General features: G+C 38.4%; 3 protein-coding genes and 1 pseudogene across 5 annotated transcripts in view; 2 read left to right on the plus strand and 2 right to left on the minus strand.

Moving 5' to 3' along the window:
- Nucleotides 1–2425: 2425 nt before the first annotated feature.
- LOC306888335 (neuronal acetylcholine receptor subunit alpha-5-like) lies at nt 2426–12424 on the plus strand (the record flags this gene model as incomplete). Its single annotated transcript, XM_079446552.1, has 8 exons — nt 2426–2576; nt 7636–7787; nt 7901–7945; nt 8151–8260; nt 9437–9614; nt 10110–10442; nt 11832–12188; nt 12266–12424. Exons 1-8 carry the CDS (start codon nt 2504–2506, stop codon nt 12422–12424), a joined length of 1407 nt encoding a protein of 468 aa, XP_079302678.1. The 5' UTR covers nt 2426–2503.
- An 11039-nt stretch (nt 12425–23463) lies between these two features.
- Nucleotides 23464–24336, plus strand: LOC306888346 (arylamine N-acetyltransferase, pineal gland isozyme NAT-10; the record flags this gene model as incomplete). Its single annotated transcript, XM_079446563.1, has 1 exon — nt 23464–24336. One exon carries the CDS (start codon nt 23464–23466, stop codon nt 24334–24336), a length of 873 nt encoding a protein of 290 aa, XP_079302689.1.
- A 2190-nt stretch (nt 24337–26526) lies between these two features.
- LOC306888260 (UDP-glucuronosyltransferase 2C1-like) lies at nt 26527–28311 on the minus strand (annotated as a pseudogene). The gene is made up of 3 exons: nt 28264–28311; nt 27077–27929; nt 26527–26751 (listed from the first exon to the last, which is right to left on the minus strand). The product of its transcript is annotated as a UDP-glucuronosyltransferase 2C1-like (transcript).
- A 30814-nt stretch (nt 28312–59125) lies between these two features.
- LOC306888469 (semaphorin-6D-like) overlaps nt 59126–72089 on the minus strand; it is an 18687-nt gene continuing 5723 nt past the window's right edge. Inside the window, exons 2-19 of one of the 2 annotated variants that reach the window (XM_079446799.1) lie at nt 70263–70431; nt 69601–69712; nt 69422–69482; nt 69124–69186; nt 68921–69022; nt 68678–68768; nt 67981–68100; nt 67623–67711; nt 66893–67110; nt 66675–66806; nt 66318–66473; nt 65649–65822; nt 65210–65350; nt 64959–65036; nt 64600–64658; nt 64218–64274; nt 63557–63727; nt 59126–62724 (exon numbers count right to left, since the gene is read on the minus strand). In XM_079446799.1, coding sequence (XP_079302925.1) covers nt 61433–62724; nt 63557–63727; nt 64218–64274; nt 64600–64658; nt 64959–65036; nt 65210–65350; nt 65649–65822; nt 66318–66473; nt 66675–66806; nt 66893–67110; nt 67623–67711; nt 67981–68100; nt 68678–68768; nt 68921–69022; nt 69124–69186; nt 69422–69482; nt 69601–69712; nt 70263–70380 — 3234 coding nt within the window. In that variant the 5' untranslated portion in view covers nt 70381–70431 and the 3' untranslated portion in view covers nt 59126–61432. The remainder of the gene's footprint in view (nt 62725–63556; nt 63728–64217; nt 64275–64599; nt 64659–64958; nt 65037–65209; nt 65351–65648; nt 65823–66317; nt 66474–66674; nt 66807–66892; nt 67111–67622; nt 67712–67980; nt 68101–68677; nt 68769–68920; nt 69023–69123; nt 69187–69421; nt 69483–69600; nt 69713–70262; nt 70432–72089) is intronic. The other variant, XM_079446800.1, reaches the window with a different exon arrangement.

Consider the following 72089-nt stretch of genomic DNA (forward strand, 5'->3'; position numbering starts at 1 on the left):
GAGTTAATGATCTTCTTTCTGGAAAGCTGACCAAAGGAACGGTTTCTGATGTGCGAAAGTATTTTAAGAGTTTTGAAACATTGTGCAAAGATGCTATTGAAGCTCATAATTCCTTGTTGGAAATGCCAATGTCTAAACCTGAGCATGAAAAGCAACAAAGGTGGCTTGTCTGTACAATGAAGGAAAATAATGAATTTATTACAGACGTTAAACAATGGTTATCCGATGCTGGAGTGTCATATTATGATGGAGATGATGTCCATAACAGACACAAATATAAATCCTGACGATAGTGTATCAAATGCCACAAAGAAGGGATCGCAATGCAAAACCCATTCCTCCTCTAGTTCTTCAAGGGTGTCAAGTACTGCATCTGCTCGTCTTAAAGCTAAGGCTGAAAGGGCAGCTCTGTTGCAATCTATAGCTGCTTTAAATAAACTTCATGACCTTGAAGCTAAAGAGGAAGAACTTCAAAGACAGAAAGAGAAACTGCGGAGAGAAAAGGAGCAATTGCAAATGGAAACAAAATTAGCTGCTGCCACTGCAAAACTATCTGTGCTGGAATCAAGTGAGGGAAGTGTTGAAGGAATGAGTGATGAAGAGGATCCTATGCATATTATAAGAAACGTGTAAGATCATGTGCATCAAACAAATGCTCATATTCAAAGATGCCTTCACAACAACAAAGTGCAACTTCTCAACATGACCATTTAATTGTACGTCCAAAGGAGAGATTAAGTATGCAAACTCAAGTGCAAGTTTCAAGGCACTGTAAACCTTCATCAACAAGGCAGCAAATTTCAAGTTCTGATGAAAATGTCCACATACAAGTGTTACCTCCCCCAGTTTCCACAGGGGAGGTAAACCCTCATGGTTGTGTGTGTGGGAGGGTAACAGGTGGCGGGAATATATGGTTCTTACCATATCCTAAGAGCCATTGAACCATGAATTCACATGTTTGTTGTACGCTGCATCTCATAATATCAGGCAGTCATTAAACGAACAAAGCAAGAGTGCAGCATTTTAGGTTCACCTTGATTGAGAATGACCTTCAGCGTTGCAGGATAAAGAAGAAAATTCTGGATGTCAGTGTCTCTCATCTCCTTCCTAATTGGTGCAAATGCACTTCTTTTTGTGGTGACCGGAGAAAAATCTGGAAAGAAAGACTGCGTTGCTCCGTCGGAAGTTTTCACCGGGGCATGAAGTCTGGCGGCCCGCAGAATGAGCTCCCTGTCCGTGTACTATAGCAGTTTAAAGATGAAAACCCGTGGTTTAGCGCGATCTGAGGAGAGCCTTTTGTACACGCCATGCGCTCGCTCCACTTCAATCTCTTTGCCCGCCAGAGACAGGAGCCACGTCGGTAGCGATCTTTTCAAAAAGCCCATAGGGTCGTTCTTTTAAGAACCTTCAAGCAATCCAACCAGACGCAGATTGCTGCATCTATTGCGATCCTGTAAGTCCACAACCTGTTGCTCGAGTGCGGCAACGCGCCTATCGTGATCTGCGACAACTTTCTTTTGTTCTCCAGTTTAGAGCGTAGCGACTGAACAACTGACATGTGAGAAGTGAACTCGTTCTGCATCGCCATCAACATCAACAGTGTTCGCCATCTTGTCCATCATATCGCTTGAGTTCGGTGACTTGGATTTCTTCTTAATCGGAGAAGCTGACGGAGACAACTCCTGCTGTTTAAAGCACCACAAATGAATAAAACTTAAAACAAAACGAAAAAAATCAGCAAAAAGAGGCCAAAGGTATGGAACTCTACTCAAGTGCGACTAGGGTCATGAGCACGTCACGTGACTCCCTCATTAACATGCATGTTTTGAGCAAGAGAGGGCAGACTTTACAAATAAATGGAGGATCTAGGGCTGCGATTGGCTGTTTTTTCTGTGCGGGAAAATGTGAGGGGGATGTGCTTGCCTTTCTGGGGAAGGAGGAGGAACAGGAGACCGTGACGGAGTGTGTGTGAGAGAGAGAGAGAGAGAGAGAGAGAGAGAGTATGCAGCTATACACATGCTGGCTGGCATGGACACACGACAGGCAAATGGAAAAGAAACATTCTAAAGATTCTGCTTCTTTCCAGTCCACAATCAGGTAAGGAAAAGAATGACAAAAAGAAAAACGGAGACAGATAGAGGGACTCTGGTTGTTTGCAGACTGATGAACGTGTGTAATCTCAACAGACAGGTGGATAGATGCATGCTTTGTGTGTGAAGGTCCGCTCACATGTGCACGATGCAGAACATGGTGGTTTTCCTATAGACTATCACATAACATGGCTTGTTTGTGAATAGATATATTTGTGGCCATTTGCACAAACATGAAAGATGCAAAAGATGCAGCATGCATGTCTTCACTGCATATCACATATATGTTTAATGGCTAACAATCTTGTGAGTCTTTAATAACAGCTCAGACTATATTTGTGCTTAATAAAGTGCTTGCACATTTATTGCTGCTTGCAGGTCTTCTTTGTGGCTTTGCTGCTCCTGATGGTATTATGGTAACAGCTCAAAACGCTGTCAGATCTGTCCTCCTGCTAGTTTGCTGTGCTGTCCTCTGCTCCTCTATAGGTGAGTGTCTCGACCTTGGCTCAGTGCCCTACCTAACATCTGTGCCTGAGTGAAATTTCGAAACCATGCCTAGGTCGTAATTAAATTAAAAGAAAGAAATGAAAATGTATATGTCCAATATAAATAATTTGTATAATTATTTTAGGACCATTAAGAAAAAAAAATACCTAGAATAAAAAAAGTGTGCTGAATTTGGAATGTTGTTTGTGCATATGGAAGTCAATTTTCACTAAAAGCATATGGTTAACAACATTCTTCAAAATATACAGTCCAGTTTTCTCTCAGTGGTGGAGATTTTTCAGTCTGCAGATTGAATTATTGCCTAAATAGGTAATTGAATCCCATCCCATAATTTTGTGATAATAACCATCTGATTTACATTGGTTTATTATTCCATTTATTACATAGATACTCACCAAATAATTCATATGTGGATGTGAAATATTGATTTGAATTACTTATGTAACTATACAGTAGTTCTATATTATATTTAAAGTCTTTGCTAAGAAAAAATTGTAGATGAACATATTTTTTAACAAATCACATGTTTAACATAACATAACATAACATAACATAACATAACATAACATAACATAACATAACATATAACATATCATGGCTGTCCAAACTCGGTCCTGGAGGGCCGGTGTCCTGCAGAGTTTAGCTCCAACTTGCTTCAGCACCTGCATGGATTTCTAGTATGCCTAGTAAGAGCTTGATTAGCTGCTTCAGGTGTGTTTAATTAGGGTTTGAGCTAAACTCTGCAGGACACTGGCCCTCCAGGACCGAGTTTGGACAGCCCTATAATATAATATAATATCATATAATATAATATCATATAATATAATATAATATAATATATTTTAAGTATTATTTTGGGATGAAATGTGACCTGTGATTCACTCACTCGTCCATCTGTGACTCACATCTCTTTATCTAATTATTATTTCCAACAGCTCTCTTGCTCTCTGACCCTCTCTGTGAAGGAGGCTCTCAGTGACATAGAGGTGTAGATAATAACACACTCTAAAATAGATTGTCTCTTCTTTTTTTGTCAGCGAGGGGCTATAAAATCAGGACCAGACTGTTATATATTATAGATATATCAGGTGCCACAATACTGCATGTGGTATGTACTGTACACTCTTAAAAATAAAGGTGCATCATGATGCCATAGAAGAACCTTTCTGTTTCACTAAAGGTTCTTTGTGGTGAAAGAAGGTTCTTCAGATTATAAAAAGGAAAGGAAGAGATGGTTCTTTAAATATCCTTTGACTGAATGGTTCTTTGTGGAACCAAAAATGGTTCTATGGCATCGCTTGAAGAACCTTTTGAAGCACCTTTATTTTTAAGAGTGGAAGTAGTCACAAAAGCCCCAAATCTATAATCTAAATGCAAAACAATACACTTTTGGATTTAGTTGATTTCAAAATATTGTGTTATGCAGCAATTGTGAATAAGTGCGTTTATTTGAGGGTTGAAGGCGAAACTGATGATTCCAATCCATGCACACACAGTTCACCTCAGAGATGTAATATCAGGCAGCACTTTTGGATTCAAGTGACACATTTTACAGCATGGTTCTTGAAATTTATTTTCCCTTGGGCTCAGCTTGGGTACACTGCAAAAAGTCAAAATGTGTAGTTATTAGCCTAAGAAGCTATATTTAAACTGAGCTGACCCTTAAAATTTCTTATGTTGGTGTAACCTAATGTGGTCATGATGATTTAGTAATATTGGCTTCTATAATTTAATTTTTACATTTGTGTATAAATTGGATAAAACTACGTTTATGTACTTAAAACAGTATTTATTTCTGCATTTATTTCTGTTACCAGCAAATATGCTTTTTGCTGACTGCCTAAAGCCTTATATTTAGCATATGCTTGCAGGCTGTGTCATTAGTGGTTCATGGATATTGCATTTGTTACTGTCAGTCTTTGCATTTCAGTGACTGTCAATCCAGGTTATTAGTGTGTTGCTTCTTTTTTTTAATTCAACAAAAAAAATAACTTTATTATAAGATAAAATATAATGAAAAGCTCAACAATGTTCTTTAAGATGCACATTAAGAGCAGAAATTCAGAGCAGAAATCATTATGCCAGGAGCCATTCAGAGTGTTTAAATAAGTCATGATCTACATGTTCACCCACATTGATTATTACTTTATGATAGAGTACGTCCACTGAAATGGTGAGACCTGAGGATTAATACATTTTCTAATCAGTTTAATATTGATTAAGGGAGACCAGACCACAGATATTGATCAATGGGAAAACAAGCTGAAACCAGAATACCATCTGCGGTTGTCTGTGAAATGAACAGTTAAAGAGCATCAAGATTTAGAAGCACAGAAACTGAGCTTTGGGGCAGAGATAAAATTGCAAAATTCAATCAATATATGCTATTTGGGTCGTACCACACTTTTTGTTGGATAAATGCAGTACCAATTGGCTAACAACCTCAATTTTAGAGAGAAATGAGAAAAATGACACTCGCTGTGTTTTATGGCTTCTGGGTCAAATCATTCCCTTGAGACTCAGTGAGGCTAGATGATTTATTCTGTCTTATATTACATCCAGCTTTAGACATCCAAAAAACTGAATTCCAGAAACAGTTTTTTTTATATGCAGTTTAGAGTCAAAACAGGTTTGTGTGCATAATACATACATTCACACACACACACACACACACACACACACACATATTTTGCATTCATTATTCAACATATTTTTACTTACCCAAAAGTAGCATAGAAAATGTGAAAAAAACAAAACTATGAAAAAAGGTCTGTAGTGTACATGCATATGGAACAGTATTGTTATTTTGGCAAAATTTTTTTACTACAAACTCTTTTGTTGTGTTTCTACTATCAATTGTAGAGTTGCAACAAGTAAAGCATTCTAAATAAGTCCCTTCTGAGGTTCCATTTCAGTTAGCACACTTTCATTAGATATGACCACATATGTAGGCAGCAGACAGTTCACTGGATTTAGGAACGTATGTGACCTTTCGAATTAAAGAACATCCCTCACACCAGTGATGGTAACACAACCCAGATCATCTAAACCAATTTCACACTCAGAGATTCATAAATCTCCATTCATAACTCTACCTGCCCCCGCAGAAATGAACACGTGTTCAGAAAATCATGTTGGGTTTCCCTTATTGACTCAGACTGTTGAGAGCCTGAGAGGAAAATCAAATCACACAGGATGTTGGCATGATAGCAGCAGCTGCTGGAGATCTAATAACAATGCCAAATGAGCTTTATTAGAGTTGATATGCTGCACATTACAAACAGAAGTCATTTTTATGGCAGCTTTGAAAGTCTCAAGCTCTGATATTAAGTGATATTTTGTCATTCCAGTAAGAATTAATTCTGTTGTTTTGATTGTTTGATTGTTTTATTTATTTGTTTTTTGTCTTGACCTCTGCTTGGAAGAAAATATAGAGGCCGTGCCTCTTGGAACTTTAATTGAATACCCCTTACTTATATCATAAATAAAAACTTTATTTGTATGGTTTTGTAATATCTGTGTCACAGGCTATTTCCTTATGAGTCATGGTAGATCAGACTCTTTTTATAGAATTTGGTTACAGAAAAACAGTTTTGAACATAGTAATGGATTAAAACATGTGTATTAACCTTAAATCTTAAAGGGATAGTTCACCCAAAAATGAAAATTCTGTCATCATTTACTCACCCTCAAGTAGTTCCAAACCTGTATGAATTTCTTTGTTCTGCTGAACACAAAGTAAGATATTCTGAAGAATGTGGGAAACAGAGCAGTTCTGGGGCACCGTTGACTTCCATAGTATTTTTTTTTTTTTTTAAGTCAATGGTGCCCCAAAACAGCCTGGTTACAAACTTTCTTCAAAATATCTTCCTTTCTGTTCGGCAAAAATAAAAAAATTCATACAGGTTTGGAACTACTTGAGGGTGAGTAAATGATGACAGAATTTTCATTTTTGGGTGAACTATCCCTTTAACACCTCTTTTTTTTACAAAGCAGATCATAGATCATATATTTTGTCTATAGACTATAAAACAGCTTCATAAATAAGAAGATTTCAATACATGAGGATTCTGAATGTGATTTTTTAGCGAGCCATTAAATGACTTGAGACTTGACTCGGACTCCAGGTCAAAGACTTCAGACTTAACTCAGACTCCAAGTTAAAGACTTGTGAACATTTCTGATTCAACTCAGTTCAGTTCAACTTTTGTTTTCATCCAATAGTGTCAGTGCAGTCATATGGATAATATTACTTAATATTATGAGCCAGATTTACTAAACAAGGCAAATTATAATGAGACTGCATTTCCATAAATGCTCTGATGGGAGTGTGAAGTTCTGACAATTTGCAAATTAAAGAACACAGATGCAGCCAGCTCATTTCCAAAAGACCAATGCAATCTACTAAGAGCAGCACAAATTAGCAACCATCTCTGGCATGTAAAGTGCAAAATAGTTTAAGACATGCTTATCTGGACATGAAATAATGTTTTTTTTTTGCATCTGAAAGGGAACTTCCTATAAATACTTCCAAAAACTGCCCATGCTTTTCATTGCTTATTTTTATTTAGTAAATCCTCACAGGATATTTTTAATGCCAAAAGAGGGTTTGCACTAATGCAAGCTGTAATTAAATTTGACCCTAAGTGTCTTTTAAACCCCAGCTAACAAAAGCAAAGACAACAGAGGTAAGGAGCCCAAACTCTATCTGGTGACAGAGAAGAAGAAGAAAAAAAAAAGGAAAAAAAAAAACCCTTAGGAGAAACGAGGCTCAGTCAGAGAGTCAATTCTGCTCTGGTCTAAATGAAAGATTTAGAGGGGGCAAGTGTAAGGTTGTTACAAAACCTATATATCTTGGGTGAGTTGTTCATTGTGAGATCAATATGATCTTTGGCGAAGTGTCAACCGAATTGTCACACCTTCTATAAACCTGTGCAGTCATTGTGTGTGGGACTGTTGCCATCTAATTACTGTTGTTTAGTGTCCCAGTCCCTCCTGATTGGATTTGCGAGATTAACATGAAGTTGTTTTGTTTAAGGGCCTCCTGTGCTGACTTCTTATGCCAAGACAGAAGACAAGCTATTTAAACATCTCTTCAGCAACTACCAGAAATGGGTGAGACCAGTGGAGGATCTAAACGGAATGGTGCAGGTGAAATTTGGCCTGGCTATCTCCCAGCTCGTGGATGTGGTGAGAAGTAGTGATGCTGAAATAGTATTCTCCTCATCAAAATCTTGTCTTACAATAAACATCGCATTTAAGTAATCTACATTAGGATAATGATCTGTGTTCTTTTTGGTCAGGATGAGAAGAACCAGCTGATGACAACCAATGTTTGGATGAAGCAGGTAAAGCAGCACTAATCCATTAAGGTTTATCTGATTAATACGAAATATGAATTATTTTTATTAGACCTTTATTTTGCTCTTGTCATTGTGCTCTGTTCTGGTAGTATTTAGTTATTGCTATACAACCGACACACATTGCTTTCTTTACTCTTTTATTTGTGTGGGGATCAGCTTTGCAGATAAATTCATGTCTCTCTGCATTCAGGAGTGGACAGACATGAAGCTCAGATGGAATCCGGATCATTATCTGGGCATCACCTCCATCAGAGTTCCCTCAGACTCCATCTGGATTCCCGACATTGTGCTCTATGACAAGTATGTGGTACCACTCAGTGCCTACTGTACGAGTCAGAAAGGAAACCAGACAGGGACTGAACCTGACGTTTAGTCTCGCTTAGCCAGACTGACAGCTGAAGGTGTGGAATCCATGGCAGCTTTCATTGGCCAAGGCCCGCCCATGAGGCCGTTTGACTAACATGTCAACCAACCAATCACAGTTCGTTTTGTTCAGGATCATGTTACGGGGCATGGAAATGTCGCCACGATAACAGAACTCTCGGACGCATTTTAAAGATTCTATGCTGCAAACTTTAAATATTTCACATCCTTTTGAAAATCCAGCGTTTAGTTGATCCTGATAAGCGCTCGTCGTCACAGTTGTAAACACGACGGCTTTCCTCTTTCGTGAGGGGGTTTGGCATCACGGCATCTTTGTTTCCAGGCGGAACGTTAAAGAACGCGACACACATGACTCCCGGAAATCCAGTATAATTCAACCAATCCGATGATGACTTCAAAACTCCTGAAGTGTTTCCACTTTTGTGAGCCATACGCATCAGACGTTTAGCCAAACGTTTAGTCCGTGGTCGTGACGTCTGAGGCTGAGACTAACTGACGTTTAACATTTCTGTTAGAACAATAAATATCATAGAGATTCATAATATTTTTTATGAACATTAAGAGTGTTGTTATGTGTACATATACTGCATCACATGGCATATTTCATACATATGCCTAACTTATTATAAAATACCTTTTTAAATCCGAAGAAGAAGAAGAAAGTAGTTTGGTACTAGACTAGTCAGTTGAACATTTAAATAATTAAAACTTGAAAAATATTTATTTTGAAACCTGATCAAGTCTAAATAGTTCTAATGCTTGAGTTTTATTTTTGTAACCTTACCTGACAAATGAAAACTAAACCGTTAGGCTGTAAATTTATGGTTTTACAAATCTTTTGTGCTCAACCCATGTAGAAATGTCAGAGAAAACCGTTTAGAAAAGTATCATTTCAATTGGGTCAATATTTATTTCCCAATGTCTCCAACTTCTTGCCTTGCTTGTAAAAGAACAAAAATCTTGACTTTTTTTTATTTGAAATGCTACTCTTGAGTAAGAAATACAATTTTTACTTTCATTTGACTATATGAGAATGTTAATTTTGTACCTGCCTGTATCTCAGCTTGATGACTGAGTGATTCTCACCTACAGTGCAGATGGTAATTTTGAGGCCACAGTGACCAAGGCGGTGGTGAGATATGACGGCACTATCTCCTGGACCCCTCCTGCTAACTATAAATCTGCCTGCACCATCGATGTGACGTTCTTCCCCTTTGACCTTCAGAACTGCTCCATGAAGTTTGGCTCCTGGACCTACGATGGTTCCCAGGTATGCTGTTTTCAACTGTTATTGAAGGCATGAAAAACCAATGTTTACATAGAAAGGAAGAATGGTAACAATTTATTGTAGGGTCTCTTAATTAGTTGCTTATTAGCATGCATATTACTAGAATATAAACCATTTATTAGTAGTAATTAAGCACATATTAATGCCTTATTCTACATACCTAATCCTACCCAATACCTAAATTTAACAACTACCTTACCAACTATTAAAAAGTAGCAAATAAGGCATTTATAGAGGGAAAAGTCATAGTTAATAGTGAATAAGTGTTCCCTATTCTAAAGTGTTACCGGAAGAATTTACCTAAAAATGAACCTAAATTTTACCTAATTAGCTATAGTTCATAGTGATCACTTTAATCCAGCACAAGAAAAGTAACTGAAATTGCTCGTACTGTATATTCTAAGTCCTCTGAAGCCATAGCTTTTTGTGTTTAATATGGAAATGTATGTAACAACCGCATAATATTCCTTTTTTAAGGTGGACATTCTCCTTGAGGATGTACAAGTGGACAAGCGTGACTATTTTGACAACGGTGAATGGGAGATTGTAACGGCCACAGGTAGCCGGGGTTTGAGAAGTGATGGGACCTTTCTTTATCCATCCATCACTTACTGCTTTATTATCAGACGTCTTCCTCTTTTCTACACACTCTTCCTCATTATTCCCTGCATTGGATTGTCTTTCCTGACCGTGCTGGTGTTTTATCTTCCATCTAACGGAGGAGAGAAAATCTCCCTCTGCACGTCTGTCCTCGTCTCTCTTACTGTCTTCCTTCTGGTGATAGAAGAGATCATCCCTTCCTCCTCAAAGGTGGTACTCTTTTTAATAATTCAAAGCTATATTAAGTGATTTATATATTTAATTGATGTGTTGACCGAACACCTGAGAAAAGATGATGCCAACCCCTCAGAGGACCTCAGAGGATGCCAATGCTCAGACAACATACAGAATTACCAGATTTTGCCATAAGTTAAATATATTAAGGTTCTGCAATATATAAATTTATCGTGGAAACTTAATTTCCTGTAGAGCTGCTTTGCAACGATTTGTATCGTAAAAAGCGCTATACAAATAAACTTGAACTTGTTCTGTAAGTCAGTGTGCCACACACATTTTTGAATTATTTCACATTATTGTCAGCAATGAAATTGCCGTGTTTTTCAGCTATTGGATGTTTTACTACAGATGTAAGTTCATTCATTTAGGCATTGAAGTGCTTTTCTGTATTTACTTTGAGGGCCCTTTTGTCATTCCGTAGTTGTGATGGTAGATTCTGTCACTCACTTCTAGATGTCAAAAACTCAAACGGCAATGTATAATTTCTAGATTGAACCATATAAGTAACACTTTTGAATATATGGTACATGATATATTGGTAACACTTTAATATAGAGAACAATTCTCACTATTAACTAGTTGCTTATTAGCATATTGACTATTTATTAATACTTATAAAGCACATATTCTGTATGACCATATTCAACATCCCTAATCCTACTCAATACCTAAACTTAACAACTACCTTACTATTGTTAAGCAGAAAATTAGGAACTTATTGAGGCAAAAGTCGTAGTTAAAGAATTATTAATAGAGACAATTGGAACTTAAAATAAAGTGTGACTGATATATCTATATCTATCGTATAGTCCATATTTTCAGTTGTTCTGAACAGTTTTAAAAGAACTGGAGTGCCACTGGGAGTGTAAGGAGGACCAAAGAAAATAAATGATTTAAAAAAAAAATTGGGGGGGGGGGGGGGGGACTGGCAAAGTTACCATATTAACTTAAAGGGACAATAACCCCCAATTCCATTATCATTCTATTCCAAACCTATAAGATTTTGGATAATCTTCAAAACACAAAGAAAATATATTTTAATTAAATTACTTTATGGATTTTTTTTTTGTCTTCTAAGTTTTGGTTACCTGGACCTTTTTACCTTTCTTTTTTGAAGATTAACCCTAAAAGTCCTATAGGTTTGGAACAACATGAAGGTGACAGTATTTTCATTTTTTGGTGAAGAATGCCTTTAATGTATTCAATTAAAATATTATATTATTACAATTAATTAATTAATTATTTTAAAGACATTGAAATTATTTATTTCCAGTGATGATTGTGATTATTTTCATTCTTTCGTTCTCATTTTCAAATTTCCCAAAATTACTTTTTGCTCTGCTCTTATGTTTTCTGTCCCAGGTGATTCCTCTCATTGGAGAATATCTGGTCTTCACAATGATCTTCGTGACACTTTCCATCGTCATCACTGTCTTTGCCATTAACATCCATCATCGCTCCTCATCTACTCATCACAGCATGGCGCCCTGGGTCCGCCGGATCTTTCTGCACCACCTGCCTAAACTGCTCTGCATGCGCAGCCATGTGGACCGCTACGCCACCACAGCTGCGAGAAACGGAAGAGAAAGGCTGGGCTATGGGAAGAGTTCGGGCCAGGATACCATTCCTCTGCTCAATGCAGAACATAGTCTGCGGGCTGCCTTAGAATCCATACGCTACATCACGCTTCATGTGGTGAAGGAGAATGAAGTCAGAGATGTAAGATTGTTATTGTCTCACTTTAGACTAAATAAGCTTTGAGTTCTAATAAATTCTAATCTAATGCCTCCTTTTAGGTTGTTCAGGACTGGAAGTTTGTGGCCCAGGTTCTGGATCGGGTTTTCCTGTGGGCTTTTCTCTTAGTATCACTGCTTGGCTCTGCTCTGCTTTTCATTCCTGTCATCTATAAATGGGCCAACATCATTGTTCCCAGCTATGCTGGAAGTACCAGCTAAGACACATGAATGTATACATTTGAAAACTCTTTGGGTTGGATAAAGTTTTTGCATTATTATTATAATATTTATTACTGTAGTACTCAAAACATCTATGCAACTTGTGGCAATTGAGCGCTGTAATTTATGCTGTAACATGCTGCATCACATTATACGTTGTATGCTGATTTCAGTACAATAAAATTTACAATAAAATTACTTTGTTAAAGTTATTGTGCATCATGAAGATGTTTTTAAAAACTCCTAAAGGTTATATATAATCATGGTTTTAGGCTGTGATGTTAAGCTGTGATGTTATATGTCATAATACATAAGTCCCACTCCAACTTCCTGTTCATACATAATATATCCCGCTCCAGATTCCTGTTTAATAGAAAATACATCAATACAGGACAAACTTATCAAGTTATTTCATGGGATGAATAGAAGAGTTTTACAGGAATTGTTCAGACCAAAATAAAAATTTGATGAAAATTTCCTGTAGATCATAACTGATTTGGAAACATTTAGCATGACATCACTTGCTCTCCAATGGATCCTCTGTAGAGAATAGGCTCCATCGGAATGAGAGTCCAAACAGCTGATAGTCCTTTTGTTTCTCTGTATGCAACAAAACAACGGCTTACTGGGAAAAGTCATGGTGCCTATTGCCAGTCCAACCCTGTCAACAGTTAAAAACAAAATACAAAAAAAAAAAAAAAAAAATTCCTTATTTTATTAACACACAATCACATAATTCTATAGTTTGATACACATTAGTAATTATGCTGATTAGACATATTTAGATGCCTTTTTTTCTCAGCTCATGTCTTTAATAATTAATTTATTTAAACCTGTGACAGTGCATTGTGGTTCAAGGGTTAACTCTTGGTTATTCAACATCCAGTCCCTCACTCTGAAGATGTGCACTCGAGTCTTTGTGACACTTGCTTTGTTTCTCACTTGCTTTGCTTCTCACTTGCTTTTCACTTGACAACCCACTGGCTTCATCTAAGGGTAAGAGGGTTTTTTGTCTTCTATTATTTTGTATTTATTTATTTTTTGTTCATATTTCTGTGGATGTGTTACCATTCTTTAAATAGGTCGTTAAACTTTATCTTATTGCCTGTCATTGTATATTTTCATCTTGTAAGTTCAATACTCCCAAATCTTCTTACTCTGTCTATGCCTTTCACAAATTCATCCTTGCTTCCTATTTACAACTAATTTATGTAATATAAATTAAGTAACTGCTCAGGAAATATGCACTTGCAATTCAAATACTGGAGCATGCTATTTAATCTTAGTGACTACAGTATGTAGGAAATGTTCTTTTATTAGATAAGTAAAATAACATTGTTCTAAAAACTGTTATCTAGTTATCTTGTAAAACATATTTTCAGTATATTTTGTCTTGTTTTCCAGTAGAAATATCAAAACAATATAAATGAAAAAGTATTGTTTTTCTTGTTTTCCATTAGAAGGGTTTGTTTCCATTAGGTTTGTTTTCTGCTGTGTGCAGCAGATTTTAAATTTCAAGTTCCTACAATTTTCTTAAACGGCGTAATTAGAAAATGGGTCAAGTCTGTTGAAGCCAAGCAACCAGCTTCAGCAGCCAGAACTACAAACACAATAAGCTTGTTTGTGATGACAAACACCTCGCATTGAATGTAGATGAGAGTAGACGGCTGCAGCCAGAGAAAGGAACCAAATAAGAGCTGTCAAGAGCTGACAATTCTCTCTTTACATAGTGGACAGGCAATCTACATGAATAAATGGAAATCATTTTTAAAATATCGCATTCACATCATTTGTTGCTACAGTGCCTTGTGAAAGTATTCATACCCCTTAATTTTTTTTCACTTTTATGTTGCTGCCTTATGTTAAACTGCTTTAAATTACTTTTTCCCACATCAGTCTACACTCCATACACTATAATGGTAAATCCAAAAAAAAAAAAAAGGTTTTTAACATCTTTGCAAATTTATTAAAAATAAAAAAACTTAAATGATTCCATTGCATAAGTACTCATACCCTTATCTGGGACAGTTGGAATTTAGCTCAGGAGCATTCATATTGCTTGTAGGTGTTACTAGACTTAGAGTGAAGGTAACCTGTGGCAAATTCAATTGAATGGTTATGATTTAGAAAGGCACACACACACACAGAGCAAAAACCAAGCCCTGGGGTCAAAAGAACTGTCTGTAGATCTCAGAAAAAGGTTTGCGTCAAGCCACACATCTGGGGAAGAGTTCAGAATTTTTTTTTTGCTTCATTGAAGGGTCACAGAAGCATGTAGACTCTGTTACCCTTAATAGAAGAAGTTTGAAACAACCAGGATTCTTCTTAGAGCTGGCCTCCTGGCCAAACTGAGCAATTGATGGAGAAGGGCTTTGGTTAGAGTGGTGACGAAGAACCTGATGGTCACTCTAGTTGAGCTCCATGATCATATGTGGAGATAGGAGAAATCTACAGAAGGACAAACATCACTGCAACACTCCACCGATCTGGGCTTTATGGCGGTGTGGCCAAACTCAGTCCTCTCCTCAGTGAAGACAAAATAAAACACACCTGGAATTTATAAAAAAGCACCTAAAGGACCCTCAGACTCTGAGAAACAAGATTATTTGGTCTAATGAACCTAAATTCTAAGCATCATGTTTGAAGGGAACCAGCTCTGCTCATCACCTGCAGAGTACCATCCCAAAAGTAAAGTGTGCTGGTAGCAGCTTCATGCTGTGGGGCTGTTTTTCAGCAGCAGGGACTGAGGGACTCATCAGAATAGAAGAAAAGCTCAATGCACCAAAATATTGAGATAGTCTTAATGAAAACCCAGTCCAGAGCATTCAGAACCTCAGACTGGGCAGAAGGTTTACCTTCCAACAGGACAGTGACCCTAACCACACATACACAACACTGTGAATGTCCTTGAGTGGCCCAGCTACAGCCTGAGATTGAACTAGTGATGCACGATATGAAAAAAATTTACGGATACCGATAACCGAGAATTAAGTCCTTCTCATTGTAATGAGGAGTCAGTGACGTTAGGATCCATGTGCAGCTTTATTAAAACAGAATGCAAGTCAAACAGGTAGAGTTCAATCACGGGCTTCAAACACAACGTAGGTAAGGCAGAATCAAATTCAGAGTTCAGGCTGAAGATCAGGGCAGGCGGCAAACACACAGGATAATCAAATGACAAGGCAGGTTGAATCAGAGTAGGCAGGCGGCAGAGAATCAGAGTCCAGTAAACAGTCCAGGTCATACACGGGGAATCACACACGGAATAAACGCTCGGAAATGTTTGCATGGCAAGACAAGACTTCGCAATGAGGAAGCTGGGAGAACAGTTGAAATAGTTTAGAGTCAATGGGAAACACCTGTGAGTGTAATCAGCCACAGGTACGGGGTATATGGGAAATTAAGTCCAATGATAGTTAGTACTCAGGTGACGGTGCCCTCTGGTGGTGAGCGGAGGGAGCCACAGAGGCTGAATTCGTGACAGAGCCCCTCCCCTGTGAGCGGCTCCTGACGTGAGGAGGCAAACAACGCCGGGGTCTTCCTCGAGGTCTTGGGGCAGGTCTGTCCGGGTGGTCTCTGTGGAAATCAGTAGTGAGTGAAGGGTCTAGAATATCATCAGCATTGATCCAGGACCGCTCCTCCAGACCGTATCCCTCCCAGTCCACGAGATACTGGAGGAACCTGCCCCGTCCAGGATTTCATGGACCCGGTAAGCCTCCTGGCCGTCGATGATGATGGGAGGAGCTCTCTGGTCACCAGCCTCATCTAGGACCTCCTCTCCTCTTGGACCACCAGCAGGCTTGAGCAAGGAGACATGAAAAGTGGGTGAGATACGATAATGGGCAGGTAAAGCTAATCTAAATGAAACTGGAGTGATTTGTCTAATGATTTTGAAAGGATCCACGTACCTGGGACTTAGCTTCTTGCAGGGTAACCGGAGCCGTATGTCACAGATGGACAACCAAACCCATTGCCCTGGTTGGTAGTTGGGATTGGCTCGCCGATGACGATTGGCCTGTTCTCTGGTGCGACGAACTGCTCTTTGTAGATGGACATGAGCATTGTTCCACATCTCCTCACTGCGTTGTAACCATGAGTTAACCGCAGGTAAGTCCGAGGGTTCTCCAGACCATGGAAACAATGGGGGTTGGAAGCCTAGGATGCATTGGAAGGGGGTGAGACCTGTAGATGGCTTGCGGAGTGAATTTTGAGCATACTCGGCCCATTGCAGATAGCGACTCCAGTCGGACTGATTTTTCTGGCAGTATGAGCGAAGGAAGCGGGTGAGTTCTTGGTTTAATCTTTCCACTTGACCTTGGCTTGAGGATGGTATCCGGAGGTGAGGCTGACCTTAATGTTCAGTAGTTGGCAGAAGGCGGACCAGACTCGGGAGGTGAACTGCGGACCCCGATCAGAGACTACATCCTCCGGTAGGCCATAGAACCTAAATACAACATTCTTCAGCAGTTTCAAGGGCAGTGGGGAGTTTGGCAAGTGGTATCAGTCTGCAGGCTTTTGAGAAACTATCAATTACTTTGAGAATGGTAGTGTGGCCCTGAGAGGAATGGTAGGTCAGTCACAAAGTCAATGGCGATGTGTGACCATGGTCTTTGTGGGATGGGTAATGGATGAAGGAGGCCGGCAGGTAATTGACGCAGAGATTTGGAGGTATTGCAGATGGTGCAGTTCTGGATGAACGTGATGGTGTCAGTTCGGAGAGAGGGCCACCAGAACTTATTGTTGAGGAGTTGTACTGTAGCCGCTATACCTGGATGGCCGGAACTAGGGTTAGTGTGTACCAGTTGTAATACTCTCTGTCTTAGGGCCTGTGGAACGTACGTGAGGTTGGGTGGAGTTTCAGCTGGTGGTGGCTCGGTGAACTGGGCTTCGGCAATTTCGGTTATTATGTCCCACTGCACGGGTGCAAGAATGATAGTGGATGGAATGATGGGTTCTTGATCTGGGGATAGGAGGTCAGACTCATGAAGTCGAGAGAGAGCATCTGCCTTGGTATTTTGAGAGCCTGGACGATAAGTAACTCTGAAATCGAATCTGGTGAAGAAGAGTGACCATCTGGCTTGTCGATGGTTGAGTCGTTTGGCTGATTTCAGATACTCTAGGTTACGTTGATCAGTGAGAACAGTGAACGGATGCTTAGCCCCCCCCCAGCCAGTGACGCCACTCCTCGAATGCTGCCTTCATTGCGAGGAGTTCATGGTTGCCAACGTCATAATTCTGTTCTGTAGAGTCCAATTTACGGGAGAAGAACGCACAGGGGAAAAGTTTGCGAGGTTCACCCTGGCGTTGTGAAAGCACTGCCCCAATGCCTTTGCTGGAAGCATCTACTTCTACTATGAATTCACGTTCGGCATTGGGATGGTGCAGGATGGGAGCGGTCGTGAATTTATCTCTTAGTGAACGGAACGCTGCTATAGCCGCCGAAGACCAGGTGAGACGTTGGGTTCCCTTTTTGATCATGGACGTCATGGGGGCAGCGATTGTTCTGAAGTTAGGGATGAACCGTCGATAGAAGTTGGCAAATCCTAAGAAGCGTTGTAGTTCCTTGAGAGTGGTAGGCTGGGGCCAGTGAACTACCGCCTTTACCTTCTTCTCGTCCATGGCGACCCCTCCAGAGCTGATCACATACCCGAGGAAGGAGATGGTCTCTTGGTGGAACTCGCATTTCTCTGCCTTGGTGTACAGTTGGTGTTGTATGAGACGTTTCAGGACTGCTCTGACGTGTTTAACATGTTCCTCATAAGTTTCGGAGTAAACCAGGATGTCATCAATGTAAACAATTACCCATTGGTTCAAGGACTATTGGACAGGCCGAACGGCATAACAAGATATTCGTAGTGCCCCGTCGTGGTGTAGAATGCTGTCTTCCATTCGTCCCCTTCACGAATGCGAATGAGATTGTAGGCACAACGAAGGTCCAGTTTGGCGAAATATCTTGCTTGTCTGAGTTGTTCGAGAGCAGCAGGGACGAGTGGTAGAGGATAACGGAACTTGGTTGTGATGTCATTGAGGGATCGGTAGTCGATACAGGGACAAAGACCTCCATCTTTCTTCTTAACGAAGAAGAATCCTGCTTTTGCGGGTGACGTGGAGGGACGGATGAAACCTTTGGCGAGCTCCTCCTGAATATAGGATTTCATAGCTTCTGCTTCGGGTTGTGACAATGGAAAGACTCTGCCCTTGGGAGGTTGCGATCCTGGGAGGAGATCTATGGCACAGTCGCTGGCTCAGTGAGGAGGTAAGTGTGATTCTTTCACCTTGCTGAAGGCCTGATAGACACTGGGAAGTGGGTCTTTTAAGGAAGTCTCGCTCCTCCTCTTGACTGGCATGCTGTGAAGACAGTTATGAAGACAGAAGTCTGACCATTGAATGATTTGTCTCTTAGTCCATGAGATAGAGAAGTTATGCTGCTCCAGCCATGGAAGGCAGAGGATGATGGAATTTTGAGGTGATTGGAAGACAAACAGGCGGATGGTTTCAGTGTGGAGGACTCCGGTGCTCAACTGCAGATCTTCAGTGGTGAATTTGATGCAACCGGAGCCCAGAGGTCGGCCATCTAGCGCTGCGACTGCCAAGTGAGAGTCATAGGGAACAAGGGCAATATTATTATCCTTAGCGAATGATACATTGATGAAGTTTCCTGCAGCCCCTGAGTCGATCAATGCTACGGTCTCAATGATCCTCCCATTGACCTCCAGGGTAACTGCAATCTCTAAACTGGTAGTAGATTTGGAAATTGAACTCACCGCAGCGGGATTGCGAGATGGACGAGTGGGACAGGCTGCACGTAGATGTCCCGGTAATCCGCAATACAAACATAAGCTCTGTCGAATGCGTCTCTCTCTCTCTCCTCCTTGCTGATGCGTGTTAAGCCAATTTGCATGAGTTCTACGTCTGAGTTAGCTGCTGAAAGTGTCATGGGAGAAGTGGGCAGACGGTTGGTGCGACGAGATCGAAGAATGAATTTGTGACACTCATGGCCGATACCGATGCTGATAAATTCATATTTTTATATTATAATTTTCATATAATCTGCAGTTTGTGCACCCAGGAGAATACAAAATCTAAGATTCACTGATTAAACTGATATTTTAGTAGCTCTGGCCTAACTATAGCAAACATCAGTCCTGACTCTTCAAATGTTTTTTATTTTTTGTGTAAGGCATCAAAATACTTTGTAACAGAAATGGTTTAACAGAATTATGACAGAACTATGGTTTATCTGCAATTAACAACTCATTAACAACTAATTTATATTCAAATATTTCATGCATAAAGAAATGCATCTATTCAATGTTTTTAGTGCACGAGGATGAGAAAGTTATATAGTCTTTAAGCAGTGTTGGGAGTAAGGCGTTACAAAAGTAATGCATTACAGTAACGTATTACTTTTTGCTGTAACGCAGTACTGTAAGGCATTACTAATCAATTTTCAGTAATATTTTACTCGGTACATGTCCAGTAACGCTTGCATTACAACACACTTTTAGCCCCCAATTATTATTATTTTTAATTTAATTTAAAGTCGGGCTCCTACTTTTTTATGTCCCCAGGGCCGGGCTTCCGGCCAATATTAACATCATAGTTCAGACGCGGGCCGGGCCTCAGGCCAGTTTTAGGCTTATGCTTATCTTTATATTTTAGACATCCATCAATTATTGATGAAAAAAATTGGCGCACTGGTGGAAACAACATGAGTCTGTGCTGCCGCGACTGTCAAGAGCGACTCGACGGTGTTTAGTGTCCCGCAGCAGCAGTAATACATGCAATAAAGAAAAAGCCCCAGCAAAAGTAATTACCATGAATGTGTCCGGGGGAAATAGTATGGATTCACCATCTCCTGGTTAGACGCGCCTTTAGAGAGAAGTGAATCTTCACGGATAACGATTGTATTAAATAGTTTTTATTTTCGTTTTTATTTATTTCGTTAAGTAGCAATTTAAAGCTTTCTTTAGATATATTTATCATGTCTGTAAGGCATGTATATCGGTTCATTTTTGTGAACGAACGACAGTCACGCATCACAGATCAGATTTAATTTATCACCTGAGGAGAGAGTCAAGCTGACTGACAAGAGTGGGGTGAAAAAGACAAGATGATGGCAGAAGAGTTTCAAAACGAAATGTAAAAGCGCCTGTTTTAAAAATATTTTTGGATTTTGAAAAGCCTGTTGACCTGCCATTTATCTAAGGTGATATTGGAAGGTCTATTTATTTATTTTTTAAACATTCGTTTCTCATTTAGCCTATTTGGTTCCACAGTATTTGCTGATTTTTATTTTATTTAAACTGTGATATTTTTCCCATTATTTTACATCAAGGTGTATGCAGTCCGTGCCTCAAAACTTTCCATCTCACTAATAAACGTTCTACGTTTTATAATTATTTGTTCCTCAGTCTTAACTGATTTTCAGTTTTGTATAGGCCTACCATGCATATTTAAAATTTGTAATTTATCTGTTATTTTATATTATAGCATGGTGCATTTTTATTCGTTTTGTTAATAAAAGTTAGCTATATGTTCTATATTGTATGTTGTAATTGATGCCAAATTGCTGTTAATTTAAAAGTGAAAATAAAATACGCACGGTGCTTTTACAAGCTATTTAAGCAAAGGAAAGTGAGAAAACTCAAGCGAACTAAAAACAAACAACTGCTTGACGCCGAATTGCCACTAATTTGAAAGTGAAAATAAAATACGCACAGTGCTTTTACAAGCTATTTAAAACCAAAGGAAAGCAAGGAAAAGAGAGAAGACTCAAATGACGGCCACCCCCCATCCACCGAGGTGATACCGGTAAGGTGTTGACACACATCGATTAACAAGTGGGAAAATTTCCTCACTGTCACAACCCTACTTGATGCCTTTTTTCCTCCTTTCTGAATCCTTGCTGAACACGCGTTGGAACTAGCAATGGCATTGTCCTCATCTGCCACCGAGAAAAACTTCCAGACCGGCTAAGACATGTTCGCAAATGATGACTTAATGAGCACAACACATGCTGAGAGTCACTGCAGTTTAAAGCTGCAATCACTTGCACTCAGAAAGAAGATGAATCTCAGATAAATCAGACTGATTGATTGATTTACGAGCAAGCATACATTATCGGATCTAGTTATTGGATTTAATTTATTTAACGGAGCAATAAAAATGACGTCATTTTCTCTTATATCGGTCGATAATTTATCGGTCCGATAAATATCGTGCATCCCTAGATTGAATCCAATCAATTATTTCTGGAGAAACCTGAAAATGTGCGTCTGCCCCCATCCAACATGACAGAGCTTGAGAGGTGAAGAGGTGAGGAGACAAATGGCAGATAATTGCCAAATGTTGATGAGCAAAGCTTGTTGCATAACAAAAAAAAAAGATTTGAGGCTGTAAAGGTACTTTAGCTAAATATTTACGTAAGGGTATGAATACTTAAGCAATGTACTTATTTAATTTTTTTATTTTCAATAAATTTACGAAGTTGTGACAATTCTATTTTTGCTTTGTCAATATGGTGTATGGAGTGTAGATTGATGTGGGGAAAAAAAGTAATTTAAAGCAGTTTAACATAAGGCAGCAACTAAATATTTACGTAAGGGTATGAATACTTAAGCAATGTACTTATTTAATTTTTTTATTTTCAATAAATTTACGAAGTTGTGACAATTCTATTTTTGCTTTGTCAATATGGTGTATGGAGTGTAGATTGATGTGGGGAAAAAAAGTAATTTAAAGCAGTTTAACATAAGGCAGCAACATAACAAAAATGAAGGGGTATTAATACATTCGCAGGGCACTGTAATTAAGTGGATGCATCCACAATGTGTTAGAGTTGATATAGATAACAGAATAACATACAGAAATACAAGACATCACAGTTGTGAGCCTCGCTGCTCAGCATGAACGTCAAAGCATTTTTAACCAATGTGTTGAATAATCAGGCCTGCATGCTGTTGATCTGATGTATAATAGTAGGCTACATATTTACAAATTTTGATGGGTGAATTTTAAAATTTTTTTACCCAATATTCGTTACCTGATTTGGGTCTAGGTATAGGGGTAGGCCTTCATTATTTTAGCAAGTCGGCAAGGAGTTGAAACACGCTCATCTCGCCTCCCCTTATAAGGAAATGGCCATTTTGGTTTTGAAATGACATCATTGGGCCTGTCCCAATACCCACATTTGTGGTGTTGGCCACTTGAGATACACATGACTTGAAATAAGTGTGCAAAACTGTTCCAGGTCTGAAAAATGTCAAAGCTCAGTGCCCTTGAGCTAAATACACTAAATCCACACTTTCTCTAATGATATCTCTTAGAGTGGTATTTTTTGCGGCTAAGCCAATGTATGTAACATGAATGAAATATTACTTATAATTTGGTGGTAAAACATACAGTGTTGCACATTGTATGTGCAGAGACAAGTACTCATGTGTATATATTGTAGAACATTTGCAACTGCTTTTAATCTATTAATTATAGTTAGAAACACCTCAATAAATTTTATCTTGTTACATAGGAACTTCTGAATAGACATTGAGAAGTTTATTCTAAAAGGGCAAAGTACTGACAATCAAAGTGTATAAATAAAGGTCTGTGAAAATGTTACATTCCACACACTTGAGGTCTTCTTGCTCATTTGAACACTTGGGCCAAAGACAGGAAATATAATGTGTAAGTACACAAGTGGTTGCAAAGAGAACAAGTGTGGGCATTGGGACAAGCCTGTTCTCCAAAGAGAAAGCTAACAGAGACACAAATGACAAGATGCACAAATGACCCACACAACCCCATATCTACAATTGGTCCTGCCCCAAATTGACCCTAACCCTAACTCTGATTTAGGATGATCAAACAGAGCAATGTTTTAATAGCAGAACAGAGACACAGTTTTTATACTTTTCAGGAAAATTAACCTGCAAATGGAGTATATAGTTGTCACTGTGCATTGAATAGTAATTTATAAGATGGGAGGGGAAATTCGTATTTTGGCTTAAAAACTGTTTTGCATTGTTTCTTGAAGGAATCTAATGGATCTAAGAGGGTACTTAAACAGGATCGGGTTTACTGGACCATATGACAAACCTGATCTGGACAATTTACGCACCATCCATAAGCTGCATGTTATGACCATTCCATTTGAGAACCTCAGCATCCACTGCGGGGAGAAGAACACAACGGACCTGAACCTCATCTATGATAAATTAGTCAAGAGCAATCGTGGAGGCTGGTGTTGTGAAAACAACCTCTTGTTCTCATGGGTCCTAAAGGAGATGGGTTACAAATACACCACACTAGGCTCCAAGGTGTTTAATAAGTTCCAAAATGATTTCTACCCCGTTGACTCTCATCTCATCAATCTGGTGGAGATTGATGGGAAGCCTTACATTACTGACGTGAGCTATGGAGTGTCATGCCAACTGTGGTATCCCTTAGAGATGATCTCGGGTAAAGATCAGGTGCAGCCTCCAGGTGTGTTCCGCCTACTAAACAATGGGATGACGTGGGTTCTGGAGAAGACTTCAAGAAAGCAAGTGGTCAAAGACAAGGCCTATGCTCATTCCAGCCTCATTGACAGGCGCCTGACGAAGAAAATGTATTGCTTCCCATTAACACCCCGTGATAAAGAGCATTTCGTGGAGACCCTGGATTGCCTGCAGACCAGTCCTGATTCTCGGTTTGTGCTGAAGTCCATTTGCTCCCTTCAGATGCCAAATGGTTTCAGAGCTCTGATTGGCTGGACATACAGCGAGATCACATACAACCTTGAGGAGGACTGTGACATGGTGGACATGAAGGAAATCCCTGACTGTCAAATAGAAGCTGTGCTGAAGGAAAAGTTTAATGTGGTGTTAGTTAATAAGTTCACACCTAAAAACAAAAAAGCTAATTATTGCATGTAATACAATACTGTACTATTACCCATAAGTATTGTCATGCATCTCAGTCGACAATACTTGTCACCAGAGATGTAAAACTATAAATCCAAATAAAATAAAATAAAATAGAATAAAAAGCTTCTTTTGAATAGCTGTTAAAGGACAAAAATTATCATGTGTGTCAAATGGTGTAGTTATGGCATCTACCAGCAGGGGCTGACAGGGGCATAGCAAAACTTGATCATTTTCTTTAGGATGTGACAAACTGGTCTAGCCAATAGAGTTTCTGTGAAAGTCTAGCCCTGAATGCAGCACTGTTTCTGTGTATCTCAATGTTTCTTATGATTTTGAAAATGTTATTTAACATAGACATATAATCAATGTACTGTTAAAAGATTGTTAAAAAATGATTGACGTATGTTTGTCTCAGTGATTGATGTAAACATGTATGCTCCAAAACAGTGTATTTACACATCCACTGATTAAATACAGCTCTATAGTTTGTGCCAACAACAATGTATTTTGAATTATTGGCTGACGAGAACATTAAAAATGAGATGATATTTAGAAAAACAATAATAAAATAATTCATAAATTTAATGAGAAATTGTCTTTTTTTTTTTTTTTACAATATTTATTTATTGGGATGGGGGTCACCCCTTGATGTCCAATAAAATTCAGGTTAAGATTAGAATCACCCCTTTAAACTGTAATCTAATTAAACCTTTACCTCTTCACTTACTAATAAAGTCTTCAAATGTTTGTGCTGATAAAACAGAACACAGATAGCATTGTGAGTTAAAACTGCTTACTAACAACAGGTCAGGTTAATGTTTAAACTCAGCAGTTTTTAGTTTTCTGCAAGTAGTTTACAGCTAACATACAGCTAACATTCTCTCCAAATAATCTTGGATTAAAAAGTGACCAATTATAATGCATCAAGTCAATAAATTATACTTGCAAAAGATTTTTAAAATCTCTCTCTCAATAACAGAAGGAAACTGCATGTACAGTATAATAATTATACAGATGTTGATTCAAATGGGTTTAGTCTGCACAATTTGTTTGAAATATGTACATTTTCATTTACATTTATGTCATGTCTCTTTTATAGTTTCATGTCTCTTTTTTAACATTCAAAATTTCTGAGGGCTAAAAGTCAAAGTAATTAAGTGAAGTCGTGAAGTCGTGACGTATTGTCAAGTATGGTGACCCATACTCGAAATTGGTGCTCTGCGTTTAACCCATCCAAGTGCACACACACAGCAGTGAGTAGTGAACAAATGCACACACACACACACACACACCGTGAACACACACCCGGAGCAGTGGGCAGCCATGCTGCAGCGCCCGGGGAGCAGTTGGGGGTTCGGTGCCTTGCTCAAGGGCACCTCAGTCGTGGTATTGAGGGTGGAGTGAGCGCTGTACATTCACTCCCCCCACCTACAATTCCTGCCGGCCGGGGAAATGTCACTGCACCATACCACATTGTTGTCACTACAATTAATGCTATACTATTTGAGTAATGTGAATATTCAAAATTGTTTAAGTAATGCTTTTCTGTTAAGAAGATCCCTATTAAGACAAATTCAGATACATAAAACATTTTATAAAAAATAAAATTATAGTACATAGGAAAGCAGAATACAAATTTTATTATTCTGTATATCCCATTGAAATGAAACATGAAAGTCTGAATTGTCTGAGATTCTGAGTTAATTGTGATTCTTTTGCATTACAGAATTACCATACCTGCTTACTAAAAGACATTTGCATTGATTCATTTAGCAGGCCTTTTATCCAAAGTGACTAACAAATGAGAAATACACCAAGTGATTGATCATAAAGAGAAAATAAACACACAAAGTGCAAGTAATACAAAGTTTTCAGATATTGTTTGGAATAATACAGCAAGAGTAGGGAGGGATTAAGGAATAGTGAAAGCATACAGGAATAAGTTTTTTTTTCTTCGGTAAGATGCTGTGTGTTGGTAAATGCATGTATGTCCCATTCTTTACTACTTATGTAATGTGCAGCACACTGAACTGGTACAATGATTAAAAAAGACAGTATGTGTGGCCCAAAAAGGCAAGGATATTTCATTTTCAGACAAGATTCTGCATTATGTCATTATAATTTCTGTACCAAGTTTAGTGTGCTGCTCATTACATTAGTAGTAAAGAATAGGACATACATCTAAGATATGCAAATGTGTCACTCAGTTTTCCTTTTTCTGCTGCAGCACTTGACACACAGATATCTAACTGTTAAAAATACAGAGAGAGTGAATATTAAAACAACTGCAAACAATGTAACTGCAACATCTACTGAGTAATAGGAGTACAGAGGCAGTTTGTAGGATTCTGAATGGAGGTGAGCAGCACCTTTGTGTCTCATGACAAACTCAATCCAGAAGAGCGCGCTGTCCAAAGGTTTAAGTGAAGTGAAGTGACATTCAGCCAAGTGAAGTGACATTCATACTCGGAATTCGTGACCCATACTCGGAATTCGTGCTCTGCATTTAACCCATCCAACGTGCACACACACAGCAGTGAACACACACACACCGTGAACACACACCCGGAGCAGTGGCGCCCGGGGAGCAGTTGGGGGTTCGGTGCCTTGCTCAAGGGCACCTCAGTCGTGGTATTGAGGGTGGAGAGAGCGCTGGACATTCACTCCCCCCACCTACAATTCCTGCCGGCCGGAGACTCGAACCCGCAACCTTTTGATTACAAGGCCGACTCTCTAACCATTAGGCCACGACTTCCCCCGTATCTCTCTGCAAATGAGACAGCCTCTGCATATTCATCCTGTAGGATGGATCATTGATTAATTCATGTAGAGCTACGTGAAGTGTGTTTTGATCTAAAGTTGCAAGGGAAATGATCTTGGCTCCTCCCCTGTCTTGTAATCGAACAAGATTGTCATACTGGTCAAAAAACAGTGGAATTCCAACCACTGGAACGCCGTGATACAAAGCTTCTTGAACCCCATTGGTTCCCCCATGTGCAATAAAAACTTTAGTCTTTGGATGCCCTAAAAGATCGTTCTGTGGCATCCAGTCAACCAGTAATGTGTTGTTGCCCAAAGTAGATGGTCTCTTTCCAGTGTATCTCCAAATCACCTTTTGAGGGAGCTGTGCAAAAGCTTCTGCTATTTCTGCTGTTATCTCATCTGGTAAGACACTGATAAATGACCCTAAAGACATGATAATGACTCCATGCTCTCCAGAACTTTGCACGAAGACTTCAAAGTCATGTGGAAGGGCCTTCGCAGGTTTGCACTGGAAGCCACCAATGTAAATGATATTTGGCATTGTTGGACATGGAAATTCAAAAACAAGATCAACCCTCATAAGCCATATATCAGCGCCTTGGAGAAGTTCCTGAAAATGCACTGGTGGGTGGAAATATTTGTCACAAAGTGCTTGGTACTGTGCAAGATTAAAATGGGTCTACAGAATGTGCATTAGATAATAGAAATACAAAATTTTTACTCTTTGAAAAAAAATCATTTTGTCTGTGTTTTTAGATCCTGTGATAGGAATGTAGAACAGTGGTGAAGGAGCAATGTCAAAGTGTAGCACTCCATCTCAGATTATATACCATGGGTAACTTGAATTTATGAGCCAGGAGAATTCATGAACCCCACACCGGATCAGTGAGCACCAGATCATACTGCTTTTCCTTCAGTGTCGTCAAAATGTCCTTATTTTCAAATATGTTTATTATAAGCTGACATATCATTTCATGGGTTTTATAAATGACATGAATCACATCCAAATGGAGCCATACAGTGCTTAGCCAATTCTTCTTTCCTCTTTCATAGTCTATTATTTTGTTGAGCATGTCTTCTACAAATTCTTCATCCATTCCTTTGGTATTATGTATGGTTAAAGTAATATGTTGAGTTCTCCTTTACGAACTAGCTGTTGTGTGTGCGTATTACATCAACGCTGTGCCCTTGACCATGTAAAGCCTTGATGAGGACTTCCATGTTCACCCAGTGACTTCCTTCCAAAGGCACCACCAAGATTTTGCCGCCATCACAGACAGAACCAAAACAGATTACAACTGTTATCCAGAGCAAGCCAGAAACTGTGTTTTTAGAAAATGGTGTCATCTTGCCTGTAAGTGACAAAATAATTGGATAATTTCAAATTGGATATTATTATTATATGTTGTCAACACTGTGCAATACTGTATAGTCAATGAAACTAAGAAACAGACAGTTCATACAATTTATACTTTTTAAATAACCTATTAAACAAGTTGGGATTTGGAGAACATGCCGTTATATTTTCAGTTCAATTTATTTGTGTCATCTCAACTTTACCCCCACAAGGTGAGCGACTCATGATTATTCATGATGTCCAGCTGAGTGGAACCAAACATTTCAGGACAACACTTTAGGTGTTGCATGCAAACCATGCAAATGCAAAAACTGAAAAAAAAAAAAAAAAAAAAAAAAAGATAATACAATTTATTTTTGTTACTTCATTTTTTTTCTTCATTCATTTTTTTTATGTACTTAGAACATCCTCATAAAGTCCAGTATCACTACCTACCAGAATCACATGAGAGCTACTAAATTATAGAAAAACTGAAAAAAATGTCTTGAAACACTACAGACCCCAAATAATGCAAATCTCACATTAATAAATATCCTTTCAGAAGTTATAGGCTACTTTAAGCCATAAACTGTAGATTAATAATGTGCTTCTTCTTTCTTCAGTGCTGATATCTGTATATTGGCATGTTACTCACTGACCAAATAATTAGCATTGCGACATATCAAAAGTGATTATTCAAAATGCAGTGAGTAGCCAACAGCAAGACGGTTCAAAGTTTGTTTGTAGCATTAACTTTATGGCACAGATGTCACTGTATAAAGTTGTTAGTGATAACAGTTCTACAGAGAACTAGCCTTGTTGTACTTTTCAACAATATGACAACATGCACAAAACAAAACAACTCATTTGTAATTCTGTATCAGCATGGATTGCGAATTTGAGAAAGAACAATGAGGGAATAACAGTTCACTTACAGGAATTTTAAATCAAATTTAATCTGTTGAATTTTGTGAACAAAGACTGAATGCCACACGCACAGGTAAAAGTCTCAGTAATAAGTCTGTATGATTAGATCATACACACCTTGGCAGAAAGGACACCAGCCCATGCCGTTAAAACACAGAGTTGCTACAGTTCAATAGATTTCCACTGGAATCAGATAATGCAGAAGTAACGTTATTTCCAAACACCGCTGCGTCTGAAAGCTGAAAAATGCTGCCTGCAGGTATCTTACGGAAGGCAATGAGGCACGTTTAAATAACCAAACAACCGATTCCACATTTTGATTGCATTTCAAGCGAAAATGTTTTAGTGTAGTAATTAATTCAAGAAATAACTGTTTTTTTTGGTTTGTTTTTTTTCCTCCACATTTTAATGCATTAACTGACCTCTCATGAATCTATAGGATAGGGTAAAATTACATAAATTATAAAAGCAAGCATGAAACATGTCCAGAGTTTTCATGTTATCAGATTTTTAACAAAAAATTTATTTGTGCCAAGGGGGTGTTTAAAATGCCCCCCAGCCTGACAAAGCTATTTGCTTTAAACATTTACAGCAAAATCAGAGTACAGGCAGTCTTTAGAAAAGTGTAAAGGGATTGCAAGAAAAAGGGGAGGAGGAAGGAGAAATAAGTGGATAAAATGTATGCAGAAGACAAATGGAGCACATATTAAAAAGAAATGGATATAAGAATTATGTGCAATTTCACACGCACACATCACTCCACAAATGCAAACAGCGAATTATTTAATATTTAACATAAACATTTGTTTGAATTTTTTATTTTTCCTCCCTAAAACTACTCTGCATTTGGAGTGCACATTGTATACAAGAAACTGAAAGTTAAAAATTGAAAGTTTATTTATAATGATTTAAAAACTTGCTCAATTTGCTCAATAAACTTCCAATATTGAATTCCACGACTATTCAGTGACAAAATTGTAAATAGTTTTCACTATACCAAGCAAATATGGGTATAGACTTTTTGAATTGGCTGAGGAGCTTAATAATACATTTGACCCATCTAATGTTCAAGACCCCCTGCCCCCATCCCCCCCCCCCCCATCTCCACATGCATCAGGTTTCTGTCTCCTTCTGGTGGTGTGATGCTTTCCTAGTGGTCTTGGCCATGTTGGTCATGTCAGGGCATGTTCCAACTCTTAAATGTTTTGGTCAGACTTACCTTTCAGAGTCATTTTGCCATGCCTTTGCCCTACATCTCATCTACAGGCTTGAAGTTGAGATGCATACTGACACACTTTCTAGTTTGGAGATGACCGAGGACATCTTCAGGGTGAGTTCAGCCCTTCTTTTACATTGTGCATGTGACACTTTTATTTATTGCTTGATTAGTTATTTTATATGAACTACATTGAGCTATGATTGCATGAATGCATTGGGTGAAGACTATTTTGCTACCTATGGGCCTTTCCTTTATCTGTCTTCACCAGAGTCTGACTGGGGTGAAATCCTCTTTTCATAGGCCCTTATAAACAAATAAGGGAGGCTGAGGTTAGTAGTCACGAGGGCTATGTAACATTTGCCAATTTATCTGTCAGATCATCTGTCAGTTTAGACAGCATTTTACAGCATGTTTACTCTGCAATTATCAGAGAAACATGAAAAACAAATCTCTTTTATATACATATAAACGGACAGATCACTGCAACAATACTTCACCAACAAAAATGAGGTGTCATTGTCTCTCCTATAGACAAAGAATGTGGGAGTGACCTGCCACAATAGATGTTTGAAACTGATGCTCATGTCAAATTACAATATTGTTATTTTTCAAATTCCTTCAGTTCGGTTCACTGAAAATGTTTTCAGTTTTACAATAATTGCTCTCAATGATCTCGATATACATTGGGAGTCAAAATTTGGAACAATTAAGATTTTTGAAGGAAGTCTCTTATGCTTACCAAGCCTGCATTTATTTAATCAAAATACCGTGAATATAATAATATTGTGAAATATCATCACAATTCCTAAATAACTGTTCCAAGTTATCCAACTAAATATATTTTAAAATGCAATGTATTCAACTGGCGGCAAAGCTGAATTTTCAGTCGCCATTGCTCTTCGTCATCACGGAATCTGCTGATTTGCTGCACAATTTTGAATGCTATTAAAAACTGTTGAAGCATCCAGTTGAAAACAGCCTTTTTTTATTTTCTTTTTTTTGTGGAAACCGTGGTTTTAAAAGTAAAAAAAAAAAACATTTATACGACATCCAAATCTTTTGTAACATTATAAATATCTTTAGTCAAGTCAATATTACTTGTATAGCGCTTTTAACAATGCAAATTGTGTCAAAGCAGCTTTACATCAGCTTGATATAAAGCGGGTGGCTTTATATCAGCTTTACAGTATTTAAACGGGGAAATAGTTTGTTGAAATAGTGTCATTCTCCTCTGGCCAGACAAAATCAGCAGTTTAAATTTAGGCTAAAGCAGAATCAGATTGTGCAAAGGACTTATCTGGTTCCTGTGGTCTTGTCCCGATGGCCGTCTTGGAGACAGGGTCTTCACTGGGGATCAGTCTCTGGGGCTCATCTAGGTGTCCTGGCTGTAGAGGTCATCTCTAGGTGCTGATCCATCATCTGATCTAGATACAGTCTGGATCTGGGTGGTTACGGTGACCTCGGAATAAGAAAGAAACAGACTAATATTAGCGTAGATGCCATTCTTCTAACAATGTAACAAGTACATCAGATGTTTTGAAAAGGGGGGAAAGGGAAGTGGTGTGTGGTGACCCATACTCAGAATTTGTGCTCTGCATTTAACCCATCCAAGTGTACACACAGTAGTGACCATACACCTGGAGCAGTGGGCAGCCATTTATGCTGTGGCGCCGGGGGGTTCAGTGCCTTGCTCAAGGGTCTCACCTCAGTCGTAGTATTGAGGGTGGAGAGAGTGTTGGTTATTCACTCCCCCCACCTACAATCCCTGCCGGACCTGAGACTCGAACCCACAACCTTCAGGTTACAAGTCCAACTCTCTATCTGTTAGGCCACGACTGCCCTTTGGGAAGTGTTCCCGGTTCCGGTTGACCTAATTAATGCAACCTAACAATCCTTTAACGGATTTGAATGATAGAAATGCGATAGTGTATTATGTGTAAGCCAGGTTAAAGAGATGGGTCTTTAATCTAGATTTAAACTGACAGAGTGTGTCTGCTTCCCGAACAGTGTTAGGTAGATTGTTCTAGAATTTGGGCGCTAAATAGGTAAACGATCTCCCGCCCGCAGTTGATTTTGATATTCTAGGTATTATCAAATGGCCAGAGTTTTGAGATCGCAGCGGATGTGAAGGACTATAATGCGATAAGAGCTCACTCAAATACTGAGGTGCCAAACCATTCAGGGCTTTACAGGTAATTAGCAAGACCTTAAAATGTATACGATGTTTAATAGGGAGCCAGTGCAGTGTTGACAGGACCGGGATAATGTGGTCATACTTCCTGGTTCTAGTAAGAACTCTAGCTGCTGCATTTTGAACCAGCTGGAGTTTGTTTATTAAACGCGCAGAGCAACCACCCAATAAAGCTTTACGATAATCTAGGCTCGAGGTCATGAATGCACAAATTAATGTTTCTGCATTTGACATTGAGAGCATAGGTCGTAATGTAGATATATTTTTAAGTTGGAAAAATGCAGTTTTACAAATGCAAGAAACATGTTCAACAACATCTTTACTGTCACTTTTTATCATTTTTTTGCTTAAAGGAAACTTATTATGTAAAAATCACTTTTATAAGGTGTTTGAACACAGTTGTGTGGCCGCAGTGTTTGAAAACAACCAGCCTATAATGGTAAAAATCCACCCACTCATTTATTTATAATCTAAAAAAACTTAAACAGTCTCTCAGAACAAGCAGTTTCAGATTCTCCCTCTGTTCATGTCACCGAGGGGAAAAAGTCCCACCCATTTGTGACACTGCCCTATAAGCATAAACACAGCCCTGAGTGAGAAGCTGTGGTCCGCCTCTGCCATTAATGATTACTTGCTGTAGCTGCTGGAGATAAACAATGTCAGCGCCAAAGAGGCTTTTCAAGTGTTGTGTTTTGGGATGCGCTAACCAACATAGGAGTCTTCATAGACTCCCTCCATCTGAGCCGCTGCGGACACTGTGGTTAAGTTTCTTTGTCTAAGGAAATGTCCCGGAAAAAAATCGGTGAAGTTCTCAATACATGTAGAGCTCAATACCAACGATTCGTGTGCGAACGTCTGCTGCAGACAAAGTAAATATCACACTTTTGTTTTCCAAATTGCCTTTCTGAAAGAGCTTCTTGGCACTCTGTAAGGCTAATGATGCTACCATTGTCTCTGTCTGTTTTCACTGGTGCTGTCCATGAATGATCGTGAATAGGAATGTGGTGGTTAAAAGTCGCATATGAAAGCAGTGTGAGTCGATCGCTTCAGTTTGTTGAGCTCATAATCACAAGTGGGACTTATAAAGTTTGTGATAGCATGCCATGCACCATGAGACCAACTATGTTGTTATTTTTATCCCGCCGTGCTCCCTGTCTGTGTAATTCACAAACGCAAATTTATTATGCACAGTACAATCAGATGACTGACTTTTAAACAGAGTATGTTTTCTGTAAAGATAACAGGCTTGTACTAATAGTGAAATGTTTATTTGCAAAGGCTAGCACTGCTAATGCGGAGCTTGAGCTCTTGAAGCTCTGCCCTCTTCTTGGGAGCACCAGATCATTTGCATTAAAGCAACATACTCAAATACAGCGCATTTTGGCTCACACCCTAAAAGTGGCAATTTTAACAAGCTATAAAAAATTATCCATCGGGGATTTTGAGCTAAAACTTCACATACCCACTCTGGGGATATTAGAGACTCATTATACATCTTGTAAAAAGGAGCATTATACGTCCCCTTTAATACAATTATTGATTTCTTTTGAAATATAAAAACCCACTATGCCCTTTTGAATCGTATCAACTGTTTTCAACATTATATAATTAGAAATGTTTCTTGAGCAGCAAATCAGCATATTAGAATGATTTCTGAAGGTGCATGGGACACTGACGACTTGAGAAATGATGCTGAAAATTCAGCTTTGCATCACAGGAATACATTTAAATAAAAAACATATTAAAAGAAAACTGTTATTTTACTCTGTAAAAAATCTTTGATTTTTTTTTTTCTTTATTTGCAACCATGTATTTATTTAAGTTGCAGTAATATGTTAATATGTACGTTAATATGCATTCTGAAATTTCTTTTTAGAATGTAGTGGTAAATCAAATCATCCCACAAGATGGGTTTGTAATAATTGAAAATAATGAAACCTTTGCGTGACACTCAGTGGTGATGATCACTAAGGCAAATGACCAAACCAAAAAAAACAAACCTAAAAAACCCACTCATACGCGACCTGCAGATGGCAGTATAGACCCAATAATGGAAAACCAAGCCCTTCATCTCATCTCTGTCCTCAAGTCTCCAATCCTCATCCCCACCCTCCATCATATTTTGCATGTAAAATTTTATCAGCTTAATTTTGTTTTTATTTTTATCTTTTGTTCTTCATAATAGAGAACTGTGCTTTTTTTACACTGATACCTTATTGTGCTTAATGTAAAAAAGAAAGCAAAGTCAATCACTAGGAAAACTCAGTTCCTGTAATCTGATTTACAACCACATACATTGTTTATTATAGATAATATATACCAGAATATCCTGAAGGATTTTGCAGTCAGCCCTTGTGAGCTTTGTGTGTATGTGAGAGATTGAAGTGTGCAGTGGAGCTGAAAAAGCCCAGTGTGGTTCATGAGAGTGAGGGGCCTTCTGAGGGAATACAGGAACAGACCCTTTCAAATTTCATCCTTCGATGCCACACTCTCCTCCTCCAAACGCTTGTGTGTGTTCAGTGTTTTAATGTGGACCATAAAGAGTTAATCCCAATCACAGATGCATGTCATAAGTTCCTATGTAAACAAAAAAATGTGAAGAAAAGACAAAGTGCTGTTTTCTGTGTTTGGTTTGAGGACAGAGTGACTGTACAGCATTATATATGTATGTGTGTGACAAAGATGAGGTTTGCATGTGTTTGTGCGAGTTTGCATGATAACACGGGCGTAATGAGTGTTGCACCTGAGCACACAGAGAGAGAGAGGGGCAATAATTACCTCGACACGGGGGGCCGCCGTCCTTTCACACCTACACACACTCTTTTCAGCCTTTTCTCTAAGAAGTGGTACAGACCATGGGAGGCCTATTTTAAAAAAACCCACTCTGTAATTACCGGGAAGAGAAAACATTGCTGCCCCATCTCTGAGTGACTTTCTCCTTCAATCATCCTCAGAACACTCTGCATAGGTTTTTGTAATTCTGTAATTAAATTTGGAATTCAGTGGGAGTTTATTAATAAATCAAAATTTTCAATTAGATTTTTATAGACAGAGACCATCATTTGTTTAATTCTACATTTATTTATTTAATATTTTAGCAGATTTTATTATTATTTAGTCATTTAGCAGACACTTTTATCCAAGCAGCTTACAAATGAGGACAACAGAAGCAATCAATTGTAGTATTAAAACAACTAAAAACAGATCCAAAACTAAAAGCTAAAACTTTATAAATACTTTAAAAATAAAGAAATTAAATAAAAATGACAAATGCATAAATATATATATATATATATATATATATATATACATGCATGTGTGTGTGTGTGTGTGTGTGTGTGTGTGTATATATATATATACATACACACAGCTACATCTAAAAAAATTTGAATATCATGAAAAAGGTCAATAATTTTTGTCACTCATTTCAGAAAGTGAAACCCATATATTATATAGATTCATTACAGATGAAGTGAAATATTTCAAGCCTTTACTTGTTGAAATTTTGATGATTATGGCTTACAGATAATGAAAACCCAAAATTCAGTGTCTCAGACTATTTTTATATTACATAAGATTAATAAAAAAGGATATTTTAAATAGAAATGTCAGACTTCTGAAAAGTATGTTCATTTCTATGCACTCAATACATGGTTGGGCCTCCTTTTGCATGAATTACTGCATCAATGTGGCGTGGCATGGAGGCAATCAGCCTGTGGCACTGCTCAGGTGTAATGGAAGCCCAGGTTGCTTTGATAGCGGCCTTCAGGTCATCTGCATTGTTGGGTCTGGTGTCTCTCATCTTCCTCTTGACGATACCCCATAGACTCTCTATGGGGTTCAGGTCAGGTGAGTTTGCTGGCCAATCAAACACAGTAACACCATGGTCATTGAACCAGCTTTTGGTACCTTTGGCAGTGTGGGCAGGTGCCAAGTCCTGCTGGAAAATGAAATCAGCATCTTCATAAAGCTTGTCAGCAGAAGGAAGCATGAAGTGCTCTAGAATGTCCTGGTAGATGGCTGCGTTGACTTTGGACTTCAGAAAACACAGTGGACCAACACCAGCAGATGACATGGCAGCCTAAATCATCACTGACTATGGAAACTTCACACTGGACTTCAAGCAACATGGATTCTGTGCCTCTCCACTCTTCCTCCAGACTCTGGGACCTTGATTTCCAAATGAAATGCAAAATTTACTTTCAACTGAAAAGAGGACTTTGGACCACTGAGCAACAGTCCAGTTCTTTTTCTCCACAGCCCAGATAAGACGCTTCTGACGTTGTCTCTGGTTCAGAAGTGGCTTGGTAGCCCTTTTCCTGAAGACGTCTGAGCGTGGTGACTCTTGATGCACTGACTCCAGCTTCAGTCCACTCCTTGTGAAGCTCTCACAAGTGTTTGAATCATCTTTGCTTGACAGTATTCTCAAGCGTGTGGTCATCCCTGTTGCTTGTGCACCTTTTCCTACCCAAATTCTTCCTTCCGGTCAACTTTGCATTTAATATGCTTTGATACAGCACTCTGTAAACAGCCACACCTTTCAGTAATGACCCTCTGTGACTTACCCTCTTTGTGGAGGGCGTCAATGTTCGTCTTCTGGATCATTGCCAAGTCAGCAGTCTTCCCCATTATTGTGGTTCCAAAGAACAGAATTTATACTGTAGTGATGGTCATTAATTGAAACTCAAATGTAAATATTCTAATATTTTGAGATACAGATTTTTGACTTTCATGAGCTGTAAGCTCTAATCATCAAAAAACAAAAAAACTTGTCATACACATTTATAAATTCAATATATATATATATTTTTCATTTCCATTTAGTTTGTTGAAGTATTAAAATAACTCAAATAAATGTAAACAAAACACTTAAAAACTTAAAACTAAAACTTAATAAAAGGCCTATACAGACATAATAAGTTCTGACATAATTTAACTAAAAAATTAAATAACAAATACAAATCAAACGACAGTAGTTTAACAGTAATCCTTAAAAATAACACTGCCAAACACACATGCTAAAAAAAAAAACACAACTTATACACATAGTAAGAAGAAATGGTTATAAAAACTGAAACAGAAGTGAAACAAGCAGTAGTAGTAGTCTTCTTTTAACTACCAAAAAGAGTGCAGTACTCTAAACTGAAATTACCACATATTACCATGCTTTCATTCTCCAGGATTCTACAGAGTTTTAGACCCAAAAAGAAAATGAGGGAAAAAAGAGGAAGTGCATGGCAATGGTTTCCCTTTGAAACACCAATCATGTGGAGATCCTGGCTGTATCCCATGACTGAAAAATGCTGCATTTAAAGGTAGGAAGGCAGCAAGGCATGTCCAAATCCAATGATTGTGTCACAGCATGTCCACTGAGATACCTTCATCTTATACATTTTTAAAGGCAGCATAGATGTGTCCTCCTCAGCCTATGATATCCCACTATCCTGTGCTTTCAATTCCATGATAGTTGAGCTAAAAATTTGGCATCTGAAAGTTGCAATTGTTGGTTAGTGGGCTGTGTTTTTTTTTAACAACTTTCTTCCACTTTTTATTTCAGTTCTATGAAATTAGTATGGTAGTAATTAAATATTTGCTTAGCTAAAATCAATAATCTCTCTAATTTGTTGTGGATCATTAGACCGTTATGCCACTTCAGAATCCTGTCTGAAATCATGTTCGGGAAGCACCTTTGTATAAAAATGCTGCCTTACCTGATAGGGCAGCAAGAGAAAAAGTCAGCTGCATAAGCGTTCGGACGCAGCCGCAGTGTAATGTTATTTAGGTTAAAGGTCAACAGATTTTCAAAGTTCACATGATTCTGCCAGCTCAAATCAGGCTTTATGATCAAAGTTAGTTTTGGCTATAGTCTTATGGGCTTATCACACTGAGTGTGAATCAAAACAAAAGATCTCTATGGAACTATTCACACCCTGCACGATTAGTTTTTTTTCCCCATCGCCCCGCAATGAAACAAGCCCCCTATTAGATTCAAGCTTTAGATCACGTGTCCAGAGGTGCTGCTGTTGCACAAAAGGTAAATTGGTGGCTCTATAGCATAGAAAGCTCTTTTAAAAACTAGTGTAAACACCAAAAAATTTTTATTATATATAACCATTAAGAAAAGTGCAATATTTTATTCTTTAAGCACAGCATACTACGTTGCTTGTTTTTCTAACAAGGCAAATAGAATGATAACATGCTCACCGCAAATCTATGGAACTCCCTGTGCTATTCTCTTTCCTGAAGAATAGGGTGTACCCAATAACGTTGTCTTTTTCTTTTCTTCCCAGAATTAAATAACTGAGGGTGCTTCTAAAATTAGTGATTTTGCTCTAAGCCTTAATACACATCTATTTTGACATATACTTTTGACCCGTCCACTGCTCTGGTTATCACTATGCCAACCATTGCTTTTGCTCAAGTGCATTAATATGCAGATGTAATTTGAGTGGTGAGTGAATTCTGCCTTAAACGCATATGATTGACCATTGCATTCAAGAAATCAACACATGTCTGTGATTGGCTACATTGCTCAACACTGCAAAAACATGTTATAAACAGAAACCTTTGATGCTCCACAGGGCACAAACATAAATATGCATTAGAGCGTTTGCCAAATATGTTTTGCCAATAGTCAATTTTACAGCCTCAGTTGAGTGTGCTATTGCTTTTGTTTTAGGATGCTTAGCACCCCCATAGAACCAAGCCTGGTTTCACCAACATTTGAGTGATTCTTCTTCTCAGTAGTCAAAGACAATAAGCTGAATAGTGTGCCACCTAGTGTGCAGCTGTAAAATGCATTCTTAATCAGCGATTCATCTGTGATTCACTTCGTTGTATGGCATTGTGTTCAGTGTGAAAAGGTCTTAACAGAGCCAGAACTTTACTATTATTATTTTATTGCATAGATTTTACAACTGTGGTAACTCATCCAAATAAACATTTAATGGGAAAGGCTGTATAGTCATCAAGGCAGCAAGTTTACTTGCTACTAATACTAAAACATTAATATCTTTGGATTCTTTGGACTTTGTGCTTAAGTGGTATGCGGGAATCATGTGCTAATGATGGGTCTTCCATATGAAAAACTCTTCTCAGGTTTGTTGCATAATGATGCACTTAATAGCTGATGGCCATACATATCTCTTTTTCTATTGTGCTATTCTGTTCTGAACCAAATCTTCCTTCAAAGGACGGGCAAATGGGTTGTTGGTAATATTAGTCATTAGTCATGTTAGTCCAAAATATGCAGTGTTGGGGGCTCTCCAAGACAGGTTTAAGAAGAACTGGTTTGTTACACATTTATTCTAATCTCACACACTATTTTGGATGGATAGTTTGCACACTGGCTTACTAGAAACATCCAAACAGGTGTGATGGAGCAGTTTGGAGCAGAGCTCTGCAGAAAGTCCTCCAGGAATAGCACTGGAAGTCCAAGCTTTAGGCCTACTTCCAATTTCTAAATGCTAATAATTTCAATCATTTTATGTTAATACATTTGACGTTTTGGCAAATTGATACGTTTGTCCTCAAAAGCATTCATTTTTGTAGCCTGGAAAACCTTGTTTGGACAGAATGACAACAGACCAACAAAAACCTGTGCAGAGGTATGGTTCATTTTTCTGTCTGTTGTTGTGTTTCACACAGTGTTGAGTACTCTTTGAGCATACTTCTCGGAGTATGACTTGCTGTCATATCCATTTTTTATTTAGACCTCTGTATTTCATTGTTTGTATTGGCATATTCCATCCTCTTCTCCAAGTAACTCTTAAAAGCAATTGTCCAAATGTGATTATTGCTACCTAGTGGATAATTGAAGTAATAATATGCTCTGTGTAGGAGGAACACAGGCAAATGGACAAATGAAGCATGCTTTAGTTGTGAGCAAATGTATATACAAATGTATGTATATATATATATATATATACACATATGTGATTTTGGATGCGATTAATCATTTGACAGCACTAATATATATTTAAAAATCCACTGTTTAGAAAATATTTTGCCTTACAATTTGCCTTACTATTTTCAGTGCACTTTGACTTATGGCCCACTAATTTTAATCTTAAATACTTTAAGTCTAACATAAAGAGAGTAGACTGGGAGGCAGGTTTGGTTTTGGTTGAAGTCTAATGGCATGATCACAAACTAACTGATTAATTGGAAGTTATTTCTGTTTGTATCATACATCTGTATTATAAGCCTCCTGAGGGTCCGTTACACACACAAACTTTTAACAACCCTTAACCGCAGCGAGGGGAAGGGAAACTCTCAGTGTGCCTGTGTTTGGAGAGGAGACTCTCAGTGTTTTTTTGTTATTCTGAGTGTGTGTGTTTGCTGGTAGGAGGGTCTTTTGTCTCTCTGATTGTATTTAGCAAACACACAGCAGGTCTATCAGCATATGAACGGCCCAACAGCAGAGGTTACGCATAACAGAAAGGAAGAGAGCCACGAAACCACAGCGTGCACATACTGCACGCATCCACATGAATGCGTGCACATCTATGGGCATGAATGCAGGCACTCATACACTTACAGTGTTTACCCTGGACATCAGCCCAACACACCAGTGCTGTTATTGAATGCATTCACTGAATCCTTACATTCATGAACTGCATCCAATGCACACCTCTGTTGTGTGTGTGCTGTTTGAAGACGAATGTTAAACACACACTGAGCATGCCACTAAGTCTTTCATCCTATACTTTTGCAGCATTTCCTTATGGAGCTGTCAGAATGATTAGAAGCTGAAGAGCAAGTATGAGTATCAAGTATGAGCAAGTAAGTGTTTTTTAAGGGAAAACTGTTATGTTTAGCAGCACTTTCACCAGAACACCTCAAAACTTAACACCTTAAACACACAAAAAACACAAATTTTTATGCATTTCTTATTTGTATTTTTAATGTAACAAACTGTAGTATTGGTGTTTGAAACTGTTTCTTTTATGTTGGTATTTTATGGATTACTTGTATTAGGCTAGTATGGCTGAAGGCATTCTTGAATATGGCTTTTTTCATGATGCATTTTATATGAATCTATACTAGCTAGTTAAATAGTTTTTGGAGAAACTGTGTGTTTTGAAATATAGAATCAATTGAACCAAATTGCTTTTTATCTGTAATACACTAGGAATGGAAGAAACAAAGCTTTTCAAAGCTCAGAATCAAATTAATCGCTCGATCACAAAATATGATTCACTGTTTCAAAGCACTTGAAACATCACAGACTGGCAGCACCTGCTGGTCAAAACTGTCAATGCAATGAAAACTCAGTCCAAACATGCTTCAGGACACCTTTAACAAACAATTACAAATGTTTTTCATGTGTAATCTATGAAATGTAAACTACAAATAATAATTAGTTTTCTCTTTTTGATATCTAGTGCTTAGATCTCAAACTAGATGTCACAGAATGGCCCGTCTTCCCCGTCACTCATCACTGTCACCTGTATCTCCAATCATCACCCGCACCTGCACCTCATCAATCTCCTATCACCACACTCATAAAAGCACTTCCCTCAGCTCACTTCGGCGTCCGATCTTGAAGTGACGTTACAGGACTACACTGTCTGTTCCGGATTGCTACATGGACCGTCTCTGCTTCCCTATAAGCTGAGTATAACTCCCTGCGAATACTTACCTGTCTTTACTTACCTTCTGCCTTGTCCTCTTCCAGTCCTCCTCCTCGTCTGTCCCCGGTGGCTTGGTCGAATCCTCGTATGTCTCTGCCGCTCTGACGCTGCCAAACTCCAGGATCTGTCAAGACAGAGAGACTGATTGTGATTGACATTCCTATTACTTTAACCTCACGAATTGACACTCACCAAGTCCGAAGAATCCGCACGGTTGCTGTTTGCTGTTCACCCTGTAAATAAACACCTTGTGATTTCACTTACCTTCTGTGTCCGACCCGTTCCGTTACACTAGATCAATTATAATAAAAAAAAAATCCATCTGATTTTGAAATGTTTCAAAACCAAGATTCATAAATGTTTTGAAGTTTCATGAAACAGTGTTGAAAACGCCCAAATGGTTGTCATTAAAATTAAATCTAATTATAAAAAAAATTGGTTAAAACAATGTTAGATCATTGTTAGTTCATGTGTTCACCAGATAATTTCCCCCTATTGGTGAACAATTGAAATGTCTGTATATGGTTTAACCAAACCTCATTTATTGACTTTGCCAGTTGGATATGCGCTCCAAACGGTAACAATTTAGAATACTGTTCCATCATTAATGAACAACCACAAGAACACATGAGTAACACAATATTAGCACTTTAGTAACTACTAATAACTAACAAGCAACTCTGATTAATGAATTAGTAAGTAATAGTGCTTAGTCGAATGTGGTAGTTCACTATTAGCTAATTAGTAACTATTGTTTTTTCATACTTCCCCAAGAACTAGTAAGAACTACTGTATACAGGTTCATAATTAATATGAATAATACATAATGTATAATTAATTCTAAAGTGAAGATCATGGTAACCCACTAGTAATCAATCAAGTATTACCAAATTCTTCAGAAGGAATTACTGATTATTTGGATCAGTATTCGAAAGTGAAGATCATGATAACTCCCTAGTAATGACTGAAATCATTGTAAGCTTTTGAGGGTTTTGTAAAGTATTGGATGGTAATTATTCAGGTGTTACTACATCCTTCTTAAGGAATTACAATTTTTTTTGGATTAGTTTTCTAAAGTGAAGATTGTGATAACTCCCTAGTAATTACTGAAGTCATTGTAAAGTTTTTGATATTTTTGTAAGGTCCTGGTTAGTAATTAATTTTGTTAGACTTGGTAACACTTAAATCATTACTAGTGGGTTACCGTGATCTTCACTTTAGAATACTGATCCAAATAATTAGTAGTTTATTCAGAATGATGTAGTAACACTTGAGTCATTACTATCCACAACCTTACATATATATCAAAAGCTTACAATGATGTCAGTCAATATTAGTCAAGTCAAGTCAATATTATTTGTATAGCGCTTTTAACAATGCAAATTGTGTCAAAGCAGCTTTACATCGGCTTGATTTAAAGCTGGGTCACTTTATATCAGCTTTACAGTATTTAGACGGGGAAATAGTTTGTCGAAATCAGATTGTGCAAAGGACTCATCTGGTTCCTGTGGTCTTGTCCCGATGGCCGTCTTGGAGACAGGGTCTTCACTGGGGATCAGTCTCTGGGGCTCATCTAGGTGTCCTGGCTGTAGAGGTCATCTCTAGGTGCTGATCCATCATCTGATCTGGATACAGTCTGGATCTGGGTGGCTACGGTGACCTCGGAATAAGAAAGAAACAGACTAATATTAGCGTAGCTGCCATTCTTCTAACAATGTAACAAGTACATCAGATGTTTTGGGAAGTGTTCCCGGTTCCGGTTGACCTAATTAATGCAGCCTAACAATCCTTTAACGGATTTGAATGATAGAAATGCGATAGTGTATTATGTGTAAGACAGGTTAAAGAGATGGGTCTTTAATCTAGATTTAAACTGACAGAGTGTGTCTGCTTCCCGAACAGTGTTAGGTAGATTGTTCTAGAATTTGGGTGCTAAATAGGAAAACAATCTCCTGCCCGCAGTTGATTTTGATATTCTAGGTATTATCAAATGGCCAGAGTTTTGAGATCGCAGCGGATGTGAAGGACTATAATACGATAAGAGCTCACTCAAATACTGAGGTGCCAAACCATTCAGGGCCTTATAGGTAATTAGCAAGATCTTAAAATGTATACAATGTTTAATAGGGAGCCAGTGCCGTGTTGACAGAACCGGGCGAATGTGGTCATACTTCCTGGTTCTAGTAAGAACTATAGCTGCTGCATTTTGAACCAGCTGGAGTTTGTTTATTAAACGTGCAGAGCAACCACCCAATAAAGCATTACAATAATCTAGCCTCGAGGTCATGAATGCACAAATTAATGTTTCTGCATTTGACATTGAGAGCATAGGTCGTAATGTAGATATATTTTTAAGATGGAAAAATGCAGTTTTACAAATACTAAAAACATGTTTTTTCGAAGGAAAGATTGCTATAAAAAAGTACGCCTAGGTTCCTAACTGATGACGAAGAATTTACAGAGCAGCCGTCAAGTATTAGACAGCGATCTAGGTTATTACATGTAAAAGTTTTTGGTCCAATAATTAACACCTCTGTTTTTTCAGAATTTAGCAGTAAGAAACTGCTAGTCATCCATTTTTTTATATCAACTATACATTCCATTAGTTTTGCAAATTGGTGAGTTTCATCAGGGCGTGAAAATATATAGAGCTGGGTATCATCAGCATAACAGTTAAAGCTAACACCATGTTTCCTAATTCCCAAAGGTGATATCAGCCAGTTTGAAGGTTTTTGGGACATATCCTAATGCCAATGATGAGTTAATAATATTCAGAAGAGGATCTATTACTTCTGGAAGCACCTCTTTTAGGAGCTTACCTCTCAGCAGCACGACAGACAGGAACAGACAGAAGCAATTGATCAGCAATATTAGGGAGGATATATGAAAAAAAAAAAAAGTAGTTATTGATTAGCTAATAATTAACTACCAGATTCAACTGAGCGCTATTACGTACTAAATCGTTAATCAGAGTTTATTGTTAGGTAATAGTAGTTACTACAATGTTCATAGTGCATTAAATACTTTATTAGTGCATTTTAGACTTTATTAAATAATTTGCTGATATTCTATCTGAGGTACTGCTGGCTGCAGATAAAGTCCTAATTTCTGGTGATTTTAATATTCATGTTGATAATGAAAGAGATTACTTGGGATCAGCATTGGTGTTAAACAACACATGTCAGGACCTACTCATTGTCGAAATCATACTCTAGATTTAATACTGTCATATGGAATTGATTTCAGTGGCGTTGAAATATTTCAGCAGAGCGATGATATCTCGAATCATTATCTATTTTTGTGTATATTCCATATAGCTAAAGCTGTAAAGCCAACTCCTTGTTACAAATATGGTAGAATCATCACTTCTACCACAAAAGACTACTTTATAAATAATCTTCCTGACTTATCTCAATTTCTCAGCATTTCTAATAGCTCAGAACAACTTGATGATGTAACAGAAACTATTGACTCTCACTTTTCTAGCACTATAGATACGGTTGCTCCTTTACGCTTAAGGAAGATTAAGGAAAAGAGTCCAACACCGTGGTATAATGGGCACACTAGGGCCCTAAAGAGAGCAGCCCGGAAAATGGAGCGCAGCTGGAGAAAAACCTAAATTAGAGGTATTTCATATTGCTTGGCGGGATAGTACCCTATCCTACAGAAAAGCATTAAAAACGGCTAGATCTGCTTACTTTACATCTCTTTTAGAAGAAAACAAACACAACCCCAAGTATTTATTTAATAAAGTGGCTAAATTAGCAAAAAATGTAACATCAGCAGATGCAGACATTACCCAGCAGCAGAGTAGTAATGACTTTATGAACTACTTTACTTCCAAGATCGAAACTATTAGAGATACAATTGTAACCATGCAGCTGTCAGCCACAGTATCGCATCAGATAGTATACTATAGATCCCCTGAGGAACAATTCCACTCATTCTCTTCTATTGGAAATGAAGAATTGTATAAACTTGTTAAATCATCTAAACCAACAACTTGTATTTTAGACCCTGTTCCATATAAGCTCCTAAAAGAGGTGCTTCCAGAAGTAATAGATCCTCTTCTGAATATTATTAACTCATCATTGTCATTAGGATATGTCCCAAAAACCTTCAAACTGGCTGTTATTAAGCCTCTCATTAAAAAACACACAACTTGACCCCAAAGATTGAATTAATTACAGACCAATCTCGAATATCCCTTTTCTGTCAAAGATATTAGAAAAGGTAGTATCATCACAACTATGTTCCTTCCTAGAGAAAAATTATATATGTGAGGATTTCCAGTCAGGTTTTAGACCATATCATAGTACTGAGACTGCTCTCATTAGAGTTACAAACGACATGCTTTTATCGTGCTTCATGAAATTCATGAATTTCGAAGTGCAAGCAGCATTTCCGTGTGCTTCTGAAATACTTCTAAAAAGTGCTTCCGACATGCAAGTGTGAGTCAGTAAAGTCTGTCTGTAAACTCTCTCACCTTGAGGCTGAAATATTTTCTTTGCATCTGTTGCTAGTTAGAATTTTACCTTTGTTACACACATTCTCAGCATGGCTGTCTCTTGTTAATGATAATGAACCACTTTTATGGCTAAATAGTTTTTTATCAACAGCATATGTGACATGGTGTCTGTTATCACAGACAATTATTTTAAATTGTCCCCCAGTTTCTATAAACAGATAACTGTTAATTAATTGTGTTACGAGTAATGCACTTACAGAAGTCTAATGGATTATATTATATGTTATATAATCTATATATGTTAAAGTTGCACTAAAGAACTTTTTTTGTTATTAAAAATGACAGAATTTCTATTAAAAATCTATTTTCAAACTGTTATTGCCTTATCCCAATTCACTATGGCTTCAATACTGATTTAAATTTTGAGTTGTTGAATCTGATTTGGTCAGAATTTTCAGGCTTAAATAATTTTGATTGCATGTTTACATCCATAAACAACAAGAAAGTCAGTTCATCATATGTGTGTGTGAATGCTTGAAGCCTGCTGCTCTAATACTTGGTGTTGTACACAGAATTGGAATTAGTCAGCTAGCTAACATTTAACATGGACATGCCATGCCATGCCGTTTGGTTCTCTCACTGACCTCTGAAGATTCACCCACTCTCAGAACAAAGAAACCTTGAACAGCGGGTATCAAGCAAGGACAGCGACAGAGCCTGTGCCAAAAGCTCCTATGGCATTTTGTTCTGATATTTTTTTGTTGGAAGATCTTCTTTCTGTCAGTGAGTAAGATCTGCTCTGGTGATCACCATAAACATGTTGATTCTTCAAACCATGAACATAACTCGCAAACAAGATCAAAACACAATTGACGTAAAAGAGCTACTTTGCAACATACATGCAATTTTATGTTTCAACCGCAGATGGCGATAGTGAGGCCACAGTTTAGTTGTGTAGCTTGTGAAAAATATATACTAGGTCCGTTCAATTTGACAGTAAGTGCTCTGTGAAGTGGACTTCACAGGGTATTCCACCATCTGAAGGGAACAAACATGTTCAGTTCGAAGGGCACTGTGAACGGCAAAGGAAATAAGGGAACATCGACACATTACTTCACAGGAAATGGAGAGGGAAATTTACCCAGCTGTCATTGCGCATTATCCCAGTACTGCATCTTGTTTATCAAGTACTTTTTTTTAATTGAGTTTCATTAGTCACAGGTATGCAGTTATTCACAAGTATAAAGTGCTCAAGATGCAACAATTACAGTACAACTATCACGTATATGATCAAATATAATAAAATATATATCTAATCTCATTTATTAAAACATTTAAATCTCTATTTTTAAAATCTCATGTTATATAATAATTATTATTAGTAGTATTATTATAAAATGAGATTTAAAAAGAGAGATTAATTATTTTTATTTTAAAGAGAGATTTACATTTTAGATTACTTAAAATAATTTACAATATTTAATATTATTATTATTATTATTAGAGGTTTTAAAAATATATTATAAACTAAAAAAAAGTGGAAAAAAAGGAAAATCATAAATAAATATATGTGCGTATGTATGTATATTCATACATACATGCAATTAGATTTGTTTCTCCAATTAGTTCACCCCTAAGAAGGAGTAATAGTAGTAACCTGTTTTAATGAAATAGTGCTAATACAGTTTCATGGGCTGTAAAAATATTTATGGCTGGGAAATATTTTTAAGTCACTGGCCATGGGTGGTGGGCCAGAAAGTTTGATTTGTGTCCTGATAATTTGAATAGCTTACTAAACCCGTATAGCTTAGAAAAGCATACTAAAACAGTTCCACCTCTAAATGATTGATTTAGCAACTAAGTGTTTTCTGTGATAATCAACAGCATGATACAGATACAATTTGATTGAAGCCAGAATATGTATTTGACCTACAATCAGTTGTGCAGTATTTTAGCTGTTCTTCTGTTTTAATGTTAAATATTTATTACAACAGTCTTTGGCTCAGAAGGCTCTGGCTTTATGAACTTGAGGATGTGCGTGTGTGTGTGTTTGTGGCAACATGATTTCATCTCTACGAAGCTAAAGGCAGGGCAGCTCATATTAGTCTTTTATGTGCTGAGACAATAGCTGCCTTTGTGCAGAGAGAGAATGGCTTGCATTATACGGCTGTATAAGGTGTATTGTGTGTGTACGTATGTGTGTTTTTGTGTTTGTGGGTGTGTATATCTTTTGTGGCTTAGGGAATGGATACATTGGCCTGAATTGCCTTTCAAACACATAAAAAACTGCATGTACTGCAACACAAAGACTCGCGTCCTGCTGTTTGAGAGATTTAACTTATGACTTGATGGCTGACGGACCCTCCTTCCCTGAAACCATGGTGACAACAATCAGACGCACCGCAGAGTCGAAGACAGCAAGAAACTGCACAAACTCAGAGCAATAGACATTTCTCTATGTGTCTCTTTGTCTTTCTCTCTTTCTCTCCCTGTCTGTCCCCAATGTGTTTCCAGTCTGCTGAGCTGAAAGTTACCGAGCTCCTCTGTGATCAAAGAGTTTACTATTCAGACCACTGACCCTCCAGCCCACAGCTAACCAGAGCACCCGAACACTGAGGGCCCCATTACATCTCCTGTTCACTCTCAGCCTATATTTTCCTGTCCATCTCATACTTGCTTGTGGTATATTCACATGTCAGACAGTGTATGGAGGAAAGAGAAGGAGGTGTCCCTGCTGTCACTGTACAACATCTTCACTGCCCTGTTGACAGTGAACGGTGGAAACACACTTTAGTTCTGTAATGGGACATATTCCTAAATAAAACAAGATATTCAGTGAAAAGAAATGTAGATTTTATCAGTTGGGAAATAATCGGATTGTGAAAAGCAGGTGGTTGATTTACAGCATCAGCAGTGTTGACAAAATAAAAATGTGAACATAAACTACCACAGATACACACAGAAACTCAAAGGTCTCCACTACAAACCACCAAAATGAAATTTCATTTTAAAACAAAGAAATTAGGACAGAAATATATTACGATAGTACAGTAGAATGTACTTCTCAGAGTAATAATAATACAAATAATACTATGTATTTAAGGAATATCACACAATATCTTGTGCAATCAATCAATAAATGAAATAAATAAATGAATAAATAAATAAGTAAATAAATCAAATTTTGGTTACGTTTTTGAAGATGAATTAAACTGTTAAAGTTTTGTACATTCATTTCATTACCATTGTTTTTGATAGTAAATTTGTATTAAATCATAAAATTTGGAATCCAGAAAAAAATTAAATAGTTAACAGTAAATAAAACCACACACATTTGAAGGAGCACTATTTTTGTTAATAAATTATTAAATTGTTAAAGTTGCATGCATTCAATTAATTACACATTCTTTTTTATTATGTAATTAAACAATTGAAACAGAATCTAGAAAAATTAAAACAGAAAACATGGATTCTTGGGAAAAAAATCAAATGATTTGCAGTAATGATTTAGTCACATGGGCTGGATGTTGAACTGAGTGTTCGTGAACCAAGATGGAAAATTTTAAATTGTATACAAATAACGCAAATGGCATTAAAATAAACAGAAATGCAAGCTATGTGTTTTGTGAGTTTGCTACTGTGCATGATAAATCATTCATAGTTAGAATGTGTGTTTAAGAAAGTAAATGAGTCTGACTGCATATTGACTTTAACTTAAAAAACAATCTGCAATCAGTCTAATATCAATTAGCATTAGCATATTTGGGAATCAATAGACTGCAGTTGTCCATTCAATTGATGATGGTTTATCAGTAACCCCAGGCATGTCCAGGTTTACTTGATCTAATCCTTCTACAAGTGAATATTCATTAATTCTTTATAAATATTTACATTGCTCTCTGGCTAAGAAGAAAAACAAGCGCTGATTATCATTATCATTACTGAACATCTTTATGCATTTGCATTTTCTGAATAAAAATCTAGCCTACTGACCGTAATGCTCATTACTAAAATATGCATTTATTCTTTTATTTGTGTTTGTCTCACACTCAGCGGTGTAGGTGATATGCAGCTGTGATGTTGCTGGTCTACAAACAGCATGTTAAATGTTGTTTAATCATGCATAAATGAAGTCAGAGTGTGAACCATAGTTCACACTGTTCTTTCCTCTTTATCTTTTTTTTTATATATAAATAGCATGTCATAGTTTATTAGATTGGCACTCCGATGTGGATTGGTGTGTATTTTGTTCTGTAATTAACGTAGTTCTTTGAATTCTCATTCACTTCTGTTCACTGCTATGAACAATCGTACACACACTGGCTGGACTGTACAGAGACTTGTTAGGCAGCTATGCATCCTGCAGAGACCCTAAGAAAGAAAGACCCCCGACAGGTTTTTAATAAACCTAACTCAGACCCCTCGCCCTAAGACACACATAAAAACAGAATCTTAAGTGCCCCTTCTTCTCAGAAACGGAGAATAAAGCTTTTACCACAGTCAGGAGAGATGGAGAAAAGAAAATCTCAGACAGGCAGGTCACATTTTAATAACCTTTCAGCTTTTTCGCTGTTCTTTTTCTGCCCTGCAGACTGACAAATTATGATTATTTTTTAAATACAAATATTCCATGTGTTTTTTCAATAATAATAATAATAACAACAAATACTATATTTTTTACTTATCATAATATATTCAACAATACACTTCTATTTAATATGTAATCAAAATTATAAGGATTTATTTATCCATTTATTTAGTGTGTGTATTTATTTATTTATTAAATTAGAAATGTCGTCGGCGCTAATAATCTGGTGTGCAGCACGCCGACATATAGTGCCGTTACGCTTTGGGTGTCCCAAGATTGAGTCCCAGCTCATGGACCTTTCCCGATCCTGTCCTCCTCTCTCTCTCTCTCTCTCTCTCACTCTCTCTCTCTCTCTCTCTCTCACTCTCTCTCTCTCTCTCTCTCTCTCTCTCTGTCCTATCCTAAAACAAAGTCCCAAACCCCATAAATAAATCTTAAAATATATATATATATATATATATATATAAATGTCAAATCTAATTTTCCACTCACCATTTTGGCATCACTAACATCTAATTGTCCAAAAATCCTTTTTATGTTTGTTTTTTAGGAAACACAATTTTCTTCACAAACATATTTTCATATATGAAATGCATAACTGCGCAAACACTTCAGTGAGATAAAGTTGAATGTATATTCAACCTTATGTAAATTCATGACAGAGAAATTCAATAAAACTATATAGTGCAGCTTTTGTCTTCATTGCATATAGTTTTAATATTTATCAATATATAGCCATGCATGGTTCAAGCATTTATTGCAGTATATAAAAAAAACATATATATACACACATATATATATATATATATATATATATATATATATATATATATATATATATATATACATACACACGTTTCCTATGCATGGAAATGTAACATTTAATATATCACATGATATTTTTCCATTATGTTCCCATTTTCTTTTTCATAATGGGGGGTATTGCTGTCCCTGTTTCATATGTCATGCTGACAGCTCAAATACATGATTATGAATGTATACGTTCAGTGTCTGTACACAGTGCGCATAGGAGGCTAATGCTGTAATTGAGTTTATTGGTCTGTAGATGTAATAATACATGCAAGCCCTTTGTTCTGCTGTGAATGTGTTTTTATTGCTGTGTTTGTGTGTTGGGATGGGTGTAGCGTGTTATGACAGTGATCAGGTGCTCTTGTGTTGTCTGGCTGCTTTTTTGTGGTTGGGTTTTTCCGTGACCCTCCTCCCGACAGCACGCACATGCACTAACACACACTCTGCCCCAGGGACAGGCCCAGGTGAGTGTGTGCCACAATGACGTATGCCTTTAGAGCTCCTTTATGTCTCTGTAAGAAGTGAAGTATAAGCATTTTTAGCTACCGACACACACACAATCCATCAACACAGCCTAGTGAGAGTGAGTTTATGAAGTGTAAACTTGTGTGCTTTTAACACACACTTCATTTGAATGTTGCGTTATTGGCTTAAAGCGAGGGTGTCAAAGCCATCTCAGCGCCTGCTTTTCTGGAGCTAATAAAGTCCTGAATTAATTTATGCTGCTTGTGGGAATTGGGAACATTAATTAAAAAAACAGTATTGACAAGAAAAAGAGGATGTTTTTAGCTGTATTTATTTAGTTGCTTCAATTATCCATCTAAAACTGAACTTTTTACACTGAGCCTAAAAAGCAACTTTCCATTAAAGCCGCCTGCTTCTCAATCAAACTCTGATTCAGTATTAATGTATCATTAATGTAGACTTGTAAACAATAATATTTCAGTTTAATAAATAAATCAATCAATAAAAAATCAGGTACCTAACCTTATCCTCATTTGCTGGAACAAACACCTACGGATCCAGTTTTAGCTGGTGAAATGCCACACATAATTAAATAAATCATTCTACTATTTGAAACATGAGACATACTATTTAATTAGATTAGAAAATTATATATATATATAATTATATAACTATATTTTTTATTTTAACATACTACATTTTGATTTTTTTCCCTTAAATCATCCCACGGTTCAGACATGGTTAAAGGCCTTGTGAAAGATATTTTTGCTTTAAACCTCTCAAATATTTTGCTCCATAGACTTCCACTGGAACACTGTATTAATGCAACATTTCTCCAGTATATCAATATCTATCTGTCCATTTATACCTCTAATGATTGTCCAGATTGGCAAGGTTTGGTGTTCTGTTCAATGCTGAATTAATCTTTTATTTTCATGTGGAGATGCCTAAACTTTATCCACCATACACTTGAGATCCACAATGTGAAAATAATAGCACAAGCCAGTCATATTGTGACCACTTGAGGATCTACGCCAGAAAAGGGAAAAGAAACACCTATGTACTAACTGTGATCTCACTTTTTTTTTAGACTGGTTTTACAGATATTCACACTACAGGATGTAAGTGGCCCAAATCTGAAGGTGCGGTCACACTAGGCTTAAAACTTGTGAAATTACTTCAGACCCCGCAGTGAATATGGGTAACAGGATATGTTGTCACACTCTAGGGCTTCTGTTTTTCAAAATAATCAATTATAAAAACATTCTCTATTGATCAAATGTTTTTCACTGTTTCCAGGAGTGGTTTACACTCTTCTGTGTTTGTATGCATATGAAAGAAAGTGAATAGAACACAAAGCCATGTGTGACTACACCTTGATCCTTTTGATGCTTGCCGACACCAGTCACGATTTTATCTGCACAGTGTGAATGATATTTGAAAACCTCCAAAAAATGTGGTCCTACGTTAGTGTCACTTCCAATAGTTAATGTGAGTTGACGTGTCTTTAGAGTTAAAGTGTCTTTAGCATCACACATTACTGTGTTATTATTATTCATAAAAAATTTTAAATGAAAAATTTAAAATGAAAATGAACAAGTCTGTCACCACTTACTCACCCTCTGTAATTCCAAACATTACGCACTTTATGGTTCTTTTTCTTGGAGCTTGACAACTCTGATCCCCATTGCCTATATAGTTTTTTTAACCTTTCTCCTTTCGTGTCCATAGAAGAAAGAAAGTCATGCAAGTTTGGAACAATGGCAGGGGGCTATTCCTTCAAAAGAAATGGAGCTGAGCATGCTGATAGATTAAACTGAAATTAAAAGAGACACTTTAGATCAAGGGGAAGTGTTGCATTTCTTTCTTTTGTAAATGTTCACAAGTCTTTTCAGGACTGTGAAAAATCAGATAAATGAACGTTAAAGCCTGTATGATACATACAGAGTGTAGTCTATTGCAACAATCTACTTAAATGACTAAAATATCTTTATGGTGAATAATGTGCTTGTTATTCTTTGAGCGCATTTAGTGAATGTTAGGTGCATTTTAAAATACTTCTCATTGGAAAAAGTCGTTTGTAGCAGACCATGAAGTGTACTGTAGACACCTTTCCCAGAGAATAGGCCAAATTATAATGATACCTTTTCACATAAAAGACAGAGGGAGGATTTTGTGCAGCACATGGTAATTGCTACTTTTTAATCACTGAGAAAAGACTTTGGACATTTATCAAGACTGTAGCTTTTTGAACCATGTGCCCCCCCCCCCCCTGCAACCTTTGATACTTTTGATTTTTTGTTCATTATTAAATTTCTGTTCGTAAAATTCCTGTGAAACAATTTATGCATGAGTTGTTAAGCTAGATAGATTGCATTACAGTAAAGGGAACAAGTTTAGCAATCACAAAAATTGCAATAATGGGAAAATGTGGGACAGTTCACTGAAAATTATTTAGATTAATGTGCTTGATTCATAAAGATTTATTTTATGATGCCTTTATAACCTAAAGTCTTATGGGTTTGGAACAATAGGAAGGTGAGACAATGATAGGGTCCCTTTATAATTCTCATGAAAACAGCGGAACATTTTCATGTCATTAATTTGGCTTAAAGTAGGCTTTGGGATTTTCATTCAGAACCATTAACAGAACTAAACACCATAAAAATCACCATGTTGTTGTTTTTAAATGCCACAGTTTTGAATAAGAACTGTTTTTCGATTCTCAACCTTCTTGGAAACATGGGATATATCACCTAGACTCACCTGCCACTCAGTAATGATAATTCAGTTATTTCTGGTTTACAATAATATGGCGACCTTGGGTCCCTCTTGAGCAGCTTGTATTTGTAAAGGCAAACCCTGTCTCTTCTCTGAATCCGTCTGTTTTTCACAATATCATATCCAAGGGATCCCAGCTGCCCTGTATAGCATTATAGGGATGTTCAAACACACAATCTGAGAGCAGCAAACACCCAGAAATGTGTGAATGCAAAGGATGTGGAAGCCTCGGTCTGAAGAGAGAGAGACCGTAACAGTGAAAGAGCGAGCGGGGATGGAGGCTGCATATAAATGTGGCTTTCTAGAACTGGGCCTCTCTGGGAATTTGCCACAGCTCTGTGTGAGTAAATGTAGTGACCACAGTATGTGTGTGTATGAGAGAGAGAGTGAGATTTTTTTAAAAGGGTGTGATTCTTCTAGAATGCATGCTAAAAGCAAATGAAGAGCCACTTGTGCTAACAAAGACAGGAGAGCATTGCCTCACAAACAGCCATCAGATGTCTCAAATTAGGCCCATTTAAACCCCCTCAAGCCTGCATTTGGCTTTTAATGCATGGAGCACTGTGTTGAACAGGACATTGATTTTTTAAGGTTTCAGATAGAGGTCATATCAGTGAAATTGCATGTCCAAACACTCATCCCTGGATAAACTCCAGAATCACAGAGGATGACTGCATTTATCTCCGAGGAATGTGGGATTACCCGTAGCGTGTATCTACCTGTGCTAAGATAAAGAAACCTATTTTTTTAAATACAGGTTGAAGGTATTTGGATTTATTAATGGTTCTAGGTCTTCTGCATTTTGCCAATTAACTAAATATCTACTATTCAGCTTAGTTCAGTTCTCTGTTGATTTAGTTTAGTTCAGTAACTGTTCATCAGTTATGAAACAAGTCCAATTCTTTTATATGCAGCTTTACAGAAGGCAATGGTGTCATTATTCAACTCAAGTGATTCAGTTCAACTAATTTAAACTCATCTGTTAGCATGGTCATTTCAATGACAGTTGCTTGGGTGGCCCATGCAGCCTTTAAAGTATGATTTGAAATCTGCCATCTTTTGGGTGATCTGCTTTCTGGTGTTCAGTTCTGCGTCTTGCTTGTTTTGAGCAAATCACAAGCCACAAATTCTAACACGCATTGTCCATTTCATGCTTTTAAGAGCCCTGTAAAAATAACTGTGCACTGGCAACGTCATTAATATGTCATTATATTATAAAAGTTGTTGCAATTTTTTTTTATTGCATCAGAGTTCTCATCCAAAAAAATACTCATTTCAGTCAGATGGTGTAGTTACAGCATCCACCAGCAGGGGCAAAACAGGGCTGTGCTACCCAGCAACACCTTGACTCTTTTTCTCAAACAGTATTGGGTTCCAAACATTTTAACATTTATTTGAGATGTATGGTCCTCACACATATTATCAGTGACTCAGCAAGAGGAAAGGAATGTGTTTGATGTGACAACTGCATTAATAATAGCTCACATTTAAAGCTGTGAGATCCGGGATGTTCTGGTACTAAGCGTCTATTGTTCCCTCCTCACATCCCTGAGCTTGTTTGTGTGTGTTCAAAGTCTTAAATTTGAGGCGAAAATGATGATGAATGTCTAACTCAAGGTGCTTTTGTGTTCATGTTAAACAGAGAGAAATGACTTTTATGTGTGTATGTGTGTACATCTGGAGTGCTTGGTCAGACTCCATTAACCAATGCTTGGTCTGCAGGTACAATGACAACACCATGAATCAAAGCCCATAAGCCTGAGGACTGTGTGTGTGTGTGTGTAATATTCCCCCGCTGGCTGATGTAATTACAGTTCACGCAAACCCCCTTTCCAGAGAATAGCTGTGATTCTCACCATTTAACCTATTATTTTATTTTCATTCAAGTGCACTCCTCTAAAATCCTAAAATACTAAAAAAATCCAGTACTTGGAAAGCAGCTATGTGGCTGCGAATTAGGGAAGTATTTAGATTGTTAGCTGGTCATCCGAATGATATTGACTAATCTCTTTTTTTTCATAGTTTTTAGCAATGTTGCTTTGAAGTTGATTAATTTAGAGATGCAGATTCCCTGAGAGGATTTTAGTATGCTTGGAACAATCTCAGACCACACTGTCTACTTTCACAACCTAAATAAAACTGCGGTTCATGCTTTAGTGTGGTATGGCTATCCAGCTTATTTTGGTCTCCTGTTTCTCTGAATTTTTTAAAAGAATAATGAACCTAAAATGCATATTTGCTGAATAGTTAGTTACCCTGAGCGCATCCAGTCTTCATCGGAAGGGATTTGGAGACATTTACATCACTTGCTCACCAATTGATCCTCTGCAGTGAATGGCTGCTGTCAGAATGAGAGTCCAGACAGCTGATAAAACATCACAATATTCCACAAGTAACCCTCACGACTCCAGTTCAACAATTAACATCTTGTAAAATGAAAAGCTGCGTGTTTGTAAGAAACAAATCCATCAATGCATTTTAACTTTAAACTGTCGCTTCCGGACAAAATGCCAGTACACAATCCATAATAATTCCAAAAGGCTGATCTCCTGTTGTCCTCTCATGTCAAAATCAACCAACATATTTGCTCAGATCTGTTTTCGACTGGCTTTTTCACTTTTTCAATATTTCACTCAGGTGACCTGAGTTCAGTTTTCATCATGAGGTTCTTTGCTGATCCTTTTACCCTCTCTTTGCCTCATACGTTCCTGTTTGATCTGTAATGTCCTAACCAATGAAGGCACAAAAAAGCCAAAAATATAACTTTAAAATGATTAAGCTATGATTATTGTGACTTCATCGGCTGTTTGGACAACCTTTCCCAACTTTCCACTTTGTTTATCCAACCACAACTAAAAAGGCCAAAAATATAACTGAAAAATGATTAAGTTATGATTATTGCGATTTCATCAGCTGTTTGGACAAACTTTCTCAACTTTCCACTTTGTTTATCTTAACCATAACTATACACATTATGTGGTAAATTCTTGAATATACCAGCCTAGATGTGTCTGATCTAAACATCCAAAAGATTGTCCACTGCTGAAATTCTAGAGTCTCTCATACGAACTTGGATACCTGATGTTATCAGTGTGTGTGTGTTTGAGCTTATGTGTATGTGGCTGTAGTCTGAGCCAGTGGAGCAGATGTTGAGTGCTCAGCTTACAAATGACTTTGGAGGATTTCCCAATGAGATGTGGAATGTCTTATTCTCCACCGAGATTTCAAAACAAGGGCCTAAAAATAAAGTCTGTGCTAAGTCTCTCATCAGTAAAGACATCAGTTGTGCAGCTCTGAGTTTCAGCCCACAGACTTAGAATGCAGAAGGATTGTCAGCATGTGTTGGGGTTCAGTGTTTATTTGCAAAATATTTGCATTTCAGAAAATTTGAATTGAAACTTGCTTCACATTTAAAGGAAGAGTTCACCCATGAACATTTTTTTTTCCATTTACTCACCCTGTAGAGAGTACAGTCGCGACAAGTTTGTCATCAGGGATGGCAAATCCCATGGTTCTTGGGTGTCGCATGACTGCATATTATATTATTATCTGTTTTACAAGTATGTGTTGCAGAGGTATCATTCTTTATTATCAAAGAAGGACAGAAAACATTTTCTGTGCAGTAATATTTTATTTCAACTATACATGCCGTGTTAAAAAAGTCAACAAAAATATTCTTAAACAATGACAGTAATTATTTACACTTTCACAGTACAGCTTTACAATATCTACACATTAAAATATTCCAGAGAGGAAAAGCTGTATTTCAACTGCCAATGTTTGCACAGTATTAAAAATAAAAGGTAGACCAGTCTGGTTTCTTTGCACGTAGAGTATTGACTGAACAGTAAAGGCTTGAAGTCAGATTGCAGATTTATATTGCAATATACAAGGCAGCTCAACACAGGACAACTTGAACCAGAGCACAGGATCAACTCTCTCTCCTTTAATAAAACTGATCTTTAGCAGGTGATGATGCACCAGCCTCTGCTCAGCTGCTCTAATACAATCAGAACATGTAAACAAACATGAAGCTTTGGGATTGAACAGGCAAGTTTCCCCTCAATATACTGAAATTCACAAGTAATTAAAAAAAGAAAAAAACTCTAATCGTAGATGACCATAAAAGCACATCTCGATTTGACCCCATTAAATGTTGTGAAATATTGTTAATTGTTAAAATGTATATCACCTAAATAAGTTAGGTGATATACATTTTAGATTCATAATACATTCATTGCATGACATCTCATCATCGCAAATTAGCACCTTCCAGAAATTAATAAAAATAAAATGGCAATAAGAAAACGGCCAAGCAATTATTATAATCTTTTTTTCTAAATCTCATTTCTCTAAAAGAAAGGTCATTCTGAAGGTCCAGCCATATCATTGTCTCCCCATCTAGGGCAGTAGCCATTGCAAATATTGAGGGGATGGACCTGCCCCCACTCCAAATTTTCGAATTACTGGTCAATCATTATGGGTTTTGCAATGACCGAATCCTAAAATTTCACCCTTGGGTAGCCTCCCTGCTCATATCCAACCAAAAATTATTTGTCTGATAATAATGAAATGTCCCAAACCAAACTGCGCTCTCATGACTTTAATAAGGCACACAAATACACTGATACAGGTAAACTTGCCTTGAAAATATCCACAATTAAATAGTTGTATATTTACAAAAACATTATCACTGGCACGACTCTGCAAGACACACTGGTAGGTATTGCAGTGATTGAACACTTATAGTGAGTATGCAATTGAGGCCTCTGTTCTTTGCAACAAGCAAATTGAAGCATAACTCTCAGATAGGGTCTAGTATGAAGTTGGTTTTTGCCAGAGTTGAGTAGTGGTTTATAGTAAGGAATGTGCTGTTTGCAGTTTTATGCAATACTTTGCCCAGGAACCAAAAAGCAAGCTGTGTAAACTGAAAGGAATCTTCAAGAATGTAAAAGGAGACAAAAATTGTCTTGAATTTCACAGACCCATCAGCAGTGCTTGCTTGGCATGTAGGAAAGGAGAGAGGTTGATCAATGATCTGCCTTACGTCATAGTTGAAAGTTGACTCTATGGGATTACAGGATTCCCAGTGAATTTCTGGAACTAAAAATGACCAAAGAGAACATTGTACATTTTACCAGCGTGATCCTGTGCTGAGCCTGTGGGTTTAAAAGCTTGACGCAGCTTGACACAGAACCGCTGCATGGAATGCCACACTGGAGTCTGTTAAACATTGTCATCGTCTACACTTAGCAGCACAAATGTTGAGGGCACTTTTACCCTGTGAGTTTTAAAATCAGTAGTCCAAGCAGGAGCCCTGGACATTTCTTTTGCACACAGACATTATTAATTAATGTCTGGATTCTGTGTCCAAGCACATCTGATGTTAATGCACCATAAATGGGATTTATTTTATGACAGCGATGCCTCAAGCTTGTTCTCAGTTTACTGAAAAAAAACATGGTCAATGAATGCACACAAGTTTACCCCAGAGACTAATCAAACACAGACACGCAACATGTCCCTTTCACTCTGTCTGTCTTCTGGAGAGATATCCAAGCAAGAATGTCATATTTTCCAAACAGTCTAACAAAAACAGTTCACATTGACGGGGAGAACAGTGCATAGGGGAGCATACGCTGCCCCATTGCCGCAGCAACTACACAGCTGCTTTATGCTGCATGTTAGCTGTGACCCATGACCTCAGGCGTCCCTGCCGCCTTAAAGATCAGAATCCGTCACCTGCCACTGAAGCGTGACAGGACAACGTCATTGAGAACTAGGCACAACTACCCGAAACAGAAGCTCTGCCATCCAATTCATTTCCCTTCATAGGGAACGCAGACTGGCACGCCATATCTCTGAGGGCCAAATGCTTTTACTCCCACTGTCCATTCATCGAGTAAAATCCTGCTAAGCATTTCAGTAGCTATACTTGTTCACTGCCCTCATTTGTGCAGTCTGTGGTGCAAAGCCATTGGGTTTGGGGGGCACATCAGGCTTTAACGATGGTGTCCGTTTGATGGACGTTCGTGGTAAAGATCCATGACCACTGTAGCTGCTCTGCCGGGATACGGAAGGTGTCATAGCCATTGGTACCCCGTGAGAGTCTAGTCGAGTGGGTGGGGTAGGAGTTGGGGGCATGTACCCACCCCTGTTCATACTAGGTTGCCGGGACACTATGGCCCCGCTAGGTGAGTGCAGCCCTTTGGGTGGCGAGGATATGGAGTGTCGCTGGGATGAGCTGCGGTGATACCGCTGTCTCTCGAGAGTTCCCATCTGCCCTGTGGGCGATGTTGGTGTAGTCGGGACATCCAGTCTCTTGGTCGGGCTATTCCTGGGCAGAGAGGAAGAGGGAGAGTACAAGGAGGCCTCTCGGCTTGGGACTTTGGGGGGAATCTCTGTTGGGCTTACAATGGGTTCCAGCATCAGGTGCTGTCGGGATTTGGGCATCTCTACCATGATGGCCTTTGGGGTACTATCATTCAGATGCTTCAAAAGGTCATTCAGCGTGTTCCTGGCATCCACAGTGCGCCGCTGGTCTTTACGGCCAGATTTGGAACCATGTTGATCACTATTTTGGATCTTCTTTTCTGCTTGAGGCCCTTCAGGAGTACTGAAGGATGCCTTGTTCTCATGTGTGGCATTGGGCAGTACCACGGCACTGGGGATGTGGGGGTTGCTGATGGTAGAATGGGGAGGGGGACTGGAGGGAACATACTGCGGGCTGTTGGGTGGCCCATCTTTGCGGGAGCCACTTATTTTTCCGTGAGCTCTCTCCCATTGGTTCTTAATTGGCTGAAGGCTCTTCTGTTGAAGCACAGGTGTGGACTCGGGTGTAGGCAGTGCTGCTAGTTCTGGTGGCTGTCCACTCAGGAGCATCATCTTTGTGTCTCCAGTGGTTGGCACCTCCCTCCCATTGCTCAACAGGTTGGTGTAAAGTTTAGGAGTATCCATATTGGGTTGGTACTCTTTCACAGGACTGTCGAACAGACCGTTAAGCTTGGCAAAGCTGCCAGTGGAATCAGTGCAGGACTGTGCTGACTCTGCATCTTTTTGGATCTTGCGTGGAGTGCGAAGGAAGGCATCTCTATAGCAGTAAACGACCATGCCAGCGATGAATGCACCAAGCAGAAATGCAGCTAACACACAGGAGATAAGGATATTCATGTGCACCATCTGGTTAGATTCACCTGCTTGTATTTCCCATACACCTGCAACACAGATATCAAATACCATGTTAACACACTGATCACTGAACAACTCTCTTAAGGCAAAAAGTCCCCCCCCCCACAAAGGATGCTTAACAATTTGGTTTGAATCTGTTATGTCCAGCATTTTAGAAGCTTTTAAAGAAATCTACCAAGCATTCAGAAAATGCAATGAGATATCCTGTTATTTTATTAGTGAAGGAGGCAAATTAGTAAAGAGGTATGATGGAACATTTTATTGCACATGGGTTGCAGTATCAGGTGAGTTAGTATGTTGTTGTTTTACATGAGAGTTTTCCCAAAGAGAATTAAGCCTGCTGTCTTCGTCTAGTACCCGGGGGTGAGTGTTGTTAGCGTCCGCATATATTCTAAAGAGTTAGTCGGTGAATAATTTTGCTCGAGAGGTGATTAAAAGTGTTGCTCAGTGGCAAGGCCTTTGGAAGATTTCCTAAAACCCAAAACCAAGGGCAGAGAAAGAAAAAGATGAAAGAAGATAAAGATGTAGCCATTTAAGTCAGACTGAACAAAAATGTTATAGAAAATGCATTAAATGAAAATATATAGAAAATAAAGTTAAACATGGAGGACAAATCATAGTAACAAAAGATTTTTAAAAGTATGGAAAATAATAATAAAACGCTTTATACGCTGATGAAATCTAAGTATAGCTGCTTGTATCATCTCAATACTGCAGAATTGCTTATCATGCCATTTTGGAAAAGGAATTGGCTGCTATCAGAGATGTTTGCACTCTCTCAGTAGACTAGCAGCACTAATAGCAGCTATTACCCAGAATTCCATGCAGCAGCGCAGAGCGCTCTGGTCAAGGCCTTACCCTCCAGCACACCTGGTATATGCTCAACAGAATGTGAAGTGGCTGGGTCATCATGGAGCACAAATGTCCGTGAGCCAAAGAGTTGGGGTATCTGAGTGGGGATGGTTTGGGGTGATTGTATGGGTTCAGAGGTCACGGGCACTGTGACTGACGATGATGGCAACTCCATGTCTGTAGCGACAAACATACTGTTATAGAATCGGAGCCCATGATAGGCGCAACGTAACGATCGGGGTTAGTACATACTGACAGAACTGTCATTCGTCAGTTTATATGATTCATTGAGGTAAATATTTAGAGATTGACTCAGATTTAGAGATTTGAACCATTACAGGAAGGTAATGGCTGTACAAAGTCTCAGGTAAGGAAAATTGCAGCCTGAGAGGAGGGAAAGGATGAAGATTATCTCTAATAGAATGAAGAGACAACAATATACTCCAGGGAGAGGATAAGGTGGAGGCAGCACATATCCATGCAAGAATGAAAGAAAGAATGCAGGAAATGATGGACAAGCTGGTGCTGAGAGATCAGGTGCCTCTCAATGATAATGGTGATATGATAAAAAAAGCACAGGAATAAGGGTAGGTGCAGCACTAGAGGAGAAAAGAAAGGGTGAAAGATGAACTCAATGAATGAAACCAGTGCAGTACAGGAAACTAACCAGAGGTTGGGTCGCCATATGATTTGAAATCTGGCGCTGATGTAGTGGCCAAAAATTCTAAAAGAATTAAAGGAACAGGAAATCAGCATAAAATAACAAAAATAAAAGTTTGAAATTATAAAATAAGCGCTAAAACTGTTTTTATTAAATTACAAAAGAACAAAAAGTGTTTGTTTTCCTCTGGTTTACACTGTATCGCTCTTTTACTTTCTGTAATGTTGAGGACTACACAATGTATGTGTGAGTGTTTAATTGTCAGAGGAATTAGTATGATGTTTGTGTGGTATGTGTTAATTTCCATCAGCTGAGAGTGTGAGGGGGTTATTGATGTCACAACTACTAACTAATGTTTCTGAAAAGATGCGCGTGTTGATGAGCTCACCATGACAATCGCCGAGGTGCGCTGTGTTGCCGTATTCAACATCTTGCTCATAAACAGTTCTGAAAAACAGGAAAAAGTAAAAAGATGATGAGTTTGTACTAACAATGTCAATTTTTAGCAACATCATTAATATACACTGTTTTTCCAGTTATTTTTTTAAAAACAGCATGCATCAAAACATAAAATGTGTATTTTATAAAGAAGAAAAGTGGAAAAGATAACTGTTAAGAGAGAAGAAGAGAGAATCTAGCTCAGCTTTGTAGGAAATCGGTTGCAGTGACAATTATTCAGTTTAGTGTTCTCAGTATATCCTCCTTGCATTTTCAAGGTAAATTTTCATATTTTTGTGATTGACTTACTGGATAGCTGCAGGAATACGCTCACAAGCTCCATGTGACATCCAGCCGCAGTACGGGTCTCTAGAAGCAATGCAAGACCTGCAACACAAAAACAATTTTTTATAACTACACAATATGGAAAATGAACACACCACATAATGGTTAAGGAGGTTTCATGCTGTTCAGGCGACAAAAATGAAATATATTTGAATTGGATCTGCCAAAAAATGTATTGTGCTGCCTGTATAAACAGACTTGCATTCAGGACTCACTTTTGACAGGAACTGTGTCGTTCACAGCGGCTGAGTGGTATTCTGACCACACAGCTGGAAAAGGCCACATAGAGTGTGTGGGTGTCTTTATCTAGGTGGAAAGACAGAATTCGCCGATCGTCCTCACTGCTGGATAAACACCTGGGAGAATAACAGAACGGTGGGAGGGAGACAGTGAAGAACAGATAAATCACGTTTATCAGCTCTATCCATCACTCACTGCTTTCTTCAGTCACACAGTTCAACAGAAAGAGAACAAAAAAAACAACAACCTTTCGCTTTCACATTAAACAGATCTAATCTCATCTCAAAGGATCCAAAAATTTCATTCAGGTCATAAAAGGATTGCGTCTACAAATACGTTTCCCACAATTTAAAGACAAAGGGAATGCATTTAGAGACTGGTCATGAGATAATTAAATAAGGTTGAAAAACATACTTGGCTTGGTTGAAAACGTCAATCTCCTCCAGTAGGACACTGTCATTCAAAGACAGTGGGGATGTCTTGGCTAGAACTTTTAGCACAATGCCTGCCTCAGAGCCAATGAAAACCACTGTGTAATTCTTATGGGGTCCTGCTGTGTTATCAACGGCGAGTGCCGTGAGCCTGTACCTGAAAAGATGAAGTAAAAACACTTGAGTACAAGGCCGCTTTTCAGTTACAAGGAGACGCATAGATTACAACAGTTTAACTTGAGCTGACACAGGACAAAACATGTTGAAACGCGATACATCTATCAAGACCTGAACTAGTTAAATTAGGCGTGCCAGTTGTTTAGAATGTGAAACCAACGCTCTTTGCTGGGAGGGATATAAAATGTTTACCTGATACTTATTTAACAGCTGACACTGGGTCTAGATGGCAAACTGCTCAGTGTGTTATGTAATTATATGTTTTATGTAAAAATCCGTGCTAGAATTACATTTCTTTCTGACGGATATCAATATTTCTTTCTGATTATACAGATTATCCAAAGAGAGCTGGTGACTTTTCCCTGTCAAAGTGGGCAGACTGTGCTGATTGTCAAATATCTTGGTTGCAGCAAATCTTGCGAGAGTCAGATCAAGGTTTTTCAGACTGGGCTGAATGATGGCACTGTGCCCGTACCTGACTCTTGTTTTGGTGAACCAGGGTTCGTCTCCAATGGAGGGGACTGAGGCATCCATGAGAGGGTGTGACTTGATGAACTGAAGGGTCTCGTCTGGAAACTCGATGGAGGTTTTGTAAGACTCTGCTGAACCGTGTCCCGCACAGCAGCCGGGTCTGAAAAGACAAAACGCAAACACATGCAGTTCCGGTTGAGGGAAAGAGGGCAAAGAGCTATGTGCCACATGCCTGTAAATCTATACCCGCCTCCATATGGTCGCTGCACACACAGGTTAAATATGCAGCATGTCCAATTATCTCTTGTTAATTATTAATTTCACAATGATTAGCCCGTCACGCACTAGTGCGTGCACCAACCTGGGCTTAGGCAGCTTCTCCTCTGGAAATGGTGTCCACACTGAATCTGGTGTCTTTTGCTCTTTGAAACGGCCCCGGAATGCTTTCTCAATGTCCGCCATGGAGAACGCACATACCGCAGAGCCAGGGATACTAAATAAATCAGAAACAGCGGCGTTAGTGCTATTAAGTCAGTTTCCATGTGGAGTTTTTGTGGAAAGGATTGTGGCAAGCTTTACCTGTTCAACTGGGTGGTAAAAACTCCAACCACAGAAGGCACCCCATTAATGTCGATGATGTCCGTAATAGCTTGAAGGACGTCAAAGTAGAAAAATGATTCTCCAGGAACAGAACAGTTCAGGCGAGCCTTAACAAAAGATGTCCAGTATTTTTCCAGCACCCGCTGAGACCCTCCCATGTCGTTTTTACAGATCCGAGCCACTCTGGAGTAAACCGCCTGCAGCGGGAGAAAAATAGCAGGATAAACTCAGCATCGCTCTCTAAATACTAGATCTTTCTCCCCGTTGAATCTAAATATACGCAAGAAACATTTTTTTGGGATATAACAAAACTGCAATGTGCTAGAGGGCTTGAATTAGCACCATGTAACCATCTTAATAATTCACTACTGTAAAACCTGCTCTCAGTGCAGGTGTTGACTGCAATATTAACTAAACTTAAATATTGATTAGTTTGTGGTATAAAGAAGTCGTTATATGGGCCAATTTAAAGCAAATCCTGAGGCAACGGATGATATATTGACCCTCTGGGACAAACACTCATCCCTAAATAAAAGCCTATGAATACTACATTAACATACAAATCAGAACTACATCATTACAGTTTAGATACCATGGTATTACCATCTGATAACGTCACTATACCATCACATTACTTTTTGTGTGCGTGTTTTGTAAACTTTAGCACCCGTAGCAATGTCAGCATTACACATTTCATAGCAAGTCATACCTTTCCCAAGTTGTTGTGCTCGGCTGCGATTTCTCTGAAGAAAAAGTAGACAAAATCCCCATAATCCACGGCATGGAGAAAATGTGGCTCTGGAAAAGAAAGAGAGAAGCATTAGCATCTCCGCCGCTGACCCCAAGTTAAATTTTGATGTGTTTTTGTTGGCTGACTGAATAGCTGAGTGTTGACCTAGATTGTGCCACACTGGATTTTACATCAACACCCACCATTTTCTCTTCTCCCACACTGACCCACTTCTTTAAGGTACAGGTTATAGGTCAGATGTGTCCTCGGTTGAGGAAGGTTAACATAAAACACAGACTAGTGTGTACATGAAGCAGACAAGCAAGAGTTTCTGTACCTTTTAACCACTTGGAGTCATACTTGATGGTGCGAAGGGCAGAACCATCTCCCATGCTGCGATAAATCACAGCATCGCTGGCCAGGAAGTCGGCCACTGTTGCTGAGTACAGCTTACCATCTATGACATAAATACTTGAGCTTAAAACACACTTTATCGTCATTACATAATTATATACAACTCTCCAATATACTTGGAGTTCAGCACACATCTCAGAACACTAAAGGCTTATTCACATGGTTGTTCTCACTCATAAATGCATGACACAATGAACAAGATATTTCATAATACGTTTTGCTTTTTACTTCCTTGTTCCTGCTATTTTACATGTTCCAGGTACTGAAAAATGTATAATCTTTCTGTCATAATAATAATAATAATAATTTCTTGTTTTAAGCATGAATCTAGTTCAATTTAGAGTTTAATGTTTAAAAATATTTAGATATTTGAACTGGAGGTTTTTTTGTACAGACTCATTCAGATGCACTCGTGACATCACAGTGTACTAATTCTCAGGTTGTGACGTTCCTGTCTGTATACTAACAGAGCTGGCGTGAAGACAGGACGTTCTCGCGGCTTCTGATTTATGCGCAACATCAGTCTCGGCTCTCATTGGAGCGTTAATTTTATCCAAAACTTTTAAAATTCATGGCAAAGTTATTCATCATCCTCCTCATTATCCTGACAGCTCTCATACCAGCAAACAGGGCAACGTTCGTCTGCTTGGCGTCAAACGGGCATCGGGCCAATCCGCTGATCTCTTCCCCATCAAACTCCAAGTTATCCAACTAAATAAGAGAGGGAAACAGATAGAATATATAGAGATCCAGGGTTCTTATTTTCATTGTACTGTAAAACTGCTCGTATCCACATTAACCAGTTACTTATTAAAAGCAAAACAACATGCAGACAGTCACGTAGCCCTAACAGCGTGACCTACCCTGTAGTAACGGCACATTGGGTTGAAACCATTTGTTCCGCAGATGAACACAAGGTCATCGTTTCTCAGAACCAGGACTTTAATGAAATTATGGCACTCGTCCTGAGAGGGAGACAAGACAGTGAGATTTATGGTTGCTTCAGTGCTGTAAATACTACAGAACCAGCGATGGCTGATTTATGCTGAAGGGGTGGAGGACTCACTCTGTGCTTTCCCTTCATGGCGCATGTCTCCCTGTCCGCCTGTCCCGACCGCCACGTCAGCTTCTGTGACATCACACACTATCACCATTAGACACAGTTTCCCACACTCTTAAACATTAATAATGCGCTACATTATGGGCAGGGACAGAAAGACAGAAACAGAAACCTAACGATTTACAGAAAGTGCTTCGATGACTGGAACTGGAACTTAGATTAACAAGAGATAGTTTGTATCACTTGGTGCACCTCAAGAGTCACAAGAGCACTTTGGTCATAAATTAATTTACCGTGAACCCACCCTGTATGGAATAATCTCGTTCCTGTAGGACTCTCTCAGACTCACTAAATACACCTGGTCCCTGCGAGAGAAAGAGAGAGAAAGAGTTTACACACAAATTACTACTCATAGTTCAAAACAGCTCGTCCGAACAGGTCAAACAGTCGAAGATCTCGCTTCCACATCCTGTGCTGACTTACCTGCCCGCGATGAAAAGCGTATCGTGTATCTTGGTCATGAGCTGAAAGTCCAGTCTGTGCTGAGATTCGTTGCCAGAGGGACGTCCACGAAACACTGGGTACTGTCGTGCATCTGTGGAACAAACAGATGCGCCGTTATTCAGTATTAACGTCTACAGAGCTCGACGTTGGTATTGATCGGCTGTTGCTAAAGTAATGAATGCAGGTTCCGCATTGACGTCCAGCGACTGCACTGTCAGCAGCCTGGAGTGTTTTCTCACTGCAGAGCACAGCATCGCTAATGCAATGACTCTATGTGTGCATGTCTTCTTTTAAAGCACGTGGCAAACGCCAGTTTCATTTTAGAATATTTTTATTGTGTGCTCAAGTGGAATTTTGTTAAATTATGCAGAAAATGCAAACTATTACATTTTATCTTGAAAGACAAAAATAACAAAAAACTATTTTGGGTTGTATGTATATCCACTAGCCATTGTTTATGGGAAATGTGATGCACTAGCGAGAGTGTAAAAAAGTGCTTCATGGCAGTTTACTTTCTACCAAAAGCCTGCAGTGCCAAAAGTGCCCTAAGTTGAAGAAACACCAGTATGTTTTTTTGTTTTTTGATAAAGATCTTATGTAGATGGGGGCTATTCAGAAACTGTGTGGTGTCTGGTTCTTACAGTGTCGGTCCACAACGTCTAAAGGGATGTTGTCCTCAGGAAAGCTCACAGCCTCCAGATGGGATGCCATCAGCTGCAGTAGCAGCAGCAGGTCAATCGTCAGTTCTCGCCACCCCATTGCTGGCACAGAGGGCACACACCTCCTGTACTGCACTTATGTAGATGTTACCTGTAACACACACAAACACATGCAGACGTCAAGATAGATCAGCCACTATTTTAAAGTACTTGCTCTTGTGTTTTTGTGCATGACATCTGTCAGGATTTGATGTGTAGATTAGAACGCATGGTTTTTGTGTATACACATGCAGGTTCACTCCCAACAGATCATTTAGTGTGTGTGTATTTGGCAGCCAATACCTATGATTGATAATCTGTCCATGAGAGGAAGGTCAAAAAACAGACAAAGAGGGGGTGGAAAGCAAGCGCTTAAGACACCAGAAACGTGAATGCTGTGTAATCAGCTAGCTCTGATGCACATGTACACTGTATTTTAGAATGGAATTTGTCTACTATTAAGTGTGCGTGTGTGTTTGGACTGAGTACTGTAATTGGGAGTGTGTTTGCTGTGCCTGGCACAGAAGTCTCCAAATGGACATCCAAACAGGAAGATTTTCAGAGGTCTGCGTGCTGTGGTTGGGGTCGTGTCCTTGAGAGACAATCATCTGTGCATATTAATGAGCAGTGTAAAGTCAAATATTTATAAAGCTACAAATTATTCATGCCAGCAAAGCCCGAACGGATATAAACAATTTACATGGAGGCAACAAACAGCTTGGCAGAAATAGAGAGAGTGAGTGAGTCAGGCCTCAACCACTTCCTGAACGCATCTCGCCACACATGCTCACATACAGTATTGACATTTTTGCAATTAGCGGCCCTGCGCACCTGCTCCCATGCTGTAATATGCATATGCTGCCTGTACCACCCTGCTATTATTGATTAGCTGTTGATTGAACAGTTCCCAATTGATCAGCTGAATGGGATGTGACCTAGGGTAATTCTCCTAATGAAATATGATCCACAGTCCTTTGAGGAAGGGAGATTCTCTGCTCATCTGTTGTCATAAAGGATCTTAATTTCTACAGGCTGACTGCAAGGGATTCTGGGCTATCGTGCTTTGATCGGATCAATAGAAATGACTCTTTCTCTGGCAATTTCTTATATGAGATGAGAGAAAAGGTTGGTGATTTGAGAAGATGAAGTTATGAAAAGAGATGGAGAGACAAAGGACCAGCTTAGAAACAAAGACAAAAAAATACAAAAAAGGAAGGAAAATGGAAGGATGAGACAAGCAAGAGAGACAAGATGAGATGAAAAGAAGAGATATGTATGAGACAAGAAGTGAATATAAGGAAAGAAATTATGAGATAAGAAAAGAAAGGGTAGAGAGGAGACAAGAGGAGCAGAGACGAGACAAATAGTATAGATGAGAAGATAAGATGAGACAAGTAGAAAAGAAAGACAAGATGAGACCTGAGACATAAGGAGAGACAGGATGAGAGGGAAAAATGACAAAATGAGGCAAGAATTTAAGAAAAGAGAGGCAAGGAGAGGACATGAGACATAAAAACGAGAAAAAAGAAAACGAGAAGATGAGACAAGAAAGAGAAAAGAAAGGGGCAAGATGAGAAAAATAAGACAAGAGAAGTGGAGATGAGACAAAATAGAACAGATAAGATGAGAAGGACACGCAAGATTACTTGAGACAAACATGAGAGACAAGAACGGAAGAAAAGGAGAGGCAAGATGAGAGAAAAGATGAAAACAGAACAGATTATGCAAAAAAAGAAGAGAAGAAAAAGAAAAGAAAGATGAGACAAGGTG

This window comes from Barbus barbus (genome assembly GCF_936440315.1).
Source record: "Barbus barbus genome assembly, chromosome: 22".
Classification (NCBI taxonomy): domain Eukaryota; kingdom Metazoa; phylum Chordata; class Actinopteri; order Cypriniformes; family Cyprinidae; genus Barbus; species Barbus barbus.